Raw genomic sequence first — 69543 nt, 5'->3', positions numbered from 1 at the left:
CTACTGCTCCCGCTAACACATTTGTATTTACATGTGACTTGCCTTTCAATTTCTCGTTTCTTCCACTTAATGAAGCAGTATTTTATTGGAAAATAACAATAAGCACTACTATAAATTTATAATATTTCAAATTTTTATTAACAAGTATACGCTATAGTATGTTTAGAAAAACTACACGGTAATTTTTGGTAATTTATTGCAATGGAAGATTTCTAAAAGAAAGTTACCATGGTAGGAATGAAATTATTTTGTCAACGTTATATTTAATGTAATATTTTATTGAATAAGGATTAATTAACGAATTAATATTATTATAAAATATGAAAGAAAATTAATAATTATTTTATATTATTATTAATATTTTATTGTAAAAAATGTGAATATATATCTCAGATATGATTAAAAAGAATTGTTTAAATAAGAATTAATTAATATTATATTAATTATAATTTTAAAAAATATATTTAATTTAAATTAAATCTAATAATTTCAATTGAAAATTCAAATAAACATGATCAACTCAACTAATTCAATTCAATTCAATTTAACTCCTTCAAATATTCTTTTTTTAAGAAAACTCCTTCAAATAATCATTTATTTTTCATTAGCTAACGAGAGAGAAAAGGTGCAAAAGGAAAACTTGCTAAATTGCACCGGGACGGTGTTAAGTATGCACAACCAGCCGTACCTGAAACCAGAATCCCTAAGAGAAGCTAGCCTACCAAACCTGCCCAATAATAGCACGACAAACTCCAATCCTCCCCCCGTAAAAACAGAACAAATTTAACGTCTGGACAAACGCCGTTACAGTACAATTCCCTGTCCTCTTATCCCCAACTTGACGGTAAAGTCACGGGAAAACCAAAGGGTCAGCCGCCTTTATTTAACTAACCCATGGAATTTTCATTTTTTATCATTTAATTAAAAGTTAAATTATTATAATCTCAATCTGCCTGCCTCTCCCCCTCTAATATCTGGTCCCCCCGATCCCCATTCCCTATCTCAATAAGTCCACCGGGAGTATCTGGTACCACAAGAGGAAGCCGGACCGGTTAATGCCGGTTCACGATTTTCAGTAGGGTTAAAAATTGACCCTGGTTTAAATGATTGTCCTTTCCCTTCCACAGTTTTGATTCACCCTTAGTTAAGTCTCTCGACCCCTCACTCGATGCAGACAGACGCAGACAGACACAGATAAACGAGAGAGAGAAAGAGAAAACAGAGAGAAAGATAGAGATTAGGTAAAAAAGTTTTTTTTTTTTGGTTTCTGGGTGTTTACAAGTTCTGATTTTCATCTGCTGCTGCAGTCGAAGGTGGAAGAAACATATAGAGAGGCTGCGGTGCTGTTTCGCTGAAGTGGAAGAGAGAAAGCGACTATATATGGTAAAAAAGTGGATTTTCATTTATTGGTGCTAAAATCGAGAAGATTGTTTGATGAGCTGAGAGAAATATAGGCATGTGGTAATTTAATTTCGTCAGGTTTGATCAAAGTTGCAGCAGAAGAGTGTTTTAACGACGGTGTTTGCTGGTAGATAGTTTGGAAATTTGGGTTGGGTTTTTGGTTTTCATTTGAGAAGTTCGAGAAGATTGTTCGGGTTGTGTTTTAATGAGAGATCTGAGCTGAAAACTTTTGAAAAAAATGACTACTTCGGAGGTATCAATAAAAGGAAATTGTGCTAACGGAAGAGATAGTTTTTCTTCTGGTTATACTGAGCAAAATGATGCTAGGAACGCCATGGAAGGGCAGAATGGTCATTCTGCTCGTTCAGCTGCCGTCAGAGGTATTATCCCTTTTTTCCTTTTGATTTCTGGTTCCGGCTTTCCTTTTCTCCATTACTATTGTTCTCGAGTTCTCTCTCTCTCTCTCTCTTTTCTGGCCCTTGCCGGTTTAATATTGATTTGGTTTCGTATGTGGGAACATAGACCCTGAAACGGCTTTGTATACGGAGCTCTGGCATGCATGTGCTGGACCTCTGGTGACGGTCCCCCGCGAAGGAGAGCGCGTGTTCTACTTCCCTCAAGGTCACATAGAACAGGTTGAGGCGTCCACTAATCAGGCATCGGACCAACAAATGCCACTGCATAATCTTCCATCAAAGATCCTTTGTCGTGTGATTAACGTGCAGTTAAAGGTACCTTGCACCTCTTTTATTGTAATTTGTTTTTTTCCCTTCTGGTTTTTGTTTTACTGATGAGATAAAACAACTCTTTGTTGTTAGGCTGAACCGGAAACGGATGAGGTTTTTGCGCAAGTGACTTTACTTCCTGAACCGACTGTAAGTTTGGTTCTTTGTTGCTTTAGATTATGAGTTGAGTTTCTAATTTTTTTCTTTGCTATATGTGATGTTTCTAGCAAGATGAGAACAAGGTGGAGAAGGAGTCTCCCATTCCTGAACCCCCACGGTTCCAAGTGCATTCCTTTTGCAAGACCCTAACGGCTTCCGATACGAGCACCCATGGCGGGTTTTCAGTTCTCAGACGTCATGCTGATGAATGTCTTCCACCATTGGTTTGTGTCTATCTGCTGAAGATGTCTAGCTCATGTTTTCTTTCCACTATGTTATTATGATATTTGGTTGTGGTTCTTCTGTGCTTGTTTTTTGACAGGACATGTCACTGCAACCTCCAACACAGGAGTTGGTTACTAAGGATTTGCATGGAAATGAGTGGCGGTTCCGTCATATCTTCAGGGGTAATTCTTTAAGCCTAATTAGTTTTCCTGCATTGTAATTAATGAGCAGCGGAGTTGGGGAGTTTGATTCAAATTGTGGCCTTTGTCTTTTTATTACTTGGTTATGTTCTGTTTACCGGTTGAATCTTTTGTGTAAAAATCCCTTTGTTTACAATTTGGTTCTTCTGTGTTAATACCAGGTCAGCCACGTAGACACTTGCTTCAAAGTGGTTGGAGTGTTTTTATTAGCTCCAAGAAGCTGGTTTCTGGGGATGCATTTATATTTTTAAGGTTTGTCTGTTTTCTCAAATGTGCCATGAAATATGACGTTTTACCATTGATTTCTTTTCTTGTGCTTAAGGGCTTAACCCTGGAAATGACATGTATTTTATAGAGGTGAGAGTGGAGAACTACGAGTTGGTGTGCGACGAGCATTGAGGCAGCAGGGCAATGTTCCTTCGTCAGTAATATCAAGTCATAGCATGCATCTCGGTGTTCTTGCTACAGCATGGCATGCCTACACAACAAGAACCATATTCACTGTGTATTACAAACCTAGGTTCGTTGATAAAGCTACCAGTTTTACAAGCTGTGTAATTTTTTGTTCCATGATATCTTTAATATCTCAAAATTGATTACCGGGTGATAAAACTTCAACAGTGGCAATTCTGTTTGATACAAGGAATTAGTTGCAGTTTCCTGTGTTTAAGCTCGTCTATTTTCTCTTATAGGACAAGTCCAGCCGAATTTATTGTTCCATTTGATCAGTACATGGAGTCTGTGAAGAAAAATTACTCGATAGGGATGAGGTTCAAAATGAGATTTGAAGGTGAAGAATCTCCCGAGCAGAGGTATGGCACGTTTCTTCCTTGCTACATTGAAAGCATTGTTCATTAAGTTAAAAGGGTATGAGTTCTTCCAACATGATATGACTAGCTGAGATTATTCTTTTCAAATTTTTGTATTGCAGGTTTACTGGAACGATAGTTGGAATTGAAGATTCTGACCCAAAAAGGTGGCAGGATTCAAAATGGAGATGCCTCAAGGTAGACTTATTTAATTTGATCATTGTTTGATATTTTTGAGAATAATGAAAGAAATTGTAGTATTTCTGAAGTTACGGGAATTATTTAACCATGTTTTAATCTCTCTCCTGTAGGTGCGATGGGATGAAACATCTACCATACCTCGTCCCGAGAGAGTTTCGCCTTGGAAAATTGAACAAGCTTCGACTCCTGCCCTGAATCCCCTTCCAATGCAGAGGCCAAAAAGGCCTCGATCTGTGGCTGTATCCTCATCCCCTGATTCTTCTGTGCTTACTAGGGAAGGTAGGTGATTAGTCCTGTTTCATGCAATGGGTTTGTAATAAATTTTCATGTAACAGCTTATCTGGGAAAGATCTATTGACCAAGTTCATTTTTAGGTTCATCCAAGGTTACTGCAAACCCTTTACCAGTCGGTGCGTTTTCAAGGGTCTTGCAAGGTCAAGAATTCTCGACCTTGAGAGGAACATTTGCTGAGAGTAATGAGTCCGACACTGCTGAAAAGTCAGTGATGTGGCCACCTTCAGCAAATGATGTGAAGAATGATGTCCCTGGTGAAAGAAAATTTGGGTCAGAGAATTGGATGTCCTCTGGGAGGGATGAACCAACATACACAGATCTGCTCTCAGGCTTTGGGTCAAATGTTGATTCATCTTGTGGGTATCGTCTGTCCTTGGTTGATCAATCTTCAATGCCTGGTAATTCAATGGGGAAAAATTTACTAAATCAAGAAGCAAAGCTTGGCTCTTTGTCCCTCTCACATTCTGGTCTCTCACTCAAGTTAGCCGACACTAGTGCAAACCCACCTTTGCAAGGTTCTGATGTGCCTTGTCAGTCACAAGGAAATGGTAGATTTAGTGGGTTTGGTGACTACCCTGTACTTGAAGGTCGTAGGATTGAGCACTCGCATGATAATTGGTTGATGCCTCCCCCGACCTCGTCTTATTATGAGAATTCAGTTCATGCAAGAGAGTTGATGCCCAAAACATCATTTGTTCGAGAACCTAATAATGGAAAGTCTAGAGAAGGAAATTGCAAGCTCTTCGGTATTCCTCTCATAAGTAATTCTAGTGCATCAGATCCCGCAGTGTCTCATGTTAATGCCTTCAATAAGCCAGTTGGTAATGTGAAAGCTGCGTTGCGCCAAGTTCATTCATTTGAATCAGATCAGAAGTCTAAATGGCCAAGGACCTCGCAGTTGGCAGCAGAGGATCGATCTGCTTTTAATGAGCCGGAGAGAATATTTCAGCTGGGTCAACCCCATTCAAGGGAGGTTCAAATCAAACCATCTACTTCAACTAGGAGTTGTACTAAGGTTCTTTCTCTTCGTTTATGATTGTTTAAGCTTGCTGTGATGATATCTGCTGTGGACTTGCTTAAGTTATTTTTTATTTTCAGGTTCTCATGCAGGGGAATTCTCTGGGTAGGTCTGTGGACCTCACTAAATTCAACAACTACGACGAATTGATTGCCGAACTGGATCAATTATTTGAGTTTGGAGGTGAATTAATGGCCCCTCAAAAGAATTGGCTAGTTGTTTATACCGACAATGAGGGTGATATGATGCTTGTAGGCGATGATCCTTGGCAGTAAGAATTTCTTGCATCATCTTTCCAATTTATTCACTCCTTGCATGTTTGATGGTTTACCCCCCATCTGATTATTTTATTATTGGTTGTTCATTAGGGAGTTTTGTGCCATGGTTCGCAAGATTGGTATCTACACTAGGGAGGAGGTCCAGAAAATGAAGCCAGGGTCGTTGAGTTTAAAGGTGAACGATCATCCGGTTCCTGCAGAAGGTGATGGTGTAAAAGAAGTGCAATGCCCATCAGCATCTAGTGCTAAGAATTGATGAACCTCACTGTAATGGTATCAAAAGTACCATAACGTCATTTCGAGTATGATGTCTAAAATCTATCTACGTAGTAAACTTGTTTGTTTATTCTTGTTTCAGGTTTTTGGTGGAGGAATCTGGAGTTGTAATAGTGACATTCCTGCTGGTTAGAACATGAACTTACTAAAGTTGGAACTGATTTGCAAGTTTGTCTATATTAGTAGCATCGAGTTCGCCACGTAATCCGATATAGTTGGCATGAATGCTATGATCCGATTTTGGATATGTTGTGGAGTTCGTAGCGGTATGGTATTTTCTTTATATTTGCATAAATATGTACACCTGAATCTGAAATTTGATGCTTTTGCAACCCTACTACCCCTTGTACAAAGATGTTTGAACCCCCTTTGTTTTTTTTTTCAAGCTGTGGATGTAATTAGGTTAATACAGCCGATCTCTAATGTCTTTTCAATTGAAGCATGAAAAATTGGTGAATTTCAAGTAATGCCTACTCACTATTTGGTCCTTAGCCAGATCCATTGTATGGAGTAAACTGCTTGGTAAGTAGGGCAATCCATTTTTGACTATGACATCGTTGGTGGAATTCTCGTTTCAATGGTGGTCGGTCGATTAGTGATGTCAATATCTACTGGGAAATAATGTCGATTAATTTTTCACGGTCTGAATTTGACATTAAGATCATCTTATTTCTTCCATAAAATCGAGTGTTGAAGTGCAGTGCCCTGTGTCGGATCAAATGACATCAGACCTGGACCCATACATTGAAGATAATTATTATAATAATAATCGCTTTTACCCGCATGTTTTTAGTGGGAAAATGTTTACAGTTTTACCAAGTCGAAAGTATTTTCACCAACAGTCAAGGGTTCATGCATGTAAAAATGCCAAATGTTAAGGCTTTCAGTTTCAGAACTACCCGATGAATTGTTTGCAATGCTAAACGCATCCTTAATCTTGATAAACCGCTGCCAAAGTTTGCAACTTTGGTAGGGTTCAAGCAACCTATCTCTTATGCGAGAATCAACTCCCTTTGTTCCGGTTGTGGGGAAACAGATCATTCTATTGGTAGTTGCCCTCCTCATGTTCATGTTTTTCACTCCCCCATTGGAAAAGGAAATCAAATGATTGTTGGCCTTCAATGTCAGTTAAACCAAGGAAAAATCGAAAGCAAACCATGCATGCAATTACCACGAAAGCTACGTACGCAGCTAAGGGAAAAGGTCATCTACTTCTCTCCATTTAATGAGCCGCATGCCAAAGCTCCAAGGGGTCTCACATCCTTGATTATTGTTCCCACTGGAGAAGTAGCTGATAGCATATCAACTCTATCTCCGATAGCAGTCTATCTAACTGTTTCAGATTTCTTGACACTTCTTCTCTAGGAACTTTTTCATTTTCTGGTTTTCATGGCGTCTCATACCAGGAACAGATGGTTCACAAGGCCGGAGTTCTTCAGCTTCAGTGGAAACAAGATTATGTGTCAAGAAGAAAGAGGTGGGAGAGACTAAGGGAAGCAAACCATTTCCATTTCCAAAGAGACTAAGGGAAATTTATTTGCAAGGAAGAAGAAGCTTCTTGCCATGCCCGAATCTTATCTTCTTGACTATGCCAACTATCTCATGTCCGAACCAAATTTTAATTTACGAATGTGCTCTTTTAACCAAAAAAAGAAAAGCAGCAGTCATGAGAAGCTTATCATAATTAAACCCAGAAATCCATTCAAAGACCTTCTTAAAAAAAGCTCAAGTTAAATCCTTCCAAAAGTTCAGTTAATGGTGAGTTTCCCACCAGTTCAAATTAATATAGAAGCTCTCATGTTGTTCTCCCTACGATAATGATTTGAACTTTTTTCCGGCACAATGGACTTGTAAACACCTTGTTGGTTATTGTTCGGATAGAGTTGCTGAAGAACCCTAAATCATGTTTTGGAAGCCAACCGAATCCAAAAGTACAGCTTTAATCTGCTCGGGACGGATGTCCTGCCCTTCCTTGCATTGCTGAAAAATATGAAGAACACATCAATGAAAATGCAGAAATAAAAAAAAAACATGAATTTATCAGAAACTAAAAACAAGATGGAAGATTGAAATAAGAAAATGAGCATGCTGCGTGCAAGTATCAAATATGGATGTGTTCATGTTTTTTTTTTTTCAGAGGTTTTTCCATGTACTTAAGGGACTTGGAGGACGATCATACTATTCATATCGCCATACCACCATACGTTGTCCAAATATGTGTCGGATTGTTTGCCGCATACGGTTTGCAGCGAATAATTAGAAACTGATAAACACTGGTTGAAGCAATACATGGTTCAGGCTTTTCATTTGTTTCTTTAATACAACTTGCTTAAAAGCAAATGATAAGTTTATGATAGTCAGAGATTTGTACCTCGGCTCGAAAGATATCCATGGCGAAGCCATTGAAACAGCTAATGACTGCTTGCTGGATGTCAAGCCCGAGGCAGTCCAAAGCCCTCATCGTGGACAGCAGAAGACCCGGTCTGCACCCACAAAACATGTGGATGTTTACAGCTTTTCCTTCTCTCAGCCTCACTTCAACCTACATATATATACACACATCAAATGGTGCTCAAGCATGCCGGAATCAATGATGCACTAATGGTATACGATATGAGAAAGGTGAAGGTATCTTTTTACCCTTGCTGGCTGCCCATTGGGACTCGGTAATGAACTGGGGCAAAGTTCATCCTTGATAAGACAGGGAAAGGTAGCTGGAGTCGGCGTCAAAGGATGGAAACTAGTTGTAGGTGTGAGCGAAGAGCTACCAGGGTTTGACTCCAATTCGTTATGCAGATCATTGATCCTTTGCAGAAGTTCCTTCAGGTATTCGATGGCATCCCCAAGAATAGAAGCTCTATCCATCTATTAGTAGAAAGGGCAATGTTAATCATACATTCCTAAGAAGCAAAAACTGAGGATATGAAACTCAAAAACTCTTCCATTGCAAGTAATAGCAACATGTAAATCATACTTTTGAACAATCGATGAACTGCAGAAACATAGTATTATCGATTATTTCTGCCTATGGCCATATATTTTCAACATCAGTATCATGAATTTAAACCACCGATCACCCCGAACAATTCGAATGCAAGAGAACATAAAAAGCAAGTAACCATCAATAGAAAAGGAAGGAGAATCGAGTGCGGCACAGAACATGAATTGTAGCTACTACGCTGTAACTATGCTGCTGCTGCTTCACTTATTGATGGCTTAAAAGAAATTACTTCTTGAAATCGGGTCGATCAGTCCGAAGAATTGTGGCGACATTTAAAGCGCTCTTACCAGACTCCATGTGAGAGATATTAATGCAACTTTCTCTTAAGTATTTTGGGGGAGCATGTAAAAGCAAAAGATACCATTCATTCACATAATACACGAATACCACACCATGAAAACAAACAAGTTTGCATATCTGATATTTCAAAGGACCTAAAACAACACGATAATTCGTACTTGCATTCACGAGATACAAATGAAAACGAAAGTGAAAGGAACATTCTTACTTTGCTAATCTTCAGAACGACCGACCGCAACATGTAAAGCCTATCATTGAGTTTCTTCCGACGGCGCCTCTCGGCCATCAAGTTTTTAGCAGGAAGCCCTTTCCTTTTACCCTTTTGATCTCCTCCGTTAACAGTACTGTTTGGATTCGAGGTGCTCCCACCATTTTTGAGAGTTTCCTCAACCTTGTTATTCTCAGTAAACTCATCTGAATCATAATTGAAAATTGACCCATCAATGCTCACATCTTCGAAATCATCTCTATTGCGAAATGTCTTCTTTTCGTTCTCTTTATTCATTTCTTTCTTCCCTCTATCTCCCTCGGTTCCACTCGAAGCATTCATCTTTCCTCCACCCAAAACCCCGAAATTCCCTCCATTGTCAGCCAAATTCTTCCTCAAAGCCGCCCTTTTCTGGAACAGAGTCTGCTGTGCTCCGACCGAAGGAAAGCTATCCAGCGGTCTTAGCAACTTAGACCTATTTAGAAACAGAGAATTCCCAGGATTCTCAACAAATCCTTGAAAACCAGCGAACCCAGAACCCGAGAAGTGGGTCTCGGGACACGAATTAGCAGTATCTATCTGATTACAAGATGTTAAATCAGTGAAACCACCCAAAACCCCTGAATTTTCCCTGTTCAACAATGGACTAGCATTTGTTGCTTGGTTGTCAAGGAACCCAATTTCAGCCAAATCAAACCCGTGGTCTAAAGGGTTATTGGAAACGACATTGAGGAGTGAAGACAAGGCTGGTTTTGGTTGCAGAAAGAACTGTACCTGAGATGGGTCGAAATTGTTGAAAACAGAGGAAGATGGCGAACAAGAAGAGGAAGAATCCACTGGATGCTGCTGCTGATGATAGTGCAACAAGGTATTATTTTGATGGTTACCGAGACTTGGTGGAAATGAAAGGTCTCTTATATCATGGTGATGGCTTGAAATACTGTTATTCGGAACGTACCATTCATCTTCTAACATGGATTTGAAAGAAGACAAAGAACCCATCACTTCTTTGTTCTCCATTACAACACTGTTGTTGTTGTTGTTAGTGCTGGTTCTGGTCCATGAAGCTGAGTGTTCATCTCCTTTATCTTCCGTCCAAATGACACTACTGCTCGCCCTTGAAAGCATGGTTTTTGGATAACTCGTTGTTCTGCATAAACAAAACAAAAAAAGTTGGATTTTTTTTTGGTTTCCTTTTATTATCTTTGTTGGGACAGTGAAGAAGCAAAGGCTGAGTTTGTTCTGTCGAGCTTGAGCGGTTATGAACTTAAATAAAAAAGCAGCTTTGAAGGAGGGAACGAGATAGAGAGAAAGAGAAGATGAAATCTGCAGAAGGAAAAGGGTAAGTGCTTTTAGATTGAATTACAAGTAGAAAAAAAAATGTTGATTTTTATATATTTATTGGATTAAGTAGATTATATATATATTTTAATAATTATTAGTAATTCCTTTACATGCTTAGAAGGACCTTTTTTATTAATTAAACAATAAATATAAAATGAAAGCTTTATTATCAGAAGAAAAAAAAAGAGATACCTTTCTCATTTGTCAGTGTGGATGAAGACAGTAGAGGCTTTAAGCCTTTAACGACCGTTTTCCAACTCTCACGATTTTCATTTTTCAGTTACCATACGATTTCACAATTTCATAATATATACTTTTTGTTTTATTTACTTGTAAATTAAATTAATCTTTTTTATAAACACACATTTTTAGTAATTAAATTTGATAATATTACATAAACAAGTAAAATTTCCAATTTTTCTCTGAAATACACACACGAACGCCGATTAAGCTGAGTCCACTACAATTTTTCTCTTAAAATTTATTTAACAAATGAATTGTATTATATATATATACATTTTAAAATTTAATCAAATAAAATTTGGTTTACAATCTACTTTTTAAAACTTTAATTTGAATAGATGTTGAATGATAATAAATTTATTTGAAAATGGTAATATTTTATTCTTCAAATATGTTTTATGTCAACGTCGGAAAATAAATAATTTGCAAGGAAGGGGCTCCCAAGGATCTCATGATACCCTTCATTTTTCTGGATCATTTTGACACCTCCATATTCACCCACCTCTGTTTCCAGTCTTTTTCAGGTAATTTTTCTCTAAATCACCCAAAGACAAATCAGACAGTGGATCAAATTTACGTGTAATAAAGGCTGCTTGCAAGTGAGAGAGAGGATCCGAGGAGAGTAAGGACTAAAATTATAATTAGACAAAAATGAGATTGAGAGGGGCAGACTCTGTTCCATGTACTTAATAATTCTACTTGATTTCATAATTGTTTTTAAAATATTCATTTTCTTTTATAAATTTTGATAAATTTTTTGAGTTAATTGTATTATAATTGTGATTATCATTTTAAATTGGTCCTCGAACTTTCAAACATTCTAATTTCATTCACAAATTATAATCCTCATTCTAAATTGATCTCCAAACTTTTGAATATTTCAATTTCACTCCGAACTCATCTAAATATGTAATTAGTTTCAATCATAGTTTAACCAAATTTTATTTTTTTCAAACATATAATAATATAGCTTGACCTAATGGTTTTATTATCTGGGCATGCAATTAGTATATAGCCATGGTTTGGGATGAAATTGAAACATAAAGTTTTGAGGATCAATTTAGAATGAGGGTGATAAATTTAAAGATGTAATTAAAATATTTAAAACTTAAGAATCATAATTTAAGGACGTATGGTATAATTAATTCATTTATTTTTTTAATATATTAATATAGTTTAGGGAGAGTGAGGGAACATCTTAAATAAGTTGCAGTAAGGGTGGTTTTGGGTATGGTTAATGAATGGAGTGCCTTTAATATTGTTGGACCGAACCCGTGAGCATAGGGAAAATGAATTTACCCTTCAAATTGGGTTTACTTTTATCCAAATCTTTGACATAAAAACAAGTTGCCAGAATGATTGAGTTGGACATTTAATGAAGTTCACACCGCTCTCTACTTGCTCCAACAAATGTTTTTTTTTTTAAATGAATCATCTATTTTTATATTATTTATTATTCTATTTGCCTTCTAATCATGAATTCCACCTTTTTATTCTACGTAAATCAAATTAATAATTTATATAAAAAAACTATAAAATAACCTATTTGAATAAGATAAATTATAGTGGCAGTCACTTTTATTCTATAAAATTAATAATACTATTGATTTTGAGGTCAAATTATGTAATTATATTAAGGGTAAAGTATAGTAATGGTCACTAAACATTTCTGAAGCTTGCATTTAGGTCCTCCAACTTTTAAAACTTGCAATACAGTCCCCCAACATTTATTCCATTTGCAATATGGTCCCCCAACTTAAACCACCGTTAGAAATTAGGGTAAATTATATATAAAAGGTTATTGAACTTTTCACACTTGAATTTAGGTCCCCCAACTTTTAAAACTTGCAAAACAATCCTCAATTTCATTCTAAACCCCAATTTCCAAAGTAATTCAATTTCATTCTAAACCCTAAATTCCAAAATAATTCAATTAAATTCAATTATGTCAGATTTATTATTATTTAATTTCATCTTATTTCATGTGATACGTATTTTTTATATAAAATATAATAGTATAATTCTTATCTGTTGAAGAAATTTTTTAATTAAAAAAAGTAGTTAGGATATAGAAGAGGTTGAAAATAATTCGAATTTTAAATTTATAAAATGTTATTTTGACGTATAAATAAAAGTGTAAACTACTAGGTTGACAACTTAACTATCTAGCCCTTTTTACTTTTGTCATCGATCTTTTAAATTTATCAATCATACAACATAATTATTTAACTGTTTCAACTAAGCCACTAGTCGTTACCAATTGATACAAATGATGAAGTGGCAGTTAAAAGGAATTGACATTATTATACATTCAGTCTTTATTATTTATATAATCAATTTGGTCCTAAATTAAATAGAATTTAATAAATTAATCATTTAATTAGGATCTGACATGTGTTAGCACATGATCATGACACGTGTCATTGGTGACACATGTCACCACCTAATTATTTATATATGCTATCAATTTGGTCCTAAATTAAATAAAATTTAATAAATTAATCATTTAACCAGGATCTGACATGTGTTAACACATGATCATGATATATGTTATTGGTGACACATGTCACCACCTAATTAGAAGAAAATTAAGTTACAAAGAAGTAAAATTTGGGTCTTGGGCAAACTCAAACCTGAGTCACGCAAATGAAAGATACAGGGTGGAGCCAATAAGCTAACACCATCGTTTGCGTTAAGAGATATACAATAATACATATACTAATAGTATGACCAATGCCATAAAAAAAAGAATATAATGGAAAATGGAAATAATAAGATTTGAACTTCGGAAAAAAATTTGAAAGCAATAAATGATGGGAAAATATTATATTTTTTTACAATAAAAAATATTATATTTGATAAATTGTTTGATAGATTTAATATATTTTTAAATATTAGTTGATACAATATTTTAAAAGAATAAATTTAAGATTTATATATTTTTAAACTAAATTTAATAATTATATTTTTCATATTTATAATTCATGATTATATATATAATCTTAAGTTGAGTATTTCTAATATAATTAATAATTTTAATTTCTTATTAAAAATAAATATTCAAAAAATATAAATGATTCATACATTAATATATGAATATATTTTTTATTTATACATCTAAATATAAATATACATTTATATAAATATATTTTTATTCGTATATTGAAATATTTTGATTAAAATATAAACATATTTTAAATACTAGTTTATACAAGAAAAATAAAATATATCAAAAGTATAAATGATTCATACATTTAAATATAAATTGAATCATTTATATTTTCTATACATCTATATTTAATAAGAAAATAAAATTATTGGGGGACTGTTTTGCAAGTTTTAAAAGTTGGGGACCTAAATTCAAGTGCCTGAAAAGTTCAATGACCGTTTATATAATTTACCCTAATTTTCTAACCGTGATTTAAGTTGGGAACCATATTGCAAACGGAATAAATGTTGGGGGACTGTATTGCAAGTTTTAAAAGTTGGGGGACCTAAATGCAAGCTTCAAAAATGTTCAGTGACCATTACTATACTTTACCCTTATATTAATTTACGAATTTAATTTTTATATTCTAATTTCATAATTTTAATCCGTGTATTTTTTTTTTAATTTCAAAATTTGTAGTCGAACCAAACATTTGTGGAGTAATTTTATGGAAATTTGGATAGAACAGATTCCCTCGATCTGAACTTTCTTTTATTCAGAAAACTTCTGGGAGAGGCTTCCCTTCAAGGAATGACTTAAACAACATAAGTGATCTCTCAGGCTGTGAGAATGGAGCTTCATGTGAAGCTCCTCTGATTGTTGCAAATGACAGGATGTTGCCATAAACTTGAGTCCACCCACCAACCTGAACATCATCCAAACATGAGTTTCGAATATGAATACTTTGACTTAGAAAAGAAAAAAAAAAAGAGTCGAAGCGATATGGATGAAAGTACCTGCTTCCCTTCGAACCAAACTCTGTAAGGCACGGTTGTTTCGAGTCCTAACTCCTTAGCCAGTCGACTTACCAGGGAGCGGCTTCCGGTCAATGGGATAACAGAATCTTGATCTCCACTGTAAGGTTAATCAAATTCGTGTAAGCTGAAAAGCCTAAATGAATGATGATGTTGTTATGGCTATACATAGCATTGTGATTTCGTTTTCGTTACCTGTAAACTAAGACCGGTATTCCGGCTTTGATTAGCGAACCGACGGTGGATAATGTAGGGATTTCCAGGTTCAGCAGCTGATAATCCAGTATGCTGTCAACAGCAAAGAAAATCCGGTTCAGTTGGTTATGTCCAATTCGTATTCGTGCATATAAACTTTCTTATATTGCAATGTATGTTCAGCTCGATCAAGAATTAGTACTTGCTGCAGACGGTCCATCTTCGAACCCTGACGAGCCGAGCATGAAGAGCTTTCCGGACATCTTTCCGGTTTAGATAATTCACGATTTTGTCTTCGACGCATATGTCTACCCTTTCGGATACTTGCTGTAAGGTAAAGCAAAAGAAGTCATATGCAATATAATGCAATTGGTTTCGCAGGGAAGAGTTTTACCTGAGGATTTATAGCCATTGATTGTGAGAGCACTGATGTTATGCAGACATCAAGTGTGACATCGTATTTGTCCACGAATTTACTGGTTTCTCGGCTTACTTGGCTCATCACCTCCGAACAAGACGGTGAAACCGAGTCCCTATAGTACTCGCTGACATATCGGGAATAGTTGCAGACTGAGGTGAACATTTTGTAGGTCGAGTCCGATATCAGTCCATGGGACCAGAAATATTCTGCCCTTGAATTGAAATCAGTTGCGAATTCCAGAACCGGATTACCAAGCTGCCGATTACAAAATCGTTCCCTTAGAGACAAAATATATACATGACTTGAATTCGAGTACTGCAGAGAGATCGAGATCCAGTCATCAACCCGCATTCGCTTACATCGAAGATACCAAATCCCGATCATTACAAGTACTATTTATTTATCAATGCAAATTTGAATTGAACATAGTAATATACTCACAGCAATTCCTTTTAAATTGAACAGATTCTGCTTCTTGTTGAATTCAACCATAAGTTTTGCAAGTTGAGGAATATAATGACCTGATATGATCAGTAAGTTAGCAGTTCATATTAGATTCAATCTTCATTTGCATCAAATTTACAGTACCTGCATAGCTTTCCCCTGTTATATATAAAGCCCTGTGCCTGTAATTTGGAAATTTCTTGTACCAGTTCTGCAAGAACACAAGATTGTCCCTGGCTTGAAAAAATTAAAGATCAAAAGATCAACTTTAGGAGAAAGAAACTATCTTTAATGCTTGGAAAATCCAGAAAGAAAAATCAAAGAAATGTGAAATACCAGTCATCTCATCATCCACTGCTACATAAGAAGAGCTGTTGGTGGCATAAGAGAACCCTACTCCAATTGGTGTCTCTAAATACAACATATTAGCTTCTGCAATGATGAAAAATTTTCAGTTGATTAATCACCATTAGGAATCAAACAATAAAAAAATGGGAGATTAACGAGTGAAAAACCTCTGTTCCAGCTGTGATAATTTCTTACTAGAACCTCTCCGTTTGGTCTAAAAGGTCCATTTTCAGAGAATGCCCCAACTCCAAGTGAAGAACAACCAGGCCCTGTAGGAAAAACAAAGTGACAAGAAGCATAAAAAACCCAGAATTTTGCACCACTCGGTTTATGCTTTGAAGTGAAAAGAAGAAGAAGAAGAAGCAAACCTCCATTCAACCAAAGGACTAAAGGCTTTGAAGCAGGATCTGTTTCGGCTTCAACAAAGTAGTAAAACAGGGCTTTATGCTTCTTGAAATCCACAGTAACATACCCAGAGAACTGTTGGAAGCTCAGATTAGAGGGTTGTCCCGGAAGCCTAACGATTTTATCAGCTAAAGAAGATTCAATCTCCAAGACAAAACACAGCTCCAGCAATATCACTAAAGCAATAGCCATGGTTTTCCATGATAAAGAACACATTTTTCTAACAAATCAAGAGTGAAGAAATGAACCCAAGAAAGTGTTTTTCAGAATGCTGGTCGGTGAAGGAGGTAGGGGTACTAAATAAGTTAAGACTTCTTTTTTTATTATCATTACAATTTAAACTCTTTTTTTTTTTTGGGCTCGAAAGGCATGTAAATGGTGTTGAAAGAGATGTATGAGAGACTCAATGGCTGGAAACAGCAGTGCTGGTGCTGGTGATGGAGGGCCGAGTCAGCAACATGATAACACAGGTTAGAAAGAGAAAAGAGCATGGAATCTGGGACCTCAACCAGAGAGCCTGCCTTTAGTTCTCAGTATGTTACTTTTGTTTTTTACTGTAATTTTTTTTTATTATCTAGAATTGAACCAGCAAAAAAGATACTTAAAATTACACTCTGTGTATATATCCCTTTTGACTAGGGGGAAAACAAAACAGAGAGCATGTTCTTTGGAAAGTGGCTTTAGAAGGATAACTGTCCAATATGCAAATAGGCATTAATCATCAAGTTTAGTTAAAACAAATCCCAGTTCTTAATATTCTCCACATGTTCAATACCAACAGTGAATATTCCGTAGTTTTTTTTTCTCAGTGAATTGATGGATTGGTCAACTTTTCTTGATCCGAAAGTACAAACCCAGATTTTGTTCTTTCTGGTTTTCTGCAGATTGTGAAATTCCATCAGTATTAACCATGTTATTCCACCATTATAGCTGACATGGATCTTGTTTAGTGGGAAACAGCAAGTCAGCAAGCAAATTTTAATCCTTCTTTTTTTGAACAATTTAACACAATTTCTTTATATGTTTACATGCTGAATGATGGATTTGAGTTTCTTTTAATAATGAGCATTGAGGACACACACTACTTTTCTTTTCTCTCTTTCTTTTTTCTTTCATTTTTTTAAAACCTTTTTCTCAAGCAGTGCTCCATACACACCACATGTTTCCCATTATAGCTTCAGAACAGCTTATCATGACTTCCAAGGAGGACCCTCTTTTTCTCTCAACAGTAAAAGCATCTGAAATGATCCAATATGCTTTGTACTTGTATCTAGGTATTTATATATGTACATTGTTGATTTTTTGTTTGGGTTACATGCATGCGTGGAGTTAGGATTGAATTAGGAAGAGATTAAGCTATTCAAAACTTAAAATAACTAATATCGCAAAAGATAATTAAATTATAGAAATTAAGGTTTAATTATTAGTTTTAAAATTAAAAGATTTTAAAAAAATAAATTTAAAAAATTAAGTGCAACCCCTTAAACCTGACCTATACGTTATGACCAGATCTAGTGAATTTCAGTAAATTTTTTTGCCAAAACATTCCTCGATAACTTGAAATCCATATTATAGTTAAACATCTTTAAAAATATGATTAATAACATTAAAGTTTAAATTCAGTCAATTAAAGTCGTAAAAACTGGGTAAAATAAAATATTTCAAAATCAATATCGAAGCAAATCTAACATCAGTAACAAAAACAGTATGAGTCGTAAAGCAAATACTTTCAAAATATAGGCACGTGTCACCCAAAATAAAGAAGCTCAGAAGATAAATACATTACAACAAAATGGAACAGTGTGAATGTGTCGATCCTCCAAGTGACAGGTTCGGGACGCTTATCAAAAGTATCTGAAAGATAAAAGTTTGGGGGAGTGAGCTAGGGAGCTCAGTGTGTTCCAATATTACAGAAATAAAACATATAATTAAGATTTCAAATCGGTTCGTCATTAAAAACATAAACGTCGACAGAGTTTCCAAAACCAGTTCAGTTCCGAATTATGAAAACGTCAGTAGTGTTTTTAACTTAAAATACAGAATCGCCCTCCAACCGAACACCATATGCAATTTCTCATAACTGCATCCATAAGGACTCACCCTAGGCCCAAAGGACGTATGAGTCAACCTAAGGGAGCACCTTGGGTCCATAAGATTTTACCCTAGGCGAACATAAGTGCCCACCTGAGAGATGTGCCTTCAGGCCCATAAGGACTTACCCATTGCACATAGCAGAGGTGTTACCATAAAGGAGTATCTTAGGTCTATAAGGCCTTACCATAGGGCCCAATGGACCCAAGAGCCCACCCAAGGGTCGCTTTAGGTCCATAATGAATTACCATGTCGATCGGTCGAAACCTATATAAGGAATTACCAGTTTGACCGAAGCTGAATCTGTAGAGACTTCATACCTGATCCCAGAGTACCCTGAAGAAAAACATTCTTCAGACAGTAATCGATCATAGCATGAAATCGGAGTTCAAACAGTTATTAATTTAGTAAAATCAGTAACCTACAACGCCGATCGAAGGTGGCGGTGACCTACAATGCATGCCGGAGCAAGATGGATCGACGGAGGAAGGGTGACGAGCTAGGGATTAGAGGAGGAATTCGGAGATTTTGGGCAAAGGGTTCAAGTTCACGCAGGGGAAAAGGGTTTGGAAAAATGGATTATAATCCAACCAAATAATAATAAAACTTATTTTTATTAATTAAAAACATGAACAAAAGTCTAGCTGGCTGAGACATGGGCACCCATGAGTTACGGGTTCAAGCCCCTTTAGCTACCAAATCCCTATTTTTTTTAACTAACCAAAAAAAATGAGATAATTTAAGATTAAGTCACTGAACTTTCTAGATTTTTGAAATTAGCCCAAAAAGTTTCAAAAACTTGCACTTTAGTCATTAAAAATTAAATAATTTATTTAATAAATTTAAAATTGAGATTGGAGGTGTGACATTAAGAATCAAGACTTAATTTTATTAATTTTATATTTGATAGGATTTTAAAAAATAATGAAATAAATATTTTAAGAGAGACCATATTTAATTTCAATGATTTTAAAATTATAAATAAATTATTGATGAAAATAAATTTATCTCGTCAGTTGTTGTTGGTTCTTTCCTTCCAAGCACATGTTAACAATTATCTTCTTACCGATAAAAACTCTTCACTTAAATAAATAAGGATGGTAGTAAATAAGACAACTTGTTAACATAAATCAAAATATAATTAAATCATCAAGATTGAGAAAGATTGTTATACCTCTTACCTACAATATGCCTGTCTCTGATTCTTTGATACGAATATTTATCGTAATTGATAGTAATGATGTGTATTATTATGTGAAGATATCGTAATGATTCAAATAAAATTTAGACCACCTTTAGAGGGGAAAAGAAAGGGTTCTGCAGCTTGAAGTGGGGTTAGTTTCCTGAAAACATAAAAGAGAAAAAAGAAAATTGAGAGAAATGGGTCTGAACAAACCAAAAAAACAAACAGCAAGAGGACAACTTCCATCTCTTGTTTCATGTTTGGTGTTCATTGTAAAAAGAACTTGAGCCCAGCTTTTGTTCTGAAGAGAATGATTTCTCTTTTTCAAATATTCATGCATTGTTTATATCTATTTTATTATAAATTGTTGTTTATTCATCCAAAATATGAAATAAAAATATTAAAATAATTATTTTTCATTGGTCTCACATTTTTCAAAGTTTTATAAGTATAAACATTGTAATTAAATTTGAAATCCAATCAAAATCTCATTTTAACATGTGAAGTCTTTTAATATTTTTTATTCATAAAGGTTTAAATTTGATGTCTTACATTTAATTTTAAAAAAAATATTAATCTTAAAATTATGTTTTAACCTTTTAGAAGGACCCTTTATTTGTTAATGTTATAATAAGAAAATACAGTCGAAAGGAAAGAAACAATATGAGAAAAAAAAATCAGTAAGATTTTTTTTGTTATATTAAATATTATATAAGAGTTATAATTTAAGCATTATCAGAGAAAACTCTCGATAAATATACATTTATAAACACGAAATAAAATGATGATCTGATCTAAAAACCTTCACCATTACCACATATTTTATTTTTTTCTCTTAAGATATTTCATCAACTAATTATATCAGAAACTTTTTAAATCAAATCAAACAAAATTTCTAACAATTAGAATACTAAAAAAATGTGACTGGTTTTTTCTTCTTTTTTTTGAGAATTTCTGTTTCATCATTCCCAACTAAAGCATTTTGAAAGGCTGTTCACTTTCTCATTCTTCAAATGTGATCTCATTACCTTCTACTACTTTTTTTTAACTTATTTTATTACTTAGAAAGGACAAAACCATTGGACACTATATAAAAATGTAAAGTTCAAAACTAATCATTATTTATGAGACTTTGAAATTTTCACAACTGTTGAACATTAATAATATAAATATTTAAAGTAGCAGCCAACAACAATGGAAGTGAACTAGGGGGAGTATCTTTGATTTTAAAATTAATGCTAAAAAAATCTTACCTTTTAACCTTCTTCATTTAAAACTCAAACAAGCATCAACGCATCTATTACATCATGTCTCGTGTCGACAAATTACACCAAACCCGACATATCAAACATGTGAAGTTTATGACAAAGCTATGATCAAAATTAATATGCAAAATAATATGAAATTGAACAATAAATATACAAACTTAAAAAATTTGGTGCAAACTTAACAAGGTTGTTGGAAATGAGAAGGGAATACACCTCACTAAGAGCTCTCTGAATCATTGTGATTCGACAAAGCAGCGGAAGATGGGTGGTCGATTTCTTTACGAGATGCTTCCCAAAGTAGCTGTTCTATCCCCAACTTCCGCAGCTCAAGTAAACCTCTATCAACTGCCACAGATTAGTGCAAAACAATCAGATACTTTTACTAGAAATGGCACATTCGATTCTTTTAAAATAACAGCACTCTTATCCCAAAGCATTTCGTATATCACTGTTTAAGTGCTAAAGAGTACTCAACCAACTGAAACAACACGTGTCGACTTTTATCCCATTTACATAATAGTTTTTAACACGTTAATGTTCCACAAAGCATAACCAAAATAGGTGGGCTTACCATCCACAGCATCGTGTGAGGTAGGGGTCTGCCCACTACGGCTGACCCAAAATTGAAGCCGGTCTTCGGCAATATCCTCTTCTATACCATGTACTTTGGCTCTTCTCCAGAAATATGTTAACCAAGCCTACAAGAATTACAAGTGTTATATGAACAAAGAATTTTTTACATAAACCAAGTGTTCTACATTCAAGAGAAGCTGTAGTGCAAACCTACTACGATCCCAAAACACTAAAACTCAATGTGGGGTTTGAAAACGAGCTGTTATCCTCAAATAAATGGCAATCTTTTTTACCAAAAGTTGACAAGACCAATTGCAGTGATTGATGGACAGTTTTTATGGGTAATTATTCTAAGTACTGGGAGTAGAAAAAAAAGTCAACGAGCGGAATTTTAATGCTGCCATTTGTTATAATTAAATGATACATGGTAGGATTATAATCCTGATTACAGAGCTCTTTTTTATTCCACTACTAGTGGCATAGAAAAATAATCCATATATATACTTTTTTTTTTGATAGGAATAATCCATATATATACTAGATTTTGTAATAACCACATTGTGGGAAAGTTTACTTAACTAATTGTTATAGGTGGGTGTGGGAAGTTGTATGTTAATCTTTATCATACACAGGTTCGATTCTCAGATTTGTGGTTTTTATTTGTTTTATTTAAAGATCATGTAAAAGTACAAAAAGAAATAATATTTGTTCTCATTTGGAAAAGGAGTTTTTTGGTCTTTTCCTAACCGAGTACCCAGTTGACTTGTGACAACTTAGTCCGGAACTTAATATATGGTGTAGATAGATTAACAATGATGTAGCAGTATAATAGAAGGCAAAGTCACCAAAATAGCTAAAAAAATAATCAGAGAATGCGAAAAGACATCATGCTTTGAAGGCTCAGTTATGATCACTGATCAGTATGTAAAATATTTGAATTAAAAAAAGTAACTAACCTCTTTGAAAAGAACATCATCTCCCTGCTCTTCACTTAATTCTGCAGTTGAAAGGCAAAAAATAAACCCTATTTAAATAAAATCAAAAGGATAAAAGCAGCGAATATTTTTGAACTAATTGAGGCTGGAGGTTTCATAAAATCAACGACCGCATGCAATTATATATGATAGTGCGTGATGACAGAAAAAAGAGTGCATCTCTTACCAAATGCATCTATCCACTTTGGGTCACCTTGTGATTTCAAATCTGAAAATCAAATACAAGGATAAATACTAGAGCATAATATTTCATTCATGTCAGAATACGATTTCCAACAGATGCAACCAAAAAGAACAGGGGACTATTTCTTCAGGACGGAAAGGTAGATAAAACAGTCACTAGTTTCACTCCATGTTACTGAACATCAAATAAATTTGAAGCTAAAGTGAATAAAAGCTAGGGTTGCCTTACAAAAATGAGAATATTGGCATACTTAAAAGTAATGAGAAATCAAGTTATACGACTTGGTTGATTCGGAAGGGGGGTGACTTGGACGTAATGCAGATAAATCAAACCTGAGACAGATCGCTGAAGCAAACTCAGCCGTCTCTGTCTGCCTAATGCTTGTATAACAGCATCTTCAACCTGAAAACAAGAATTTGAATAAAAAATTCACAAATTGGTATTTCACAAAAGTGCACGTGAAATAAATAGGTAATAATAAAATGCAACTCACGTCAATGCATAATGGAGAGGAAGAAGTATTAGTACAACTATTTTCTTGGGTTAAATTATATAATTAAACCCTGTACTATGTGTAAGTTGCGGACATAGTCTCTACACTCTAATTTGGTCAATTTTAGTCATTGTATTTGAAATTTCAGCCCTGACCCAAATTGTATATGGACAATATGATGAAATTACAAAGACTAAAACTACAACTTAGCGCAATACAACCGTCTACATTATTTCCCTTAGATAGAAGAATCAACCTTTAAAGATGCTAATTCCCTTAGGCCCATTTCAACTGAAAGCATGCTCTCAATATTTCCTTCTCCAGTCAGATCATTCAGATCCCGAGCAAGTTTACTCCTGTCTGGATCACCACTGCCTGTATCATTTCCTCAAATTTAATAATAAAAAATAAAGGAAGAGGGAGGGAGTAAATGGGAGATGGTCAGAAATTGAGCTTGCCTCTATCCCAGGCCTCCTCTTTAGCCTTTTGTCCAGCAGAAACAACAACTTCAAATGGAAGAGGAGCAAATGCCGACCAATATTCATGCTTTGACACTGCTATATCTGCACATATACCTGCAAAATCCAGTAACAATTGCAAGGAAGACAAATCCTTTCAGGTAAAAAAAATAAAATGGCCACAAAAAATATGATAAATCAACCCTATAGGAGTGAAAATTAAAATTCCACCAACAAAGCATCAAAATCTTAGCACAAAAAGAACACAAGCAAAGTTGGCACTCAAAGCCTACAAAAAATATCAATAACAATACAAATCTCTAAAAAATGACTATTCACTGACCAAGTCATACATACAACGAGATTCTTGAACTTATCAATCTTAGGGAAGGTCAAATTTTCATGTTGAAGGTGCACTACATCACATTTATGAGATCAAATTCTTACTCTTATTGCAAGTTATTTGGTACAATTAAGATGTAGATTATTTCCTTGCTTGAGAAGAAGGTGATATTTTATTACCATGCTGAACAGCCAATCCCCAGTAACGAGCAAGCCAACATCTTTTCAGGACAACTTCCTCCTACAAAAGTAGATTTAGCATACATTACAATATATGTAGCAATTGAAGTGATTTACAGATAAGTAGACAAACCATTTCTTCCTGAGTCAAAATCATTCTCTGTGTCATTGAGCGAAGAGCTTTTGCTTCAGATTCTGCTTCACGAAGTTGTTCCACAGCTGTAGCATCCCCATCTTTCAAATTCTGATCAAAAGAAAGTCATAGAATTACTTTCTGAATCGGTTGACTCCAACGCACTAGCATCAGATGAACACTTTACCTCAAGTTCTGAACGAAGGGCTGCAATTTCCTCCTCCCTACCATCCTTCGTCTGTTTTGCAGCCTTAAGAGCAGCCTGCAAGGAAGAAAAATTCACAATTTTTTGTTTACAGTGAGAATGTTTCACAGATTAAATAAAGTAACAAAATACTAAAATTAGCAGTTCCCAGTGAAGAGCTGGGATGGAGGTGATAAAGAGAGGAAGAGCTGGGATGGAGGTGATAAAGAGAGAAAGAGCTATGAGAAACAGAAAGATGAAACTGAAATTGTTGTTCCATGAAAACACATAAATAGGAAATATAGGTCAACTAACATAATATTCAATTCATGAACCTGACACGAAAGACATAAGCTAAACTAGGTCCAACCTATTTTTAGACTCTATTATACTATATTCTGTTTACCTCTCTTTGACGCAAAGCTGCTTCCTTCCTACAGAAAAAACCAAACCGAATCATACAGTGATAACAAATAACATAACTTGCAAGTGCACAAGAGACACACTTACCTACTTAATAATTTGGCTTCCAGTGATACACCTTCTCCTAAGGAAGCAACCTGTTAATATAAAATTTAATAAGCAGCAAACTGAATGCAGTAAACTACTGAACAATGGATATGTAATCATTTAGGCAATTCTTGCAATTAATAACTCAAACGCTGAAGTTAATTGTATCTCAATCAGGTAACATGGTGTTCACAAGTTAAAGAAATGCTTAACATGGGTAACGGAACATGCTTATTCAAGTATATGCCTATGGCTATGGAAGGAATTTATGTCAATGTCCCACCTAGTGGTTGCCTAGACACCTTGAAAGATGGAGATACTAACTTGTATAAATGTAATATGAACTATACGACTAATTTAACTTAATATATAATGCTAAGCCCTTCAAGAAATAAGCAGCACAGGAAGCTGCAAGATATGCCATACTTAAATGAAAGACTTCTGAAGTATTAGCCATATTCATTTAGGAAATCTTGCGTCCTCATGTTTAAATTACTTAAGTGCCCCATGTCAACAATAATGCTTCATAAATTACAAACATTTTATATGAAACAACTCAGATGTTGCTACATATTTTAATAGGATAAACCATTTACGTTGTTACAAGTAGGAGACAAGACCTAGAAGCCAAAGACAAAAGAGTAACAGACCTGTTTCTCAAGCTCCCTAGCTCTTGCTTCTGCTTCCTCACGTTTTTCTTCAGCAGAACGAAGCTGCAAAGCATACATAGGCATAAATGCTACATGTCAGTGATGTAAAAGATAACAGAAGCCTAATAATCAAATTTTAAGTCTTTTGGCTCTTATAGTGCACCTTGTCAAGTAGGTTTTCATTCTCTTCTTGTAGCATATCAAGCTGCAACATAGCATATATTAGCTTCAAATCAACTGCTTCAAGAATAAAATTTAAAGTTCAAACGAAATATATAAAAAAAGATCGGCTTACAGTCACAGGATAGATTGCATTTTAAATTGCATAGATATAGAATCTATATAAGATAAATAAATTTAAGAGCAGTATGATTCAGATGTCAAGAAATAAATACAAAAATACCACTTACTTACTTCATCACGAAGTGCAGAAGCTTCATGCTGATGTCCAGCGTCTTTTGCTTTAAGTTGTCCTACATCAGCTGTAAACCTGCAGAACTTTGCAGTAACATAATTTCACTGCTTAAAATATATTGTTTTGCAAAAGGCTAACTTTTTTAAAGTTTTCTCGTGTCACAAATTAAAAGAATTTCAAAAACATGCATTTAAACCTAACAAAACTCCACAGAACAAAAATAAAAACAAGAGCATGAGGATGAGGATGATTATGCATACGGAGAATGAAGTCGCCAAGAGAGAAATGAGGAACTAAATAACAGCAACTGAATTTGAGTTGAGGTTCAGACATTTTTACCAAAAGATTGAAGTATATAAGTCATAAACAAAAAGATGATGGCATGACATCCTAAGATCTACTGATAGTTCCAGAAAACAACGTGAGATTGCCGTAAGCTGCTTCGAATTAATACAATAACGATATCATGAAATATGAACTGTACTACATTGTAAGCAGTTGGCTCTGTTAGCCAATTTAAAGTCTCAATATCTACTAATCTTTTGCTAACTACCAACTTGGTTACTAGAAATCTTAAACATATTTTCAAGTTTCCATATATTAAAAGATTCATCTGTCTTGTTGTTGCTCTCCATACAACTTAATATGTCACCATGAGAAAAGCCGCCATTCTACTTGTACAAATAACTAAAAGTAAGGTGAAACCAACTTCAAGATCAGAAAGTTTAAGTAAACAGAACTAAAATAGGCTTAATCAAATGCAAGGATATTTTTCATGAAGTGCATCCTTGAAGTTTTAAGGTTTGACTAAGCACCTATAGCTATAGGTTTATATATACATACACGCACACATGTATAGTATATTCTCAATAAAAAAAATTCATGAACGCGAACCTTTTATCTCTGCTCCGGTTAGGAGGATCAATCGGAGGTATATTAACTGGAGTGCGAACTGAAGTTCTACTTGGCGGCATCAAATTTGGTGTCGTTGACCGCATCGACACTGCCGGCCTCCCTGCTGACGTGGACCGCACCGAAGGAGTATGCTCTACAAAATTCCGACCTAACTAATCAAAGCAAACAAAACTCAAAATCAGATCAAAAAATTCAAGTCCAAAAAAAGGCAAAGAAAAACCTCTTTAAATCACTTCAGTTCAGAGTTATTACCGCCGGGGAGGGAGATCTATTAGGCCGAGCTATTGAGATCGCCGGCAAAGTACTGTGATTTAAACCGTTATTGGAGAAGCTAGGAATTACAGGAGGACCGCCGAAACGGAACCCTAGATCGTCTTCTTCCTCGTCTTCATCCGTGGTCTGCGAAGCCATGACTTGAGCAAGTCGTTGAGCGGCGGCTTTGGCGGCAACGTTTTGTGTTCGTTTGATCGTCGAGAACCCACTATTCGCACCCAGCTGCGACCGCGACTGAGGATGCGCCGGAGACGATGATCCCGAACTGTTCGATCCTCCGCTCCACTGCCGTCCGTACATCGGACTCCCAGTCCTCCTCCGATCCATCACTTCACTTTTAATTCAAAGTGTTAATTGTTTATATCGTTTAGTTCAGTTGACCTAGATTTAGGGGTATAATCGGAAGGGAGGCGGTTGGTCTCCTCTCCAGAGAGAGACGCAGGTGTTTGAGAGAGAAAAAAGAGGTTTGGAAAAAGTTGAAATTAAAAGCGAAGGAAGATGATTGAGCAAGACGACGGCGTTTTACGACTTTCGCGGGATGGACTTGAAATGGGAAAAACAGGGACCCAGTTGACAACGTGTAAAGCTGAGTTGGCGCGCGTGGGGAACAACTTTTCGGCGCCGATGGCGAAGAATTCTCTCGCGGTGAAGAATGTTTTTCGCTGCGGGGTAACGGTAACGGTGAAAATGGGGGTAATCATTTTGTCCTTCGCCGCTGATTCACGTAACAACCTTTACCTATAACACGTGACACGTATCTTCATTAAAATTTATCCGATGTACGCGTAAAATAAGCGTTTTTTTTAACCTAAATATATATTTTTGAGACTAAATAACGTGATCAATATTAAAATAAAAACCTTTATTTTAATAAAATTGAAAATATATCGAAATTATAAAATTAAAATATAAAATACAAAATTTGTTTTGAAATTTAATTTACCCGATTTAAGTGTAAATATCTAAGTTATTTTAAAATTTATTTTATAATTTAAATTATCCATTTTAAAAATATCTAGATTATTTTACAATTTATTAAAAATAAAATTTTTATTTTAAAATTTAATTTATCCGATTTATGTATAAAATAAGTTTTTTAACCTAAAATTTTACATCAATATTAAAATAAAAACCTTGATTATAATTTTCTCATAAATTAAATTTGCATATTAAACTACATTTTAATTAAGGTTAAGAGATAGTTTTATCCTCGTTTAGATAAAAAAAAAACATGAACATTATATATCGTTTTTCATTGTATCAATGTTATATTTGAATTTTTAAATTGTATCAGCATTGTATTTTGACACACGAAAATCATTGTTATCATTATAATATTGATATAATAATTAATTATGTTGATATGACAGTTCACAATATTAATATAACAATTTAAGATATTGATGTGGTATTTTACATGTGAATAAGGATGTGATAAAATGACTTAATAACTTTCTTTATAAAGTTTAATTAATTTTTTAAAAAAGTTTGAGCACTTAAATAGTATTTTAAAAAAGTTTTCTTAATAATTTTTTATTTAAAGAATATTTAAAAACTCATTATTGAAATAGAATCTCGATCAATATTTAAAGAATAAATTTTAAAACTTAAAGGGATATATCATATAACTTGGTCAAAATCTTAAAAATTATATAAAAATGAAAACAATATTATAATAATATCCAATTAATATTTAAAGAAGGAGTTGTGAAGCGGGAAGCAAAGCAAGGAGTGTCCTTTAGAAACGCAGGCATTTTCGACTGATTATTTCTTTCTTGGTTTCCTATCATTCCAAAAAAACACCACAAATTTCCCATTTTCTTCGTATCCTCAGCTCCCTCAAAAACCAACTCTCACTTCCATTCTCCTTCATTTTTGAGATCCCAAACAAATCAAAACAACCGGCAATGGCAATCTCCGATGAATTCAGCCAATCTCTCATTCCCAGTTTCCTCTACTCCTCAACTAAACCTCTCTCCGGTTACGACAAGTCTTCGATGAACGCCAATCACCATAATGTGATGCCTCGATCACCGTCTGTTTCGCCATCATCGTCAACCAAGTACTTGGCTTGTGATGCAGGGGTCAATTCGGGTAGGATTTTGATACCCGCTCCGAAGGAGAAGATCCAGATGTACTCTCCCGCCTTTTATGGAGCGTGCACAATGGGTGGAATATTAAGCTGCGGCCTTACTCACACCGCTGTCACGCCTCTCGATCTTGTCAAGTGTAATATGCAGGTATTTTTATTTCCTTCATCTGATCATTTTGTTTTTCATGATTATTTCGGTAATTCATTTTGTAAGATGGGATTCAAGATCCAAAGAAATGGCAGATTAAAATTCAAAACCTTGATTGGCTTTCCCCTCTTTAGTCTTTGAATTTGAAACTTAGTAGTCGATTCATTGATCAAGCTTTTACTGTCTTCTAGAATTTTAGCATCTCCTGGTGAAATTTGCTCTAGTGAAATTGAAATCAATGGATTGGACACTATGACAAAAGGATCATACAGAAAAGTTTTTCAATTTATTAATTCAATTATTAGTGATTTGTAAAATTAATCTTTTATTATTAATTATCATATGCAACGTGTAATGAATTCCCCCCCCCCCCTTGATGCTTCCAATGAAATGTGCAAACGTTCAATTACTTTCAACCTTTCGTCACCTACATCAATCATCATGAGTAGCTTCATTGTTTTCATTATATAATTTGTTTACACGAAAACTTGAATGCTAATGTGATTGGATTTTAAACCTCAGATTGACCCAGTAAAATACAAGAGCATCTCATCTGGGTTTGGAGTTTTGCTGAGGGAGCAAGGTGTTAAAGGTTTATCCAAGGGTTGGGTGCCCACTCTGCTAGGTTACAGTGCTCAGGGTGCTTGCAAATTCGGTTTCTACGAATTCTTCAAGAAGTACTATTCCGACCTCGCTGGTCCTGAATATGCCTCAAAGTACAAGACCCTGATTTATCTTGCCGGTTCGGCATCGGCTGAAGTCATTGCTGATGTTGCTCTCTGCCCCATGGAGGCTGTCAAAGTTCGTGTGCAAACTCAGCCTGGATTTGCCCGAGGCTTATCGGATGGATTACCAAAATTCTTGCAGGCTGAAGGCTTTGGAGGGTAAATCATAACTGTTTTATAAATTTCTGGTTTTAAGTAATGGATTCATGTTTTGCATGAATTGCTGATATTGCGTTCTTATACATGTCTGTAGGTTGTTCAAAGGAATTGTTCCTCTCTGGGGCCGACAGATTCCTTGTAAGCCAAACATTGTCCTGCATTTATTGCTTCTTCCTATTACCTATATGCATTTTATGAACCTTTTGCAGTGATGAAATGAGATGATATTTGTGTAGATACAATGATGAAATTTGCATCTTTTGAGACAATCGTTGAGTTACTCTACAAGCATGCCATCCCCACCCCGAAAGATAAGTGCAGTAAACCTTTGCAACTTGGGGTTAGCTTTGCTGGTGGATACATTGCTGGTGTTTTCTGTGCAATTGTATCACACCCTGCTGATAATCTGGTCTCTTTTCTCAACAATGCTAAGGGAGCAACAGTCGGTGATGTATGTAAAAACCTTATATTGTCTCATTCCATGAATATACATGTGTATATATTTCATTTTTGACATGATCAACGTGATCTTTTGCTTTGGTTTTCTTTAATCCGTTGCAGGCAGTGAAGAAGATGGGACTGTGGGGTCTTTTCACCCGAGGACTTCCTCTTCGTATTGTCATGATTGGAACCCTTACTGGAGCACAATGGGGAATCTATGATGCTTTCAAAGTCTTTGTTGGGCTGTAAGTTTTTATGATTTACCATTTTAAATCCTATTCTCCAAGAAAATTTCATTCATTTAGTTTATCATCTAAACAATCAAATGACTTAAATATGGTTCCTTTTCCTGCAGCCCAACCACTGGCGGTGGCGCTCTCACTCCTCCGCCTGCAGAGAAATGAAAAAAGACTGGCTCCTGTAGAACACAATGCCAACTTTTGTTAATTCATGTGTGAATTTTGTAAGGGGGTGATTCTCCTTATTGAGAGAGCAATAATATAAGGTTGATGTCCACCAATGGCGATTTTGAGGGTATGGATTTTGTTCTTGTTCTTATTTTTGGTAGGCACTGATTAAAGCTTTGTAACCAAATTGATTGAAACCTTTGCTTCACCAAGCATAGGAATTGATTTAGTTTCGAATTCTATATGGCATTTTCTAATGATATTTAGAGTTTCGAATCTAAATTTATTGGATATTATTTTTAAACGTTTGTTGATATTTATATAAATCAATTAAATTAAATTTCGAGTTTAAAATTTAGATACAAGCCAATGACTGTGACCAATGATAATACACACAATAATATCTCATTGAATCACTGAACAAATAACAGAATAAAGCCAAATATAAAAAGGCATAGGCCCATGCTCTAATTGGACTAAGGCTAACGAACTCATGGAATCCATAAATGATCCAAATTCTTTTCCTTTTCAAGCCGACGATCTGTTTTTGAGGTATTTCTGCAGTGAACTATATCTCATTGTTATTAAATTTATCAATTTTTTATGATTATTATAACTTTTTAATTTGCAATAATCTGATAAAGTTAATAATTATTTTATAAATTTTAAAATTTCAATTACTAAAATGACCATTTGAAAATAGTTCAATGACCTCTAATGTATTTTACCCTATTTAATTCACAAATATAAAAATTAACCCAAAAATAATATGAAATACTATGACACAAGATATAGAATGAATATACGAACGAATGTCTGGACGTTTTAAAATGACTGAATACTACTTTTCTGGGAAAATCACGAAAGGACACCTACTTGTGATAATGTAAAATGGGAGCTTTTCTTTGACAGCGATGAATTTGAAAAGAGGTTGAATAATCCTTTGTTCTAACAATCTTTTTGTATGCATGCATTCGCAGGCAATTTCGTAGAAAAACATTGCAAACGTCGACCTATTTTTATTTCACTTCTGACCTTTCCGTCAAAAATCCATATCTCAGTGTTTCCTTTATTTTCCTACCAAACAAACGGCAGTTTCCTATTTTTGTAGGTGTTGCCTAAAAGAACAAATTACTGAATATTGTCCTTTCCTACCAAACCCTTTATCCCATGGGAAGAGTGTAAAGAGATCAAATGAAAAAAAATGTTGATCCCATGGGTAAAGATTAGGGTTTCATATTGTTCTCACTTTGAACATGTGTGTTTTCACTTTCCCCCCAGAAAGATTAGGGTTTCATATTGTTCTCCTTTCCTACCAAATCTCAGGTTTATGTGTGCAAAACACGTTTTGATGAATAAAAGATAGAATCATTGTTGTCTGCGTGTTGGATGCAGATTACAGTGTGAAAATATTTTAAACCTTTGTACAAATCACAGCCTTTCGCTTTCATCTGCTGTTTGTAATTTTCCTTTTTGACGTCCAAAAGTCATTAACGCAACTTTGTTTGTTTCCTGGGGAAATCTTTCGAGCATTTCCTGTTCGGGTTTGCTATAAACGTGTCATTAAAACGACTTTGTTTGTTTCCCGGGAAATTCTTTTAGAAATTAGAAGCATATTTTCTTTCGTTTTGGTTTTGTACATGTCTTTGCTATAGACGTCCCGAAGTCATTAAAGCAACTTTGTCTGTTTGGTTGAAAGGTAAATAATATATGTATATGTATACATGCATCATGCATGTGTATTGCCTGGCATCAAATCTACGTATGCATGCGTATATATAACACAAAATTGCTTGAGAAACGGCGTCCCAGATCATTGAAGGAACGTCTCTTGTTTGTTTCCCAGGAATTTTCCCTTTTTTATTATTAAGAAGGGATTTTCTTATCGAAAAATATGAGGCAGTTAAGCCAGCCTTTTTATCTTTAGATAACTCAAAATGAGTCTAGGATGTTAGATCATTTTTTCATAACTATACATTATCTTATTGAGTGTTATAAAAATTCATTGTAAATCACCTTTCTAATTTATTTTATTTTATTTATTATATTAAGATCTTAACTATAAAAGTTATTTAAAAACTTAACTTTTTATCCCACTAGGATTAATTCATAATTGATGTTATCTTTTTTTTTAAATAGTCTGAGATGATTATAAAATCGTATATGTTCGTAATATTTCTTTAATCATTGACAACACACACTCTACAAATATAATTGCTTGAGTTCAGGATCTCAAAGAAGAGCAATATTCCCTTTAACCATTGACACCACAAATTAAGTTCTACATAATAAATATCTTAAAATATATATGTATCTTCCTCCACTTTAAATCTATAATGTATAAAAATTTAACGTACAAATTTGATTATTAATTCGACCTTTAACTCATACTTGGATTTAGGGTGAAGGATGGACTCAAGGACAAATATGAGATTTTATGTTAGAATGAGTGAGTTTATAAAATTTAAAAAGGAAAATAAACTTATAAAAATTTAGAGAGATGAAAACATATTTTAAAAAAGATTTAAAATATATAAAATTAAAAAATTAGGGGATGATCCCCTTCGTTTGCCCCTTTAGATCCATCCATGGATGGGCTGCATGGCCTTAGCCGTGATGATTGAATTTGGGCTCCATATACACTAATGAAAAGCGATCTGGGTCAGGGTCAGGGTGAAGGGTCATTCCTTAGAATAACATCATTTGATTAGATCGTGAAAACCCCATCCAAATCTGTGCTTTAAATTTTGCACAGACAATGAGTGGGCTGTTCTCTGAAAGTGTATGCCATGCCCTATCAGCAGCTGCTCTTAACTCACAAAATGCCTTTACTGATACTGTTTTTCCTACACCCAATGGGTGGATAAAGAAGTAATCCAAACCACTCATTTTCTGTTGTTGATTCATTTCTCAAACACTATAAATTAATATTTAACTTCTCACTCACTGCCATGGACATCGTTATGTACCAGAAGCGTATATGTATGCCTGAATCACTGACATCTTCAACTTCATATATTCCACTAAATATAGTAACTAAAAAATGGCATAACATAAAAATTAGTGTCTATTTTTATCTAAGATTGTTATTTTAATCTCTATTTTTAGAATATTTTATATTAATATTTTATTTTATGATAAAAAAGATTCTAATATTAGATCAAAAAATCACTTATGTTCTTATTATTTTTTTCTAAAGCATTGTAACCTTCTTCGACGTCTCATTTTAAGATTAAAAAACTCTTATTTTAATGTGTTAAACGTTTGTTAACTAATGATTTTTATCTATAGAAAGGTATTTCTTTCTTCAAAAAGAAAAATTGGAAATCAAAATACTTCAAAAACAATAAAATCCAAAATGACCGTTTTAATAAATGTTGAGAGTTAATTTTGATATTATATCATTAAGAAAATACTAAATCTTTCTCAATTATTTTATAGTTTCAGAGTAGTTTCTATGTTAATATAACCATGGATTTTAGGGACCTAAGGTGTTATGGAGATGGCTTTGAAGTGGGATTATAATTTTGATTTTAAAACCCCGAATATGTTTTTTGATTTTGGGTGATTTAACTAAATTATACAATTTTTTTTAAATTAAATAATTAATTTAATTCTAAATGGATACGGACAAAAAGGGGGGGGTTCACTTTATTTGTGGGAGGGGATCTACTATTCTAGCCCGGCAGCCCCCCAATCCCGCCTCAATCGCTTATTTTACTTTTTGGTTTATATAACAAACTGAAATTTTATGAAATAATTATGAATTGTACCCCGTTTCTTAAGTAAATTCTACTTTTTCTATTAAGTTAATATCGTGAATCGTCTTTGGACACAAAATGGGTAGAGCGTAGGGATCAGAATTTGATTTTTTTTCTCAATTCGATACAATATAATATTATAATTATCTTCAATCTTTTTTATATTTAAAGATATTTATAATTAATTTTTTAATTAAATTCTTATTTTATCTAATAAAATATATATATGTATCGGGTCGCATTAGAGACTTGAGAGATAAGATAAGAGTCAAATATACAGAAAGTTTGCACGGGAAAGAGTTACCCATCCGATCCTGATGTTTATATAAAGCCTTAGAGATGGGCATCTTAGTTATGCACCCACTGCTAATTTCTTCCACTGCCCTTCACCATCTCTCCATCACCAAGGGAAAAAAAAACTAAACAATTTCTTGTTTCACTTCTTCAATTCCAGAATCGATTCTTTAACATGGCGACCTTTATATTTCCATCTAACCCTTTTCTACTAGACTCCATTTTCTTACCAAACACACCCACCAAAGTGTCTGGTTTCATGGACCTCGAAGCAAACCTCAATCCCCATTGTTTCTCTCAATTTTACCAGGACTCGTCGTCCCCCGTTGGTCCTGTGTTCCACGAAAGCAGCTCCGTTGTTCATAGCGATAATGAGCTTTCGACCGTGACGACTAAAAAACAGAGCACGGACGACCACTCTACTGTTGTGGATAAACTCGAAAGTGGCGAGCAAGTCATTCAGAAGAAAAGGACAAGAAATGGGACAACCTTGAATTCTGCACCATTTAAGGTAAAAAAGAAAAGATGTTTCCATATAATCCATATTCGATGTTTCAACTTTCAACTGTTCTTTTTTCGAATAATCCATAAAAATTTCCACGTTAGGGTGCAAAAGAAGGGAAAACCAAGAAGCAAAAGAAGTGCAATAATGCGTTGAAAAACGAAAAAAAAGTGTCCAAAGCTGTTGAAAAAGAGGCTCCGACAGGCTACATTCATGTACGAGCCAGGAGGGGTCAAGCGACCGACAGCCACAGCCTAGCAGAAAGGGTAAATAATTCGAGCCAACTCACTTTCTAGGGGCCTAAGCCGAACCATGGGGCCAATCAAATAACCACAAGAAATCTGTTTGATAATTCACAGGTAAGAAGAGAGAAAATCAGTGAAAGGATGAAGATATTACAGCGTCTTGTTCCAGGGTGTGATAAGGTGACTGGAAAGGCACTTATGTTGGATGAAATCATCAATTATGTTCGGTCCCTACAAAATCAAGTTGAGGTAACGATTAACAAAGTTAATTCAGCAGATAATCTTATGTATGATCAAACAAGCAATAAATAATCTGTTTTCTTATCCTTCGTTTAGTTTCTGTCAATGAAGCTTGCCTCTTTCAATCCCATGTTCTATGACTTTGGAGTGGACCGGGAAACATTGATGATCAGACCAGAAGTAAGAAAACATGTCTATTTTTTGAGCAATTATTAAAGCCATTGTTTTTCATTATAGAAGCTGACGAAATCTTTGTCTCTCTGACATTAATGTTTCTTCTTTCTAGGGAGTTAACAGCACAGAAACATCCCTACCACTTGCAATGGCGCCATCTCAGACCACCATTGTCCCATCTCATAACTATCCTCTTCTGAATGTTTCCGCTACACTGTTTCTTCAACATGGGCACAGGCCCAATGTATTCTCTCACCCTCAGGTATTTACACATAATATATATATATATATATATATATATATAATGGTAAACTATTTGACAAGACATCTTTTTCAGGATAATGGTAGTTTATTGTGGGATATGGAGGACCAAAGACAAAAGATTTTCAACTCGTCTGAGCTCAACGACAACTTATGTTATTTCCATTAATATTAATGCAGAAAGAGAGAGACGGAGGTGCCCTACAAACATCTGGTAGAAAAGCCCTCATGTCCTGTCTTTTTCTAATGCGATAAAATATTAAAGAATTCCATGTAAATTTACATCCATTCTGGGTTTTCTGCATGAATTAAAAGCAGCATCTGAAGATGAATAAAGGGCAGCTTTACAAGGCAACATTCAATGGAGGAAAAAGAACATAAAGGACACGACCATATCTTTCTGTAGATCCATTGTTGCCGTCTATTTTGACTCTCCCCTCTCACTATGTCACTTTCATGCAGAAATTTCTAGACCCTACACCTGTTTACTGTGTTCTAGCTAGAAGGAAAACAAAGAACCATTAATTTTTATTTTGTAGTAAAAGTCTTCTGTAATATAAATTCAGCCTTATAAAGTCCCTTTCCTGTTAATTTGTACAGTTTTTCTGTTATTGCAGTTATTTTACTGTTTTCATATTTGATAATTCTTCCAGGGTAATTTTCATTTCACCTACTGACTTCTAGATCAAACAGAATACTGAAAAAAATAATATAAAATAAAACATCAAAATTTAAATAGTAATTAAATTTATATATTTAAATATAAATATCATTATACGAAATTTACAATAAATAGGCATGGGTAGGTTGGTTCTGATGCTCTGTGGTCGACGTGACAAGTTGTGGATTTTTGGGTTATATTCGAGGTGGAATCTTTTGATCATTTATAATTTAAAACTTAAATAAATGGTTAATAGTCACCTTATTTTATTTTATTGTACAAATATGATCCAAACAAGGAGTGACGGATCCATCCTACATTCAGAGTGAATATATACTTTGAAATTTTAGTTTTTATTAATTATTTATTTTATTGATTATTTCAATTTAAACTTTTATTTGTATATATTTCAACAACAACAAAATTATGTTATTAATTCTTGCTTGTCCATCCTTAAATTTTAAGATATCCACTTGCTTGGTTGTTTTTCTTACAAGTTGAAGTGTTGAACACTTAAACAGTGTAAGTTAATAATTGTGAACGAAAAAATAATAAATATCTATATATATGTGGATATATAATATTTGGTTTATAATTGCAAACAGAGGCTAGACATTTTTCACATCTAATGTCCAAATATTGCCATGGCATGTCTGGTCACGGATCAACAAAATCTTCAATATAACATGCATTTGCTGCCCAAAACACCAGAATTTCTTTTCGACGGCGATATTATAATAATGATCTCTTCTTATAATCTAACAATAATAAATGTAACACGAGACTAATAATATAAATATATGAATGTATTATGTAAAAATAACATAAATACACAGATTTAAAAAAAAAACTTTAGTTGTACTATAATTTTGATAGTTTTTGTTAACTGATTTGAGTTAAATTGTGCAATTTATTCATATTAGAATATTTGGTTTTGGTTTTAGTAGATGATTGTAGAATATGAATCTACCAATTATTTCTCATGCTCCACAAAAAGAAAAATTATAATTAGATGAGTATTTTATCGAAAACCAAACTTATTAATTAGAGTTTTAATTAATTAGAGTTGTAGATTTATTGATATATAATAAGTGGGTTGAATGTTAATGATGTTTAATTGCATTCATTTTTTTTAACTTAGATTATAAGTTATTAAAGAAGGATATATGGATGTCGATCGTTAGTGACTCACCTCTTATTATGATCTAGAAGGAGAGTCATTAATCGAAGGCGATGATCGAAAGTAAAGACCCAGATTCAAGTTCCTCTTCTCCAGAGAAAATGAGAAAGGAACTTTTTGATGTCCTCTCGTACAATACAAAGAAAATTTTCCTATATATTCTAATAGTAATCGTTATTCATCAATCACCAACATTACAAAATCGTTATCAATAGACCGATTAGATATATTAATTATCGTTATATGATATTAAAATTGTCATAAAATTATCACATAAGTTTATCAATTATTTAATAATGAAATAATTAAATTTGTTGATTATCCGTAATTCATCAAGTGATTTTAATTGTAAAAGATAATGTTATTATTTATAGAGGTTTTAGATTCGAACAGCTACAATAAAGTATAAATGTATCCTCAATTGATTATGAAAATTCTGAAAAAAATAATACATTATAATCGTATCGACTATTAAAATATGTATTAACAATTTACTAGCAAAAGTATTTCCATTTTTTTTCGAAAAAAATAGTTGTCTTTGAAGTTTACAACAAAACTAATTTATGAGCAAGATGTTGTGGAATTCGGGTTAATTTCTACCAATAATAAAAAATTCACCTTAAAAGCTATTATCTAGGTGACTAGTGTGAAAACGATTGTACTAAAAATCACCCCAATGTAGATTCCAAGGAAAGAGGATGGGTCACAATGGTCCCTCTTAAAACCCACTTTCCTTAGACAGAACTACCAAGACAAGTAATTTTAATAGGACAATAATTAACAATAGCTATTAAATAGACATAAAGAGAACACCAAGATTTAACGAGGTTAGGCCAAAATTATGCCTACCTCCTCGAACACTACTAAAATAATATTTCACTAGTAGAGGAAATATTACAAAGAGAGAAAGAGTACAAATAGCCTTTAATATTAAAGAAGGCTTATATTTGTGGGATGCTAAACTAAGGAGGAGGAGGGTTCTATTTATAACAAAAGAATTTTCCCTCCTCCTTATACAAAACCAATGTGGGATATTTGCCAAAAACCAACAAATCTCCACCTTGGCAAATTCCACACAAGTCTCTCAAAAAAATCCAATCTTCAGTAATGTCTGCAAATTCATCTTTCAATTTATAACAATATTGAGCAAGTCTAAACAATGTTTAAACTTGACCGCAGTTACCACTTTTGTCAACATATCAGCAGGATTCTCAGTGGTCCGAATCTTCTGGATTAGGACTCCACCTTCTTCTAGAATCTCTCGTACAAAGTGATATCGAACATCGATGTGCTTCGTCCTTGCATGGTAAACTTGGTTCTTTGCTAAATGAATAACACTATGACTGTCACAGTGCACTTTGATGTGCTTTTGTTCCATTCCCAATTCACCAAACAGCCCTTGAAGCCAAATTGCCTCCTTCACATCCTCTGTAACTGCCATATACTCTGTCTCTATAGTAGACAAAGTCACTGTTGACTATAAGGTGGACTTCCAACTGACTGGTGCTTTTGCAAATGTAAACACATAACCAGTAGTTGATCGACGCTTGTCCAAATCACCTGCATAGTCTGAATCACAATACCCAACTACACACTGACCATCATGTTTGTTCTGCTGAAATACCAAACCAACATCTACGGTGTTCAGAATATACCGCAAAATCCATTTCACAGCTTCCCAATGCTTCTTTTCAGGATCATGCATATACCTGTTCACAACCCCAACTGCCTGTGAAATATCGGGTCTCTTACACACCATTGCATACATTAAGCTACCAACAACACATGCATATGGAACCTTTGACATGTATTCCCGTTCTGCATCATCCTTAGGTGACATGGATGCACCGAGCTTGAAATGAGGAGCAAGAGGTGTACTAACTGGTTTTGACTTATCATTCATGCCAAAACGTTTTAGTACCTTCCTCAGATATTCTTTCTGAGACAAACAAAGCCTCCCTAATTTCTTATCCCTTGATATCTCCATGCCTAGAATCTTCTTTGCTTCACCAAGATCCTTCATCTCAAACTCCCTATTCAATTAAGTCTTTAGTTTCGCAATTTCTATCTGACTCCTGGAAGCTATCAGCATATCATCAACATAAAGAAGAAGATATATATAGGATCCGTCTTGTAGCTTGCGTAAATACACACAATGATCATAATTGCTTCTTGTGTACTTCTGCCCTATCATAAACTTGTCAAATCACTTGTACCACTGCCTTGGAGATTACTTCAATCCGTATAGAGATTTTTCTAATTTGCACACCATCTCTTCTTTTTCAGCAACTTTGAATCCATATGGCTGAGTCATGTAGATTTCCTCATCCAAGTCTCCATGTAAATATGCAGTTTTTACATCCATCTGAACTAGTTCCAAATCTAACTGTGCTACCAAAGCCAACAAAATTCTGATAGAGGAATGTTTTACAACTGGAGAAAATACTTTATTATAATCAACTCCCTCCATTTGAGCGTAGCCTTTAGCCACCAATCTTGCTTTGTAACGGATGTTATTTTTGTTAGGAAATCCATCTTTCTTTGCATATACCCACTTGCACCCAATTGCATTCTTTCCCTTCGGAAGACTAGCTAGTTTCCACGTCTGATTCTTTTGAAGGGATTGCATTTCTTCATTCATGGCGATCCTCCACTTTTTATGTTCTGAACTTTGGACTGCTTCATTAAAAGTGGCAGGAACGTCATCAATTGCAATTGGTGATGCAAAAGAGACCATATCAGCATAACGAGCAGGTTATCTAATGGTCCTCTTTCCCTTTCTGAGTGCAATTGATTCATGTTACTGTGGAGGTTCTTGGGTCTGAACCTCTTCTTCATTTGACTCTTCTTCTACCATAGGAGAGTCAACATCAGTTTCTTTAATGACTGGGACAATTCTGCTTCCTTCAAACTCCACCTGTTTGGGAGTTCCATCTGTCTGCTCCAATTTTTCTAAAGTCACCTTTCTCAACATGGTAGATTCATCAAAGGTAACATCCCTGTTGAAGATTATTTTCTTTGTTTCTGGACACCAAAGACGATAGCCTTTCACACCAGAGGTGATCCCCATAAAGATAGCCTTCTTTGCTCTTGGATCCATCTTTGACTCCTTAACATGGTAGTATGCAGTGGAACCAAACACATTTAAGGAATCATAATCTGTAGCAGGTTCTCCAAACCATTTTTCTAATGGTGTTTTACCACCAATAGCAGTCGATGGTAAGCGGTTGACAAGGTGACAAGCATAGACTAAAGCCTCAGCCCAAAATTCTTTGCCTAACCCAGCATTAGACAACATACACCGAACCTTCTCCACTAATGTCCGGTTCATACGCTCTGTCACCCCATTCTGTTGTGGTGTAGATCTGATAGTGAAATGCCTGACAATACCTTCTTCTTCACAGACTTTCAGAAATTGATCATTTTTGTACTCTCCACCATTGTCTGTACGGAGACGTTTGATTTTTCTGCCTGTTTGAGTCTCCACCATCTTTTTCCATTTAAGGAAAAATTCTAGCACCTCATCCTTTGTCTTTATTGTATACACCCAAACTCTCCGAAAAAAATCATCAACAAAGGTGACATAATAGTGTGTTCTTCCCAATGAAGTTGTCTTGGAAGGCCCCCATACATCTGAATGATCATAATCCAAAATACCTTTAGTATTATGGATTGTTGTTCCAAATTTCACCGTCGTCTTCTTCCCTTTGATGCAATGCTCACAAAAAGCTAATTTGCAAGCCCGAGCACTCTTCAATAATCCTTGATCTATCAGCAATTTCAAGGATTTTTCACCAACATGCCCCAAGCGCATATGCCATAACCTGGTTGCTTCTGACTCTTGTTCATCAGTAGAAGCTTCCACTGTTGTTGTCCCAACAATTGTACTACCCAGAAAGTAATACACATTATTTCTTTTCTGGATTCCCTTCATTATCACCAGTGCACCAGAGATAATCCTCATAATCCCATCTTTTGCCCTCACTTCTAAACCTTTTGACTCTAAGGTTCCCACAGAGATGAGATTTCTCATTAAATATGGTACATAATGGACACCTGTTAAGGTTCTGATTGATCCATCCTGATTCCTCAAGCGAATTGAACCAATCCCAAGTGTGTCAAGAGGGGAATTATTTACTGTGTAGACAATTCCACCTTTTAGTTCTTTAAAATCAAAGAACCATTCTCTATTGGGGGTCATATGGTGGCTACAAGCTGAATCTAACAGCCATGAATTGGAACAGCTTGTTGATGGCGTAGCAGCGAATGCAAAATCTGAATATGCATCATCATACTCGACCACATTTGATTCTGAGATAACCTTTCCCCTTTCAGGTTTGCCTTTGTTCTTTAGCCTGGGACATTCTTTCTTTCAGTGCCCTTTTTCTCGACAAAAGACACATTCATCTTTGCTCAATCTGGACTTTGACTTCGATCTCCCTCTCCTTCCTTTATTCTGACTCTTCGAACAACCTCTAACAATAAGAGCTTCTGCTTCGACACTTGTGTTTTCTTGTTTGTCTTTCTTTCTCAATTCATAACTATACAAGGCAGCATATACTTCACTGAGAGACACATCAACTTTCCCATAAAGTAGAGTAGTTTCAAGATACTCAAACTCATCAGGAAGTGATCCCATCAACATCAAAGCCAGATCTTCGTCTTCAAAAGTCACGTCCATATTCATCAGATTAGTTACCAACTGATTAAAGCTAGTAATGTGATCATTCATAGTGGTACCTGGTACATAGTTGAAGCGGAACAATCTCTTTTTCATGTAGAGCTTGTTCTGACCGTTTTTCTTTAAAAATTTCTCCTCCAGTGCCTTCCACAATTTACTTGCAGAAGTTTCCTTAGAAAATGCATACTTCTGCTCTCTAGAAAGACATGATCAAATAGTACCACATGCCAATCTATTGATCCTCTTCCATTCTTTCTCCTCAACATCATCTGGTTTCTCTCCTTCAATAGCAATGTGTAGACCCTGCTGAAATAGGGCATCTAGAACCTCACTTTGCCACATGTCGAAATGACCGGTGCCATCAAAAATCTCCACTGCAAATCTAACATTTGTCACAGCTGTTGACGACGATGTAGATGTTTTTGTTGCGTCTGCCATTTCTGCTACAAATTCTATTTAATAGCTGTCAATGCGGAATGCCAATTATCCCAAGAAAATTTTTTCTGATGTGGAAGATCAGCCTAAGCCGCAACCACAAAGCATACTAAAATAAACCAAGAGCGCTGATACCAATTGTTGTGGAATTCGGGTTAATTTCCACCAATAATAACAAATTCACCTTGAAAACTATTATCTAGGTGACTAGTGTGAAAACGATTGTACTAAAAATCACCCCAAGGTAGATTCCCAGGAAATAGGAGGGGTCACAATGGTCCCTCTTAAAACCCAATTTCCTTAGACAGAACTACAAAGACAAGTAACTTTAATAGGAGAATAATTAACAACAACTATACCCGACAATATCTATTAAATAGACATAAAGATAACACCAAGATTTAACGAGGTTAGACCGAAATTATGCTTACCTCCTCGAACACTACTAAAATAATATTTCACTAATAGAGGAAATATTACAAAGAGAGAAATAGTACAAATAGTCTTTAATATTAAATAAGACTTATATTTGTGGGATGCTAAACTAAGGAGGAGGAGAGTTCTATTTATAACAAAAGAATTTTCCCTATTCCTTATACAAAACCAATGTGGGATATTTGTCAAAAACCAACACAAGACACGTTCATAATAAGAACTGTAGTGGGATGGGGATGAATAAGCAGCTAAAGTTAATGAAGTGTCACCCAATTAATTAGATTCAATTAATTAAAACACTATACTCGTACGTCACTGAAAATCCCATCAGTCGGAGAAGCAACGCATAATATTTTACGAAAAATATTGTAATTCAGAACAAATTTAAACTGAGAAGCAATACATAATATCTTTATAAAAATATTTTTAACATACAATTATAAAAAGTAAAATACTGGTTTCGTTACAATTTCATTTATATTAGTGTTCTTTATTAGATAAGTCATTCAATTATCAGTAATCACCTCATTTTAAAAGCAACGAACAAGTTACTAAATTAATTAGAAAAGAAAATCATATAAGAAAACTCATTTCCAGTTTTGAGCTTCTCGAAAACACGGGGTTACATCCGATGATCCAAAATAATCAAACGACGTAGAGTTGTTGTTGGTAAGAGTAAAAACATATCTCAAGACAAAATTTATCTTACGGTGAATGACGTAGATAAATGTTTAAGAAATTTGAATTTTGAATGATTCATAACTTTTCTAGAGAGATTATCATAAATTTAATCCAATAAATTGACAGAATTGATTGAGGTTAATCATATGGTGAAATATAAGAACATCTGTATACAATGAATGACGTAATGACATATGACTAAATTGTTACAACCATTTATTTCAATGATTTGATTACTATATATAATTATTTGATTGATTTGTTTGTAACTCTATGAAATTTAAGATTTTTAATAAATATATAATTCCACGTCAAAAAAATGATCTAATATTTTATGGTTCGATAATTTATCTGTTACAACCTATTAACTGACTCGTTTACTTAATTCTTAACAACATAATTTAAAATCTAAACGTGATTCGATGAATCTAACACATCATACCACCAATCTAATTGGTATTTGACATTTCTCTTCAACTTTTACACAACTTATGGCGGGGTGTTTCTCCAACGCTCCTATCCGAATACAAGAAACGTATGCACGTAGCGGTGGAAGTTTAACCAAAATATTCGCCATTGTTGTTCTAGCTAGAAGATAACGACGACGATTATGAAATTGAAATGGACAATATTGACCCACCGTTTTGGGGATGGTGAAGGAACAGGGATCAGTCTCGAGTGGTGATGGCTAGGAACTTGGGATGGTGCAGCCTCTAGTTGCGACCGAATGGACCTGACCAGTGGGTCCACTATGGGCTTCACTTGTTAGTCCATGTAGAGGAGCATACCCCCATGGCTTGGTCGCTTCCCCATTGAACCACCTTGTCTCTTACTTAAAATAAATAAGAAAAAACCAAAGAAGATGACGATTTAGGTATGGGCTGTACAGATAAATAATTATCTATGTGCAGGTGTTTGCCCCTTCGATCTGTCCCTCTATATTTTGACTTCAACCAACACTTGACAATGTTTTGTTTTGACCTTTTCATACAATCCAACTTGTCCAAAACCACAAACCCCATCCCTGTTTTCTTATTCAACTTGTCAAAGCTCTTACCACACTTGTTTTTTTTTCATTCACAAGACTCGAAACAGAAACTTTATTTAAAAAGACTTGATCGAACGAGAGCGGATTAGGGTATAAAACTTATTGGGCTAACATTCACATGATATCTTTACAATGAAATCCAAATGGAAAACATGACAATGCTGTTTTTTCTTGCACCATTCAATGTAATCGTAGAGGAAGCAGTCAATGGGAAATGGAGAACAAATTGACTGCTAGAATTTGATTTAATGTGGAAGGGGACGTAACACTGAGCATTCAAGCTCCTTTGGCCTTTTTTATATATGCCGATCGAAGCCCATCCCTGGGAGACCGAGAGACCACACATGCAAGCACATGCAAGTTTAAATTTGACGAGCGTTTTGGTTAAGGAAATTTTATAGGTGGTGGAACACCATGAAAATGAAGTGCCCATTAATCCTAGCCCATGCAATTCACACGTAAAAATGAAAAATGAAGCTCGTAGAAGTTGGTTCCTAGGGTTTTACAATGTCCTTTGGCGGTGCCCATACCTCCATGAAAGAGACTACACCATATGAGTTAGCACATGCGACTGTGAAATTGACCATTGCTTTTACACTCACTTGGTTGACTGAGAATATGGGGCCAACTTTAGGAATGGGCTTAGAATAAGCCCTTTCCGAAGCCATCAAGGGGATAAGCCCATTTATGATCCAATGAGCTTTGTAAACAAAACTCCAATAGGTTATACAAATCCATCTGGTTCGCTTATTCAGGACCACCACAGTTATATACATATATTCTATTTATTTATTTATTTATTACTTTTAATGATGAGATATATTAATTTGATAAATATTTAGTTTTATTAACTATAAATATTTTAATATAGTAAAGTCTATAAGACAATAGTAAACTAATTACATCTTCCAAGGGCTGTCGTATGTTCCATCAACATTATTCCGATCGGGTCTATCCTGGAGTTTTCAGTTTGTTATTTCAAGAGCTCGTAGTCATGTCTCCATTTCAAATGCCATGCAACTAGTTCAATGGTCCCTACCTGACATGGCTGTATTTGTCTTAATATCGATGTCTCCCTTTCACCCTCCACAAACCAAGGTTCGATTGGCGGGTTGTTTCAGGATTCGATGGGGGTCTACCATTCTACTTTTTACATGTTTATCGGCCACATGACTGTTCTAGAAGAGGAGCTTTGGGGCATACTCGAAGGCCTGGAACTTGAATGGAATAACGGATTTGAGCGTGTCCTTATGCAAACTGACAGCAGCGATGCTCTTTGCCTTCTCTCGCCTCCTTCTAGTGTGAGTCATTTCGCTCTAGTGAGAGTCATTGCCCACCTTTATAATAAAGCTTGGTACATCGAGTTCCGAAAGATTTATCGTGAAGCAAACAAGGCAGCTGCTTTCACCTCAAAACGGGAAGATCCAAGAGATGGTTCGATTCTGGTCTTTGACTCCTCCCTCGCTTGCTAGATATCATCTGCAGGAATACTTATGATCCCCCTATATTCGTTTAGTTTAATGGTTTTGCCTTCTTTTTTATATTTTAAAAAAAATAATAAGCTAACTACGTAAATCAAATATTTTTTTTCAAAATAATCAAAATACATAAATTAATCACATAAAAATAAAAAAAAAATCATACGGAAAAAATAAAAATCCAATAACAATATATCTTTAGTAATAGTGAGTGTTTATCTATATTTAAAATATTGGACACGAACCACAGTGACATCGGTGGTAAATGAATGTATTAAGTTAATTGTATTATATCTCTAAATTATGACCCTCATTTTAAATTGATCCCTGAACTTTTGAACATTCTAATTTCATCCCTTAACTATGACCCTCTTTCTAAATTGGTGTCCAAACTTTTGAATGTTCCAATTTCATCCCCAAATTCATCCAAATATATAATTAATTTCAACCATAGTTTAACCTCTTTTTTCCCCAAACATATAATAATATAACTTGGCCTAACAACTTTATTAACAAGAGATGTGATTAGTGTATACATATAGTTTGGGATGAAATTGGAATGCTCAAAAAGTTTGGGACCAATTTAGATTGAAGATTTTAGTTTAGGGATGAAATTAAAATATTCAAAAGTTTGAGGACTAATTTAAAATCATAGTCATAGGGATGAAATTGAAATATTTAAAAATTTAGGAATCAATTTAATATAAAAATCATACTTTAAGAACATGTGATATAATATAATAAGAATTAATCAAATAAATAATGTTCGGAGAATCGACGACTAAAAATTATACTATAAGAAGACACAGAATATGTTACAATAACATAGAAGAAGATACGAAGAATATGTTACAATAACATATTTCATCTGAAAAAAATATTAATTTAAAAAGAATAATATAATTCGAATCATCTGTTGACTATTAAAAAAACGGATCGTCCCCGAACGTCTTTGATTCGATGGATTGAAGCTAAAATGTGGCGAGTGAATGTTCGTATTGTCTTAAAAACGATCATCTGTTTCTCCTCCGACTATGGATTTTTTTAATAGATTTTCCTTAAAAGAAAATTATAAGACACTATATTAGAAGTGAGTGATTAAAATAAAATTAATTTAATTTTTAAAAACATTGAGAATATACATCGACTAATCCGATTTGAAGCGAAAAGCGGCAATTCCAACCCTCTTCTTTAATCGCCGTTTTCTACTTCACAAATCAAAACAAAACCCAGAAAAAAAGAAAGAAAAAACCATTAAACATGGCGGATATACAACCATCGGACTGTCAGGAAAACGCCGGCGAGGTTTCCGTACCGGTGGCTTCAGTCGATGCCGTTGGATCGAAACGCCAGAGACGACCCAGCGTTCGATTAGGCGACATCGGCGGCGACCAACCGCACGATTCTCATACCCGGAGACAGTCCTCTTCTGCCACCGCCTCCGTCCCCAAGCAATGGAAACACCATTCCTTAAACCCCTCAGCCACCGCCGCGAGTGGTAAATCGTCCAAGACTCGCGCCGTAACCAATCTCAGCACCGACTTCAACGCTAAGAACCAAACCGTCGATGACTCAAGAGAAGCTAACAACAACACAAACAATTTGGATGCCGTGCCAATTGGTGGCTGGAGAGTCAAAGATTCCATGAAACTTTGCTCCGCAGCCAAACGGGTCCGGTCCAATTGGGTTTCCAACAGCAATGTAGAATCCGAGGACAAACCCAGTGGCAGTGAAGATACCGCCGATTTCGACAGGGAGAACAGCGAAAGCCCCTTGAGGGAGCAGAGTCATCATGGGAATAATCAGAGAATGCCAATTGGAACTAGGGTTTCGAATACCAGCACCAGACGGCACGAGGAAGATGATGGGGTTCGAACATGGTTGGAAAGTTTGGGTCTAGGCCGATACGCCCCTGTTTTTGAGGTCCATGAAGTAGATGAGGAGATTCTGCCATTGTTGACACTGGAAGATTTGAAGGATATGGGAATAAATGCAGTTGGTTCAAGAAGGAAACTCTTTAGTGCAATCCAGAGGCTCGGTAAAGGCTTTTCCTAACCTTCTTCTCCATTGTTAAACCAGAATTTTGCCAATCATTGTTATAGCCTTATAGGACTTTTTGAAACCAGAATTCTGTCAGCCATGGGAATGGCAATGTTAGAATTTGAACCCTTATCAGATGTTTTCATGCTTATCTTCTTCTTGGTGTAGTTAAAGTAGGAGAATTTGTGTCTGGTGCAAAAACATTTCTCTGCAATGTGCTTCTGGTAAGCTAACAATTGTTGGCTAATGGGAAGAGTTTCACATAAGGATTTTGTATTTAAACATGGACCCTTCATTCTCCTTAAGAAAATTGAATATACTTGTGTTAGACATATACTATATCTGAGACTTACCTCGAGTCTGGGTAACATAGCAATGAAGCAATCGCTCAAGATGTGTTTCTTACTCTGGTTGTTAAATGATTTTGTATTTAAGAAGTTCTCTTGAAACTGTTTGTTTGAATGCACTTTAAGACTACTTCAGATAACTTGCACTCTATCTGTAAATGATATGATCCTAGGTGCATGTGTACTTTAACCTTTTATTCTTTAACTCCCTCCACCATTTTAATTGTGTTTACTCTGCTTCTTTGCCTTGGTTTCCAATGTTTATATAGATCTTGTATAGCCTAGAATTCACTAATATGGATATCTAATTCTCTGTGTGTAGATAAATTTCTTCTATAGCCTAGAATTCACTGGTATGGATATCTAATTCTGTGTGTGTAGATAAGCAATTAAGTGATTAGAAGAAAAAACGGAGTTCGAACCTGGCGATATGTTCTATGCTGGATAAGGTAACATGATTCACTTGCATCATATATTTTGTTGTGTCTCGAATTCACAATCGGAACACATTTTAGACCAGTCGTGAGGAAATGGATGCGAGGTGTTCATGAAGGGAAGAGATTTAGGTCATGCATGGAAGGTTGGAGCCAGTGGGGATAGCCAAAGGAGACTGCCTAAAACCCGATTAAACAATGACCTTTCACTCGAAAACCCGGACCGGACTCGGGTATTTTAGGCAAGTCATCCTTGGCTACCTTACCAGACTCTAGATCTCCATACAAGACCTCTCTTCCTTGTGAGTTCGATGAAAAGCAGTAGAGAAAACCCCAATTTATAGCCATTGGAAACCGGAGAATCCAACAGCTGCAAAATAGCTAATTCATGATATCCCCATTTTCCCTTGTTTGTTGCTTTCTTTTTTGACACATAGCGAACATTGAAACACTAACGTGGCCGTTGACAGAACATATTCCCCGTGAACATGAAGGAACAGAGAATGTATGATAAACGTCAAGTTTCACCACTGTCCTCCATGATTGAAAATCACACTTGATTTACCTGGTGAACCAACTTGCAGTGAATCAGTCCATTGTGAAGTGTGTGCGTGCCTGATTATTCTCCCGTTTTAATTGTTCATGTTCATGTTCTTTTACTTTTATGTTTGACTAACTCTAAATTAAAATTCAAACTCAATTATAAATAAGTTTTAAAGTATGAATATTATATTTATTTTATTGTTTTTACGAGTTTAATTAATTGTAATTGAGAATGATTAGGGGTGATAATTTTCTTCGATTTTGACGGCTTCTTATCCAACTTGATTGGTGTTTTTTTTAATTTGGGATTGGATGATTTGTTTAAAAAAATGGGATTGGATTTAGGTTAAATGGATGTTGATATATTTATTTAAAAAGTTTAATTTATAATTATTTTTGTATAATATACTTATTTTTTATTAAATTTTTTGCATTGAGGTGGTGGTATATTGGGTTTTTTTATATTAAAATTTTATAATTAAATTATATTGGATGAGATCATAAGATAATATAGTTAGTCATTCCATTATTAATAGGTTTCCCCACCCCCCTAAATTGGTGAACTTTCCCTAATAAGATTCTCTTAATTAGTCAAAAACCAAAAGGTGGATAGATGAATGTCAAATAATCTCCAATGTTCATCGTCAAAATCAATAAAGTTTTGGGTGATTGGTCCCTTTCAAAATCACATCATTTTGACACTGTGATTTTCAAAGTAAAAGAAATACTATTTTGGCATAATTTTCATTTGACAATTTTTGTTTGACTTTTTAGAATAAATTCGAAGCTTCTTTAGTTCAAAAGTTATATTTCCCCCCACAAGACTTTGACTGATCAATACATCACTTGCATTCAACTTTATACTCTTTGGGTTCTCAGATTCTATTTGTAACTTGAAAACTCCATTCACTTGTCTATTTCTCAATGCCAATTCATCTTCTCACATTCTTATTATTTCCATCAATTTTCAATATATTTTATGGAATTAATAGTTGAATGAATATAGTAGAAATTTTATAAATTTCGATATCCATATAAATGGTGAGATCGTGCACCGGCTCAATTGAAAACCATCAAAGGAAATATAGGAGAGGGAATGTGGTAAGGTGTTGGTATTTGTGTGAGTTGTGTCTATAATTTTAGGATAAATTATGTTATTTTGTCACTCAATTATTTTTATGGTTATGATTTGGTCACTCAATAGTTTGTTTTGTTTTACAATTTATCATTAAATTTACGTTTTTATTTTGTTTTAATCACTTGTCGTTTTAAAAAAACATAACTATTGATATGGTAATTTTTATATTTTTCAATGATAATTTAATAATATTTTATGATGATACGTCAAAATCACTGTTGATTTTTTTAAAGATGTGTGATCAAAGCAAAACAAGATTGTAAGTATAATTATAATTCTTAAAATATTAGTTAAATGATCAAAATAGAAGTACAAGAATAATTGAGTAACTAAATATATAGTTTAACAATGTTTTTATCCTCCCTGCTGGCTAGAAAAGTGTGAAAAACTGTTTACGCATGTCTTTAGATTTTAGATGCTGTAGAGGGTCTTATCTTTAATAGTAGTCTCCTGAGTAGAACAAAGTTTCAAGTTAGGTGATCGGAGTTGGTAAGACTTAACGTATTGAAGATGCATGAAACAAGTATTTAGAGCCATAGTCTCCTATCCGGCAAGGTATCCGAAGTTGGTAATTCCTCGTTGACCTGACGAAATCTGTAAAGCAAGGAAGAGACGTGTAACAATCTTAAATTTGTTTTTCTCTTTCCTTTAAAAAAAATAATAGATGTTCATTTTAAAAGTAAGTTTATTATTCAGTTGCATTTAAATTTACATTTTTAGAATAGATTATTGTAAAAATAATATACATCTTTCTTCCAAAGAGTATGCGACCAACCAGCATGGCTGTCACCAAATCGGCCTACGTATCCGATGACAATGCCCGCCGCCACACCGGAAAGCATCAGCGACATCAGAAACTGCAACTTTCCTCGACAATCAATATCAAACACAACTTGGTTTTAACGAAATCGTCTTTCAATTTTATGGTTTCGTATAAAACCAACATTACCAGATCCTGTAGGAACGACAAGTGATTAGTCGGAGTCAAGCCGCCATGGCGGCCAAAGAAGAAAACAAACAATAAGAAAAACAAAGTGTAACACTTACATACCGATGCGGGTGACCCGATCCGATCTGAGGTGTTACATTAGGCCACCGGAGCAACCCACCGTAACAATCCCAGAAAAATTAATTTCTTTTATTAAAACATGTAAAATCATAAAACAATTTATAAACACAAAAGTAAAATTTAAGAATATTCAGAAATAAAACAGATTCCAGACTCGGATATAAAAACAAAATACAAGCTATATGCCCCCTAATCACATGCACCGTACTTCACAAGCAACTCCGATGAAACTCCTTTACCAATGTCGATAGATTTACTGGTTTGAATCCTTTTGACCTGAAAAGGTGAGTAATAGAGTGTGTTTTGGGAAGCTCAGCAATACAATACTACTAATTGATGCTACAGGACATGCAAATAAATGGAAAACCATAAAATTTTCTTATTGACTCAGACTTATTAATGATTTCAGAATGAGCTGTGGTTTTACTGATATTTCTTCGAGTAACAGACATGAAGATTACAGTTCAGAGGCATTCGTAGATCCAGGTTCAGGAAATCAGAATAGTGTGTCTAGTGTGTTTCAACCAAAACCAGTGAAAATATATAAATCTTTTAAAACATTAATTGTTTAAAACATATTTTTAAAACCATAGTGGAACCCTCCAACCAAACATCGTTATACAGTTCCCCAGAACTGCATCCATAAGGGCTTACCCTAAGCACACAGCAAAGGAAGCCACCCTAAGGGAATGCCTTGGGGCCTGAGAGCCTACCCAAGAAAGTTACTCGGGGTCACGGGGCCTACCCAAGAATCATCTCGGGGCAGCAGGGCCTACCCAAGAAAGATCTTAGGCCTCGGAGTCTGCCCAAGGGTCGCCTTAGGTTCGTAAGGATTTACTATCTGGATCAGGGTTGAACCTCCATACTCTAGAATCCTACCCATATAAAAATCCAGTAGAAATCAGTTTTAACCGTAAATTATAATATATGGATTGTGATCCAGTAAAAGTCTCATAAACCTGACAATGAAATAAATCATGTAATTACCCTTCACCCGTACGACATATGTAGTCCCATGATTAACCCAATGGAGTGCCTTAGGGCCTGAAAGCCTACCCAAGAAAGTTTCTCGGGGCCTCAGAGCCTACCCAAGGGTCACCTTAGGTCTGTAAGGATTTACCAGTTTGATCAGAGCTGGACCTTCAGCCTATCCATATAATGTTCCAATAAAACAGTTCAAGTAGTAACCAGTGAAAACAGAAAACCATAGTTCATAAACCAGTAAATTCCATGATTCCATAAATCAGGAACAATCATATTTTTAAGTGAATATCGTAATCAGAGGACACATAACATGTAGACATGGTTCTTAAGCCAGAAAATCAATAATTTTGGTAAAAACATATTTCAAAACATATAAGACAATCATATAGTACATGAGGAACACACTAGAGGATCCAAGTATTTTCAGAGGCACTTGGTAGTTATTAGGAATGGAAAATATGAAACTTATTTAATTTGATCGGATTCCAGGATCGAAGTCCTATAAAAATGGATCGGTTACTAACGGATCTATCAGTCCATTAAAATTTATACCTTATGACCTCCTTTTTATTCAAGTACATTCAGGAAGGTGTTCAGGAACTTTTATATCAGAATAATTCTAGATTTAGATTTACTGAAAGTGATTCCATTACTCAAACAATCAAAGATATTCAGGATTATGCATTGAATTATCAGGATTTTAAGTCTAATTGAACCAATGATCCCAACACTGCAATACTTGTCAATCATTTGGACTGTGGTGCTTCATTATTATTCACTTCCTATTACTGATTGCACCAGTTGATCTGATCAATATCAAAATCATCATTGATAAGATCTTGAGGAAACTCTACTTATTCTGATGGTATTAACTTAATTTATGAATTGTAACAGTCTTCAAGATAACCAACGTACTTGAGTTGTACTCCCCAACCTTTAGAGGCGATTCATTACTAAGGTTTTCTCGGTATTTCCATAATTTATTCAATAACAATCACTTATTTCTAGGTCATGAGGGTATTTAGGTCATTTAATAGTTAAATCTATCTTGGCCACTTTGGAGTTTCCAGAGTAATTCAGACGTTTCCGAAATTTGGATACATACGATACTTCCGTTCAGTTCAACTAGGTCATATAATAAAGTTATTTTGGTATTCGAGGATGATTTAATCATTTCAGAGCTTGAGGGTATTTAGTTATTTCAATTTTTAGACTTTCTTTGCGACATTTTATACTTCAGGGCATTCCAATATAGATCCGAAATTTAAATCAATGATTCCAAGGTTCAAGTGGATCAAGATATGAGTTCTCAGGTCGTCTCCATTATCATAGCCATCCATTGTGCTTAACACTTAAGCATATCATCGTCATTTCATTTAAATCTGTCAGTGGCATACTTTCGATAAATTAGGCTTGAAAGAAATCTAGTTCCTTTAGCGTTCATGATATTTTGTTCATTTGATCATTGGAGGTTATTATAGTTATTACGAAGCTTGAGGAGATTTCAATAATTCCTTCAATTCAATCATATGCAACTTTTCTGATAATTAGTCAAATATGTCCTTTCAGAGTTACTTTTCACTATCCGAGGAAATCTTGGTCATTTTTCAGTACAAGGGCATTTCGTAATTTTACCCCATAGTGTTATTTTTGGTAATTTCTTAACCAAATATTTCCAACATTTAATCTTTAACGAGATTAAACGATATTTACGTGTTCTGAGATTGATTGATTTACTGATTAAATCATTGAACTGAAATTTGTTTCTGACCAGTCTACCAATTTCTTCTACGAGTCATTTGATTCTTTTACAATGTTCCATTTTTATTCAAATTTTAATTTTAGTCCAAAGATAATTAACTATATCTCATGGACTAATTGTTTCCATCCACACATTTACCTATTATCAATGTTTTCTGGAAAACATGCAAAAGGTAGTATAATATTACCTCGAATTTCATGCTATATTGATCGACCATTTAAAGATCGCCCTCAAACTTTAATTCAATGTCCAGTAATTCCTCGGATACATATCAAACAATTTTACGTTAGAAACTAAATTAAATCGGAAGACCAAATTTGATTCCGACGATAAACCACTGAAAAACAACTTACTGAGTGTGAATTTGGAAAAACAGACTTCGGATTAGGACTCAGGACGTCGAAAATCATAAAATAGGACTTTTCGAAAAATTTGACTTTTTCGATCAAAGTCAAAGTCAACGATCAGACCGATAAACGGATTGACTCGATCAAAGTCAACGAGTTGACTCAGCTGTGTTGACTCAGTGACTGGATCGGACCAGACCAGTCAGGTCAGATCGAGTCGGAAAGGCGTGTCAACCTGGTTCTAGAAATTTCCCTAGACCAAAACAAGCCCCACGCGTACCGTCGGCGACGGAGGCAGTTCTGGGCAGCCGATTACTCCCTGCTCAAGCACTTGATCAAATCAATCCAACAACATCAACAATCAACCAAAATCATGATTGAAATACCTATAAAAGTGACCGACGAATTACCCACGACAGTCGAACGGAGCAACGACGGTGAGGTGACGATCCTTACCAAGTTTTGTTCTAAAAGAGACGAGGAGCACGACAATACAGGCGGTGTGGTCATTGGGGCTCAGGATCAATGTAAAAATGCAAGAAACCAAGGCGGTCGATGAGTTTTCGTCGCTGCTTTGATCTTCGATTCATGGCTGACGGCAGCGTTTCACGTCAAGAGGGTGGTCAGGTTTTGATCACTGTTCGACGGTGAGTCTATTGGCAGTGTCGAAGCGACGAATGATGGCCGGACGATGGCGGATTTGGGGAGGCCGACAAGGCTTCGGTTGGGGGAGGATTTTTAGGGATTTGATAATTTGAGGATTTTTTTGTTCTTACCAATCGAGGGAAATATGTTTAACCGGGTTTATTTTTCACCATTAACAGAAAATGTGCAAATTCAAGACTAAGTCCCTGAATTTCCTACTTTTTATAAAAATGTCCATAAGTTTCAAAAACTCTTAATTTGACCCCTAATTTGGGGTGTTACACAAAGTGACATCACAAGCAAAGGCATTTGCAACCTCTAGGAACCTAGGGGGAAAGAAAACAGAGGATTTTACAATTAGCAGTTGGCGGTTTCAAGTATTCGTAATCCCGAATATCCCCTCCCCCCCAATTTCTTACTTGAAAGCCGATGAATAGCTAACGGATTCCTTTGAAGTGACGACATCCATCTGGCGGTAATTGCGGTGACGATGGCTACCATCCGCCAGAAAATATGTGCACCGAAAAGAAGTTTGTGGGTGTTGAGAGGTGGGTTTTTAGAAACTTGGCTTCACTTGTTTCCCTTGAGAGAAGCACAGCAAAAACGCAGAAACCGAGAAGAAAATGAAGTTGAGGGTATTTGTAAAGGATGAAAGAATCTTTTAGTGATGCAAATGTAATGCATTTTTTGTTGTGCTTTAAGCTTCAAAAACAAAGATGGTGGCGTCTTAACTTTCAATCTTCAACAGAAATGCTTAGCTCAATTCTTCCGAAATTTTAGATTCTACAAGGAACTTCATGTTGTTGGGTAATTTCTGTGTTTAATTACCAACAATCATAATTATTATTAAATAATAAATCTCAAGGTTTGGGTTGAATTCAATGCAATTAACTTTCTGTTGAGACCCAAACAATATCCTTAATTGCTACTTGGCTGCTCATTTGGTCTCATCGTTCAGGTACTCAATTTAATTCTAAATTTAATCTTAATCATACTTTAAGGAGAGAAAAAAGAAAAAGAATGTTCATAATAAGTCTTGAATCCATAACCTAAGGAAATATAAAAGAATGAAAATGAGCAGTTTAGTCAACCGACCAAATATACTTACTCACCGTGTCCTTAATCTTATTACGGTGTTCGTCTCATTAAAATTATTAATTCATTATTTTTGTATGATCAATATTATAAGGCAAAAGGGCACACAAAGCCCTGTACTTTAAAAAATTCAATGTGACCCTCGTGTTTTTTTTCTCTCAATGTGGTCATTTGATTAACGTTTTTTGTCATTTACCAACGACTCTTATAATTCTTGCCCTTTGTTTAATGTTGTTATAAATGGATAAATTACACAATTCATTGTTGAACTATATTCTTTCTCCCATTTTAGTCACTGAACTTTAAAAGTTTTCAATTTAATCACTCAACTTTTGAATTGCTCATGTTTTAATCACCATGACTTATTTTATTAATATTTATGTATGATGTGGCATTTATTATTATTATTATTATTCTATTAATATGTGATTAAAATAATATTAAACTAATAATATTGATTTTTAATAATAAAATAGTTTATTGCAACCTTTAAATGGAATGAAATATATTTTATCGTCTATATAATTTTATTGTAACCTTTAAATGTAAAACACATTTTTTTTATTAATGGATAGTACCGTTGGGCCAAACATTCACAAAATTTATAAGTTGTGTATTGTAATTCAATCAAAAAAAATAGGCAAACGTTATAATAGAATTAGAGTATCTACAAAAATCGAAATTCAGTAAAGCAGACCCTAATTTATACAAAAGCTTAACATTAATATGGTCTAGTCTAAAGCAAACAAGCTCCTTCAAAGAATAGAGAATCTCAACCTCACTCTTGGCCAAACTTTCTAAGACTCTCCTATTACGTTCCTATCAAGCGATTTACCTTTACCTTTTAAGACATAAACCGTCCGATCCAACTGGTGCTCCCATGAGTGATCGAGATGTCCATATCGCAAAGACTAAGAATGACCTTTCAAATTTTTACAGAGAACACACATTCCAAGAAAATGTGATATCTGGGCTCTTCAACATCTACTGCCAACTCCATTATCCGCAACCTGGTCGCAAGACGGTTAAGAATGATAAACCTGTTGGGGAAAACGGGTTATTTCTCACACGAATGTAGTTTTAAAATTGACTTAAAATGTCAAGATTAAAACCACCAAAGGTTGCACAGCGGATAAACCTGTCAAACTATTGAATATTGAAACACAATGGAAAAGAACCGAATAAAAAAACAATAAAGGAGAGAACACACCAAATTTACGAGGTTCGACGAGAATATCGTCTACTCCTCGGGCACCACACCGGAAGATAACTTCACTATATCGCCAATATTACAACAAATGGAATTCTTTGGAATTCCCAAAGTGGGAGAATGAAGAATACAAGAGGAAGAGGGAACTTGTTTTTTGGGATGCTATCTAATGGAAATACTTAGGCCTATTTATAGTTGAGTTTCAAGAACAATATGTTCAAAGTTTGGCCACCTACCAAAGAATTTTCCAATGTGTACAAGTTAGCCACCGAATATGAAATTCACATATTCAAAGTTTAGCCACCAACCAAGATGAAATTTCCAATAAGTTGGCCACCAACCAAGATGAAATTTCCAACTTGTCAACTTAATTTCTAGACAAATCTAACAAATCTCCACCTTGGCTTGAAATTACCAAGCCTACTCAACTTCTTCAACTCCCCAAATTTGTAGTGCCTTTAATTGCGCTCACAAGTGCCACACACCCGAAGGTGTTCATACTTTCAGGATGTTAATCAAATTCAAACAATGATTGAACTTGATTACTGTTACCACCTTGGTCATCATATCTGCAGGATTTTCTGATGTCGCAATTTTCTGAAGTAGAATCTTTCCTTCTTTAAAGATCTCCCGCATAAAGTGATACCTCACGTCGATATGCTTAGTCCTTGAATGGTAGACTTGATTTTTCGCTAAGTGAATAGCGCTCTGACTGTCACAATAGAGACTAATGTGACTTTGAACAACTCCCAAGTCTTCCATCAACCCGTTAAGTCAAATTGCTTTCTTTACAGCCTCTGAAACTGCCATGTATTCTGCCTCTGTAGTAGACAAGGTCACAGTAGATTGCAATGTAGACTTCCAACTTACTGGGGCTTTAGCAAGAGTAAACAAATACCCAGTAGTTGATCGACGCTTATCCAAATCACCAGCATAATCGGAATCAACATATCCAACCATACACTGACCAAGTGTTTCATCATGTTTAAAAACTAAACCAACATCCACGGTTTGTTGGAGATACCGTAGAATCCATTTCACAGCTTGCCAATGTCCTTCTCCAGGATCATGCATGTACCTGTTCACAACTCTAATTGCTTGTGAAATGTCAGGACGCGTACACACCATTGCATACATCAAGCTCCCAACTGCATTAGCATATAAAACTTTTGCCATATACACTCGTTCTTCGTTAGTTTTAGGAGATAATTGAGAACTAAGTTTCAAATGAGAAGCCAATGGGATGCTTACATGTTTGGTATTTTCATTCATGCCAAAACATTGTAATACCTTTCTCAGATATTGCTTCTGTGTTAAACAAAGCTTCCCTCTCTGTCTATCTCTGTTTATCTCCATACCAAGAATCTTCTTGGCCTCACCTAGATCTTTCATCTCAAACTCTTGATTCAACTGAGCCTTTAATTTGTTTATCTCCTTATGACTCTTCGAAGCGATCAACATATCGTCAACGTACAAGAGAAGATAAATGAAAGATCCATCTTTGAGCTTTTTCAAATACACACAATGATCATATTTGCTTCTAGTATACTTTTGCCTCCTCATAAAGCTATCAAATCGCTTGTACCACTGCCTCGGAGATTGCTTCAATCCATATAGCGATTTGTTCAGCTTACAAACCCATTTGTCACAACCACCATCTTTGTATCCTTCTGGCTGAGTCATATAGATCTCCTCTTCTAAATCACCGTGCAAGAAAGCCGTCTTTACATCAAGTTGTGCTAGCTCCAAATTCAACTGTGCTACCAAGGCCAACAATATTCTAATGGATGAATGCTTCACAACAGGGGAAAATACTTCATTGTAGTCGATTCCCTCATTTTGAGCGTAGCCTTTAGCTACCAACTGTGCCTTGTAGTGAACATCTTTCTTGTTATGAGATCCATCTTTCTTTACAAATACACACTTGCATTCAATGGCTCTTTTACCTTTCTGTAATTGTGCCAGTTTCCAAGTGTCATTCTTTTGGAAAGATTGCATTTCTTCATCCATGGCACTTTTCCACTTATCACTTTCCAAGCTTTGTATTGCTTCTTGGTAAGTGATAGGGATATCATCATCAACAACTGGAAGAGCATAGGCCACCATATCAACAAATCAAGCAGGTCTACGAATTTCTCTCATTGGCCTTGTAACTGCAAGTGTTTTTGGTGTCTCCAATGGTTCTTGGGTTTGAACCTCTTCATCTTCTGATTCTTCTATTGGAGTTAAAGAATCAGCTTCATCAACTTCTGGGATCATCATCTGCTGAAACTCCACCTGTTTTGGAGTATGCTCCACCTGCTGCGGAGTACTACTTGTCTGGACAGCTTCACTTGTTACATTCTTTACTAGGGCAGATTCATCAAAGGTAACATATCTGCTAAAAATTATCTTCTTGGTGTCTAAACACCAAAGGCGGAATCCATTCACTCCATGGGTGATTCCCATAAAGAGAGCCTTCTTTGCTCTCGAATCAAGCTTGGATTCCTTCACATGATAATAAGCAGTGGATCCAAATACATGTAAGGAATCATAATCAGTAGCAGGTTTTCCAGACCATACCTCAAATGGTGTTTTTTCTCCTATCGCTGATGACGGCAGACGATTAATGAGATGGCCAGCATATGTCACAGCCTCAGCCCAAAATGCCTTGCCTAACCCAGCATTAGACAACATACATCGAACTTTCTCCAATAGTGTTCGATTCATACGCTCTGCCACCCCATTCTGTTATGGTGTATGTCTAACAGTGAAGTGTCGAACAATACCATACTCATGGCAAACGTCAAAGAATGAGTCACTTTTATATTCCCCTCCATTGTCCGTCCTAAGACGTTTGATCTTTCTACCAGTCTGGTTTTCGATCATATTTTTCCATTTCAGGAAAATTTGAAGCACTTCATCTTTAGACTTCATCGGATACACCCAAACTCTTCTGGAAAAGTCATCTACAAAAGTTACAAAATAATGGTTTCCTCCCAAAGACGATGTCTTTGAAGGACCCCATACATCTGAGTAAATATAATCTACAATACCTTTTGTATTATGTATAGTGGTGCCAAACTTCACTCTCTTCTGCTTTCCCAGAACACAATGCTCGCAAAAGTTCAATTTGCAAGCCTTTGCACCTTTCAACAATCCTTTCTTTGCCAGAATTTGCAAGGATTTCTCTCCATCATGTCCCAACCGCATATGCCACAACTGGGTTGCGTCCAAATCATCACCTCCAGAAGCTGCTGCAACTGCTCCAATAATTTTACTACCTTGGTAGTAATACAAATTATTTTTCCTGATGCCCTTCATCATCACAAGTGCGTCATATGTGACTTTTAAAACTCCATCTCTCATAGTGACTACTGAGCCTTTGGATTTTAAGGCTCCCAACGAGATGAGATTTTTCTTCAAACTGGGCACGTATCGGACATCCGTCAGAACTCTGGTTGATCCATCTTGATTCTTCAATCGAATTGAACCTATCCCAACAGTTTTACAGGCATTTTCATTGCCCATATAAACAACTCCTGCATTTAGTTCCACTAAATCGGAGAACCACTCCCGATTAGGGGACATATGATAGGTGCAACCCGAATCTAATATCCACTCATCGGAATGGTATATTGTTGATGAAGCAACCAATGATATGTCAGAGTCATGTGCATCATGCTCTGCAACACATGCATCTGGAGCAGCTTTTCCTTTCTTCTTCAGCTTCGGACAATCTTTCTTCCAATGGCCTTTCTCATGACAAAAGGCACATTCATCTTTTCCCAGTCTGGACTTCGGCTTTGATCTCTCTCTCCACTTTGGCTTTTGACTTTTCGAGTGACCTCTTGTCACCATGGCCTCTGCTGCTTCGTACTTGCCCTCCTTCTTGGTTTTCTTCCTGAGTTCATAACTATACAAAGCAGCAGTTATATCTTTAATGGTAACATTATCCTTACCATGTAGTAACGTTGTCTCAAGGTGCTCAAATTCATCTGGAAGAGATGAAAACAACATCAAAGCCAAATCTTCATCTTTGAAGGTTTCATCCATGCCCAATAAGTCTTCCACTAGCTCATTGAACGCAGTGATGTGTTCATTCATACTGGTGCCTGGTTGATAATCAAATCTGAACAATCTTTTCTTCATGTGGAGACTATTCTGAGAGCTTTTCTTCAAGAATTTTTCCTCCAAAGCTTTCCACATCTTACTTGCAGAAGTCTCGTTCTTGTAGCCATACTTCTGCTCCCTGGAAAGACAAGATCGAATCGTGCTGCACGCCAAACGATTGATTGTTCCCTATTCTTTCTCCTCCATATATTCGGGTTTTTCTTCCTCAATGGCGATGTCTAGACCTTGTTGGAATAAAGCGTCTAACACCTCACCTTACCACATGCCAAAATGATCGGATCCATCGAACAACTCCACCGAGAAATTTGCATTTGACATCACCCTCCTCACCGGTCCATATGAAGAGCTTGATGTCTCAACTGATCCGTATTTTGGCATTTTAATTCTAACGAACAATATTCAATATCACGAACTGTATCTTTTCAGCAACGGAACCACCAGGATAACCTCAACCGAAACTCTGATGCCAATTGTTGGGGAAAACTGGTTATTTCCCACACGAACGTAGTTTTAAAATTGACCTAAAATGTCAAGATTAAAACCACCAAAGGTTGCACAGCGGATAAACCTGTCAAACTATTGAATATTGAAACACAATGGAAAAGAACCGAATAAAAAAACAATAAAGGAGAGAACACACCAAATTTACGAGGTTCGACGAGAATATCGTCTACTCCTCGGGCACCACACCGGATGATAACTTCACTATATCGCCAATATTACAACAAATGGAATTCTTTGGAATTCCCAAAGTGGGAGAATGAAGAATACAAGAGGAAGAGAGAACTTGTTTTTTGGGATGCTATCTAATGGAAATACTTAGGTCTATTTATAGTTGAGTTTCAAGAACAATATATTCAAAGTTTGGCCATCTACCAAAGAATTTTCCAATGTGTACAAGTTAGCCACCAAATATGAAATTCACATGTTCAAAGTTTGGCCACCAACCAAGATGAAATTTCCAATAAGTTGGCCACCAACCAAGATGAAATTTCTAACTTGTCAACTTAACTTCTAGACAAATCTAACAAAACCAAGCAATCAAAACATGCTTAGGGACATGCATAGGAAACTAGATCATCTTGTGCCATACGACCTTGCCCCCTACCTCTTAATTTCAGATCAAATATCTCTAGTTTTCATTATCCACAAAATGGCAGCAGAATCACTAGTTTTCGCAAACTCCAACTTAATGACCCTTAATTCCAAAGATCCAGAAGTCAGCCTCTTTAATGGTTGATCGGTTAAGACAAAGCTCTTGTTAATTTTAAAATAAAGTAAATTAGATTTGATTATTTAATATTTAATATTTAAATTTTAAATTAATAAATTTAATAATTATATTTGAATTTCACTTTATTATTACTTATAAATGCTCCCAAAATTTTCATCTCGACTCTGTTGTGATATTATTATTTGACATTTTCCTTTCTTTTAAATGACAAAACAGATTAATATAAAATAATAATTAAAGTACAAAAAAAAACGTGTACAGTTGGAAAGGTAAAAATTGAGCAAGCGTTTATTTTTCCTCGCATTTGTCGACATTTTTGTACTTTTTGTTATTTACTGCGGTAAACGGGAAGGAAATGTAAGCAGTGAGGAAGGATAAACTTTTGGTACTTACGTTTTACCCACAGAAGAGTTCAACAAAGTCAAGAAAGGCACGAATACAATTTAACAAAGTTAACAAAGACACGAATTCTATCACGTGTCCTCGATATCTTCAGTCATGGCTACAAATTAAAACACAAACAGCGTTTTTAAACCTTAGATTTGTCGAGACTTGCCGGCGGAGATGACGGTAAGCACCACCAAACAAACGACCGACAGATAAGACAGCACCATAGAAGCCGTCACCTTGTCACAGTATTTCTTCAAACGGTCGCAGATTTCCATCCAACCGGCGTGACTGTTACCATACCGGCCAATGTATCCGACTGCCGTCCCCGCCGCCACGCCGGAAAGCATCAGCGACATCATAAACTGAAATGTATAACAACACGGTATTAAAAATCAAACAAAAGCAGTCGGTGTTATACACGTGCATGAAAATCGATATTACCAGATCGTGTAGGAACAGTAGGAAGAAGCTCGTAGTAGTCAAGCCATGGCGGAGGGAGAAGAACACGAACACCAACGAAAGAAAAGTGAAGGCACATGCAAAGGCATTTGCAAACGCGAAGAACCTGCAAAAAAAAATGATTCAAAGCTATAAAATTTTGGGTTCTGTTTTGTAAATTATGATGAGTTTCTTTTTGTCTTTCTTACTTGAAAGCTGAACAATATGTATATCGAGCGTCGAATTGCATGCCAAAAACCACCACCGTTTGCTTGGCGGTGGCGATCGTCCATGTGGCAGCAAAAGCTGTCGATATCGCCATGATTCTCAAGCCAAATTGCGCACAAAGGGAAACCTTGTCCGTTTTCCGATGTGGGTTTTCTGCGAACTTGGCTTCAGTGCGTTCCATTGCAAGAGATCAGGTCTTGAAATGAAAGAGAAAACAGGGGAAAACTGATATAGAAATCAACAGATAGTTGAAGCCAGTGAGGGTATTTATAGAAGAAAGTGGAAGAATCTTTTTTCAGTGCATTTAACGTTACCAAAAACGAAAGTGGTGGGTGTTGCAGCTTTTAACCCATGAAAACAAAGGTTTCTGTTCTCATACAAATGGGTAAAAATTCTTAGAAATTAGGTAAAGTGAAGGATTCTTGCAATTAATATACGCACACTAGTTGAACTGACTCTTCACAAATTATCACGAAGAAAGGCTAAACTTTCTGGTCGTGAAAGGACTATGTTATTAATACTATATACTTATATAGTAAAGAAGAAGGAAATTTCATGTAAACATCTTATTGGAATCATTAAGTATGGTTTCATAAATCCAACTGAATTAATTGATTTAATTATTAGATTATTCAAATCAGAGTTGGTGTATTATCAATAGTATGATTAATGACTTTTTTTAAGTGGTTTGTGAAACCGTGGACGATGCTGGTGTCCTGATGTAAGCAGTGGGATTCCGCCAGGAGCTTTACACATTTGGCAAAATGACGATTCTTTTAAATTGATTTCAATTGCGGGAATCATGCCTGGAAAATGAGATGTTTGACTTGTGTTTCAGTTACTGATAAATCCCAGTTTCCAAGATGCTGTTCATAAACTTTCATTCTTCATACGTATACCCAATCAGCCATGAGATATGGGCATGGTTTTGATGCAATAACAAAGAACGCGCATCCTTTTCTCCTCTTATTCGAAGAATCAATTCCAATCCTTGTTCCTGCAAATGGAAAACCAAGTGCAATCATCAAATCTGCTTGGGTAGGTTACGTGTAAACTCATGTCCATGAATAGACCTAATCCCATGCCCCTAAACCTCCTCTATGGCGCTATTGGAAATTTGAAGATTTTGTTTTTGTTTGCTAGGCAAAGTGTGGTTTTTATTTGGTTTAATCGACTTTTAAATTATATTTTTTCTTGTTTAGAATTGATATTTTATCAGTTAATTCTTAATCAATGATTTTCAATTTGATAAAAAAACAATAAAGTTTAGAATCAGCTGCATACCCATAAAGAAACAGAGACCGAGAGGGGAAGCCTAAGGCTAGGAGGCTTCACCCTTTTGGATTGCAGCTCTTAGTATTGATTCCACCATTATTATTTCAACTCAGCTGATTTTCACTTTTACCTAGAAAGGTGAACTTTGCAGGTGGAGTAATTGTGGAGTTTACTTACAAAGTTGCATTTGCTACCATTCCTGGATAATCAACATAAACTACAGTCGTAGCGTATGAGAATCTTTAATAATCATCGTAATTTTTAAATAAATAAAATATTTTTCCTCAATTAAATAAGATATAAATGTAGTATAAAGAAGAAAGGGTCGATCTGTAGGGCTTTAGAAAATAAAATATTTTTTCTCAATTAAATAAGATATGAATGTAGTATAAAGAAGAAAAAGTCGATCTGTAGCGGTTTAGAAAATTTCAATGCTAGAGTTTGAATTTATCTTGATTCAAGAAAACTAAAATAGAAAAATAAAAGTAATTTTTAGCAGAATAAATTGAAAAAAAAGAATAATAAGAAAAGTAAATAATTACGATGAGAGATAGCCTCAAACTTCTCTTCATCTCAATTTATTTCGATCGTTGAAATAGATTTTACTTCAAGATTTTTTCCGGTTATAGTCTACAAGGGCCAACCCTTGTAACTTGCTCTTCTCCCATGTGAACTAATTTCCGAAGTCACTCTTAGAAATTCCAATTAAATATTGAACATAATTATGTTTATCTTTTAGAAGATGATGACTGAACCATTGAAATATGCTACTTTTTAGACTAATTAATCCAATAAAATTATTGTTAAAAATAAAGATAAATTAATAATACACAATTAAAAAAATAAGGGATAAATAATAATAAATGTATACAATATTAAACATTATCACTTTTGCTTGTAAGCTTTTTGCTAATCACATCTTAAAACTGGCTTTCCAACTATTATTACTTGCATGATAGTTGAAACAATGTTTTTAGGGTTACTTTTAGAGTTACAAACAATGTTAAATAATCTAATTGAAACTAACTAAAAGTTACCAGATCCACTAAATGTAAGTCACACATGGACCACTACTTGAAACTTGCGTTGCAACGTAATTACTAAAATGCTATGCCAGTCGGTATCTAACGTCAAGCGATCAAATTCTTATAAATCGATTATATAAATTGGCAAAACTTTTATTTTTTTAAATCTGATGATAATAAATAAACACATATAATGAAAGTAATTTTAACAGTAATTTACTCATGTTAATTTTGTACTTTGCTTAACCAAATTTCTGGGAAACTTAAAAGGACGACTTTGAAAAGAATCTCCTTTAATTTTGTCCTTTCCACTCCCTTTTGAAAAGACCAAACACAACAACAATCCTTAAGTTACCCAGCTTGCCCACTCTTTCATTTTAATTCCTCAACTCTACATGTTCCTCTCAACTTCCATTTTCTGGAAAAAAATATAAAAAGAAGAACTGTTTTAGCAATGGCGACACCTAAGGAACACATAGAGTTGATAAGGGAAACTAAGTTCTCTATCGAAGGAGAACCCAACCCATTAACCGAAGACCTTCATCAAGCTGTTTGAAACTTGTCCGCCGAGCTTTATGCTAAAGATGTCCGTTTCCTTATGGAACTCATTCAGGTCTTCCCCCCCCCCCCAACATATCTTTCACTATTTTCCGTATAATAATGATACTGCTTCAAATATTATATGAAAAGTTATGAAAACCTTTGTGTAAACTGTAAAATATATACTCAGGCTGTCTTTTGAGATGATGATGCGAATGTCTATTTTTTTTCTTTTGAAATTTTGGTTGGTGGTGTTTGTTAAGTCTTTGTGATGATCTTGCAGAATGCAGAGGACAATGAGTATTTGGAAGGGTTGGAACCATTGCTGGAGTTTGTGATAACATCCCGGGACATAACGGCGACCGGAGCTCCGGCGACGTTGCTGATGTTCAACAACGAAAAGGGTTTTTCTTCAAAGAACACAGACTCCGTCTGCAGTGTTGGACGCTCCACTAAGAAAGGCAACATAAGACGTGGTTATATCGGGGAGAAAGGTACACATGTTTTATTTATCCTTCGTTTAACTTTTTCATTTGTTATTTGTTTTTATTTATTTGAATATTAGAGATATATATAACTATACTCGATAATAAAATATATTAATTCCATTGTCTAATACCATGCACTTGCATAGGCCATGCGTATAATATATTTGAAAAGGTGTATGAATAATTTAAAATTAATAGTTATTTTTTATTTAAAAAATACATATATTGGCAAAGTGAATTAGAGATGCTCTTAGCAATACTTGAAATCACAAATATATACTATAGAGAGAGAAACTATTTCTGCAGTCTAAAATGTTTGAGATTTTTTTCTAAAGATGTTTTTTCTTTTCAGGAATTGGGTTCACAAGTGTATTTTTGATCTGTTCCCAACCTTACATATTCAACAATGACTATCAAATACGCTTCAATGAAGCCCCTTGCCCCCACTGCAGTCTTGGGTACATTGTTCCCGAGTGGATTGATGAGAACCCAACCATTGATGAGATTAGAGAGGTTTCTGGATCGTGCTCTTCACTTCCAACCACGGTTGTTGTGCTTCCCTTGAAGCCTGACAAGGTCAATCGTGTGAAAAAACAGCTCTCGAGTGTTGAACCGGAATTGTTGCTTTTCCTTTCGAAGATCAAGCGTCTTTCTATAAGGGGAGACAATGAGGATCCCAGTTTCAATACTGTGAATGGCAGAGCCATTAAAAGTGAGACCAATTTTGTCACGAGGAAGAGCATCAATGCTGAGTCCTATACTCTCCTTCTCTCTGCCGAAGAAGAGACTGGCAAGTCTGGAAAAAGAATGCAGCTACCATATTTGGAAGCAGAGGATTCCCGTTA

General features: G+C 35.2%; 8 protein-coding genes across 10 annotated transcripts; 4 read left to right on the top strand and 4 right to left on the bottom strand.

The window, feature by feature from the left end:
• The first annotated feature begins 1277 nt into the window (after nt 1-1277).
• Nucleotides 1278-5757, top strand: LOC120140851 (auxin response factor 2-like). Of its 2 annotated transcripts, none has more exons than XM_039155848.1 (14): nt 1278-1781; nt 1924-2132; nt 2220-2276; nt 2354-2509; nt 2608-2692; nt 2872-2962; nt 3066-3230; nt 3403-3522; nt 3642-3717; nt 3831-3999; nt 4095-5029; nt 5113-5303; nt 5401-5583; nt 5669-5757. In XM_039155848.1, the coding sequence occupies exons 1-13, from the start codon at nt 1640-1642 to the stop codon at nt 5564-5566; spliced, it is 2562 nt and encodes an 853-aa protein (XP_039011779.1). In that variant the 5' UTR covers nt 1278-1639; the 3' UTR covers nt 5567-5583; nt 5669-5757. The 2 variants fall into 2 exon arrangements, with proteins under 2 accessions (XP_039011779.1, XP_039011777.1); XM_039155846.1 differs by having other exon boundaries at nt 5401-5589; nt 5652-5751.
• Nucleotides 5758-7445: 1688 nt separating this feature from the next.
• Nucleotides 7446-10480, bottom strand: LOC120140852 (transcription factor ICE1-like). The gene is made up of 4 exons (XM_039155849.1): nt 9096-10480; nt 8227-8451; nt 7958-8128; nt 7446-7566 (listed from the first exon to the last, which is right to left on the bottom strand). The coding sequence occupies exons 1-4, from the start codon at nt 10221-10223 to the stop codon at nt 7483-7485; spliced, it is 1608 nt and encodes a 535-aa protein (XP_039011780.1). The 5' UTR covers nt 10224-10480; the 3' UTR covers nt 7446-7482.
• A 3904-nt stretch (nt 10481-14384) lies between these two features.
• LOC120140853 (serine carboxypeptidase-like 45) lies at nt 14385-16714 on the bottom strand. Its single transcript, XM_039155850.1, has 10 exons — nt 16422-16714; nt 16221-16322; nt 16042-16137; nt 15850-15942; nt 15703-15782; nt 15235-15516; nt 15043-15167; nt 14841-14933; nt 14628-14745; nt 14385-14536 (listed from the first exon to the last, which is right to left on the bottom strand). The coding sequence occupies exons 1-10, from the start codon at nt 16672-16674 to the stop codon at nt 14387-14389; spliced, it is 1392 nt and encodes a 463-aa protein (XP_039011781.1). The 5' UTR covers nt 16675-16714; the 3' UTR covers nt 14385-14386.
• A 4367-nt stretch (nt 16715-21081) lies between these two features.
• On the bottom strand, nt 21082-27772 carry LOC120140856 (coiled-coil domain-containing protein SCD2-like). The gene is made up of 17 exons (XM_039155853.1): nt 27285-27772; nt 27012-27184; nt 26117-26192; nt 25866-25907; nt 25703-25765; nt 25053-25102; nt 24949-24976; nt 24546-24620; nt 24359-24469; nt 24226-24286; nt 23704-23820; nt 23502-23620; nt 23085-23154; nt 22735-22776; nt 22530-22570; nt 21572-21698; nt 21082-21345 (listed from the first exon to the last, which is right to left on the bottom strand). The coding sequence occupies exons 1-17, from the start codon at nt 27630-27632 to the stop codon at nt 21218-21220; spliced, it is 1671 nt and encodes a 556-aa protein (XP_039011784.1). The 5' UTR covers nt 27633-27772; the 3' UTR covers nt 21082-21217.
• Nucleotides 27773-29027: 1255 nt separating this feature from the next.
• On the top strand, nt 29028-31435 carry LOC120140755 (mitochondrial phosphate carrier protein 3, mitochondrial-like). Its single transcript, XM_039155735.1, has 6 exons — nt 29028-29545; nt 30068-30429; nt 30524-30567; nt 30666-30880; nt 30991-31115; nt 31226-31435. Exons 1-6 carry the CDS (start codon nt 29213-29215, stop codon nt 31272-31274), a joined length of 1128 nt encoding a protein of 375 aa, XP_039011666.1. The 5' UTR covers nt 29028-29212; the 3' UTR covers nt 31275-31435.
• A 3985-nt stretch (nt 31436-35420) lies between these two features.
• Nucleotides 35421-37260, top strand: LOC120140568 (transcription factor bHLH137-like). 2 transcript variants are annotated; one of them, XM_039155534.1, is made up of 6 exons: nt 35421-35843; nt 35939-36100; nt 36194-36328; nt 36416-36499; nt 36606-36755; nt 36831-37260. In XM_039155534.1, exons 1-6 carry the CDS (start codon nt 35508-35510, stop codon nt 36921-36923), a joined length of 960 nt encoding a protein of 319 aa, XP_039011465.1. In that variant the 5' UTR covers nt 35421-35507; the 3' UTR covers nt 36924-37260. The 2 variants fall into 2 exon arrangements, with proteins under 2 accessions (XP_039011465.1, XP_039011466.1); XM_039155535.1 differs by having other exon boundaries at nt 35423-35843; nt 36818-37260.
• Nucleotides 37261-48538: 11278 nt separating this feature from the next.
• On the top strand, nt 48539-49435 carry LOC120140569 (ankyrin repeat and SAM domain-containing protein 6-like). The gene is made up of 2 exons (XM_039155536.1): nt 48539-48782; nt 48840-49435. The coding sequence occupies exons 1-2, from the start codon at nt 48614-48616 to the stop codon at nt 49406-49408; spliced, it is 738 nt and encodes a 245-aa protein (XP_039011467.1). The 5' UTR covers nt 48539-48613; the 3' UTR covers nt 49409-49435.
• A 15237-nt stretch (nt 49436-64672) lies between these two features.
• Nucleotides 64673-65713, bottom strand: LOC120140602 (CASP-like protein 1F1). The gene is made up of 3 exons (XM_039155567.1): nt 65352-65713; nt 65146-65269; nt 64673-65066 (listed from the first exon to the last, which is right to left on the bottom strand). The coding sequence occupies exons 1-3, from the start codon at nt 65549-65551 to the stop codon at nt 64851-64853; spliced, it is 540 nt and encodes a 179-aa protein (XP_039011498.1). The 5' UTR covers nt 65552-65713; the 3' UTR covers nt 64673-64850.
• Between the last annotated feature and the right edge of the window lie 3830 nt (nt 65714-69543).

Source organism: Hibiscus syriacus, unplaced genomic scaffold (genome assembly GCF_006381635.1).
Source record: "Hibiscus syriacus cultivar Baekdansim isolate YM2019G1 unplaced genomic scaffold, ASM638163v2 tig00110788_pilon, whole genome shotgun sequence".
Classification (NCBI taxonomy): domain Eukaryota; kingdom Viridiplantae; phylum Streptophyta; class Magnoliopsida; order Malvales; family Malvaceae; genus Hibiscus; species Hibiscus syriacus.
Note: the sequence above shows the minus strand (reverse complement) of the source record. Positions and strands in the feature narration are given on the sequence as shown.

What these genes read in the sequence shown, in the direction of transcription:
- LOC120140851 (XM_039155848.1), top strand. Translation starts at nt 1,640, where the DNA reads ATGACTACTTCGGAGGTATCAATAAAAGGAAATTGTGCTAACGGAAGA. An exon ending in GATGCATTTATATTTTTAAG is followed by an intron (nt 2,963 to 3,065) that starts GTTTGTCTGTTT and finishes TGTATTTTATAG; the next exon opens with AGGTGAGAGTGGAGAACTAC. An exon ending in ACTGTGTATTACAAACCTAG is followed by an intron (nt 3,231 to 3,402) that starts GTTCGTTGATAA and finishes TTTCTCTTATAG; the next exon opens with GACAAGTCCAGCCGAATTTA.
- LOC120140852 (XM_039155849.1), bottom strand. Translation starts at nt 10,223, where the DNA reads ATGCTTTCAAGGGCGAGCAGTAGTGTCATTTGGACGGAAGATAAAGGA. An exon ending in TCGTTCTGAAGATTAGCAAA is followed by an intron (nt 8,452 to 9,095) that starts GTAAGAATGTTC and finishes TTCTACTAATAG; the next exon opens with ATGGATAGAGCTTCTATTCT. An exon ending in TGGATATCTTTCGAGCCGAG is followed by an intron (nt 7,567 to 7,957) that starts GTACAAATCTCT and finishes CATATTTTTCAG; the next exon opens with CAATGCAAGGAAGGGCAGGA.
- LOC120140853 (XM_039155850.1), bottom strand. Translation starts at nt 16,674, where the DNA reads ATGTGTTCTTTATCATGGAAAACCATGGCTATTGCTTTAGTGATATTG. An exon ending in AGATGGACCGTCTGCAGCAA is followed by an intron (nt 14,934 to 15,042) that starts GTACTAATTCTT and finishes TGCTGTTGACAG; the next exon opens with CATACTGGATTATCAGCTGC. An exon ending in TTTGGTTCGAAGGGAAGCAG is followed by an intron (nt 14,537 to 14,627) that starts GTACTTTCATCC and finishes GATGATGTTCAG; the next exon opens with GTTGGTGGGTGGACTCAAGT.
- LOC120140856 (XM_039155853.1), bottom strand. Translation starts at nt 27,632, where the DNA reads ATGGATCGGAGGAGGACTGGGAGTCCGATGTACGGACGGCAGTGGAGC. An exon ending in GGGAATTAGCATCTTTAAAG is followed by an intron (nt 23,155 to 23,501) that starts GTTGATTCTTCT and finishes TCTTGTTTTCAG; the next exon opens with GTTGAAGATGCTGTTATACA. An exon ending in CTCACACGATGCTGTGGATG is followed by an intron (nt 21,346 to 21,571) that starts GTAAGCCCACCT and finishes AATCTGTGGCAG; the next exon opens with TTGATAGAGGTTTACTTGAG.
- LOC120140755 (XM_039155735.1), top strand. Translation starts at nt 29,213, where the DNA reads ATGGCAATCTCCGATGAATTCAGCCAATCTCTCATTCCCAGTTTCCTC. An exon ending in TTGTCAAGTGTAATATGCAG is followed by an intron (nt 29,546 to 30,067) that starts GTATTTTTATTT and finishes TTTAAACCTCAG; the next exon opens with ATTGACCCAGTAAAATACAA. An exon ending in CAGGCTGAAGGCTTTGGAGG is followed by an intron (nt 30,430 to 30,523) that starts GTAAATCATAAC and finishes ACATGTCTGTAG; the next exon opens with GTTGTTCAAAGGAATTGTTC.
- LOC120140568 (XM_039155534.1), top strand. Translation starts at nt 35,508, where the DNA reads ATGGCGACCTTTATATTTCCATCTAACCCTTTTCTACTAGACTCCATT. An exon ending in TGAATTCTGCACCATTTAAG is followed by an intron (nt 35,844 to 35,938) that starts GTAAAAAAGAAA and finishes TTTCCACGTTAG; the next exon opens with GGTGCAAAAGAAGGGAAAAC. An exon ending in ATGTATTCTCTCACCCTCAG is followed by an intron (nt 36,756 to 36,830) that starts GTATTTACACAT and finishes CATCTTTTTCAG; the next exon opens with GATAATGGTAGTTTATTGTG.
- LOC120140569 (XM_039155536.1), top strand. Translation starts at nt 48,614, where the DNA reads ATGGCGGATATACAACCATCGGACTGTCAGGAAAACGCCGGCGAGGTT. An exon ending in TACCCGGAGACAGTCCTCTT is followed by an intron (nt 48,783 to 48,839) that starts CTGCCACCGCCT and finishes ACCCCTCAGCCA; the next exon opens with CCGCCGCGAGTGGTAAATCG.
- LOC120140602 (XM_039155567.1), bottom strand. Translation starts at nt 65,551, where the DNA reads ATGGAACGCACTGAAGCCAAGTTCGCAGAAAACCCACATCGGAAAACG. An exon ending in ACATATTGTTCAGCTTTCAA is followed by an intron (nt 65,270 to 65,351) that starts GTAAGAAAGACA and finishes TTTTTTTTGCAG; the next exon opens with GTTCTTCGCGTTTGCAAATG. An exon ending in TACTGTTCCTACACGATCTG is followed by an intron (nt 65,067 to 65,145) that starts GTAATATCGATT and finishes TATACATTTCAG; the next exon opens with TTTATGATGTCGCTGATGCT.